At 39.3% G+C, this 72,089-nt stretch overlaps 1 protein-coding gene, 1 long non-coding RNA gene and 1 pseudogene across 2 annotated transcripts; 2 read left to right on the top strand and 1 right to left on the bottom strand.

Moving 5' to 3' along the window:
• The first annotated feature begins 20,560 nt into the window (after positions 1–20,560).
• Positions 20,561–25,365, top strand: LOC110799024 (glycolate oxidase-like; annotated as a pseudogene).
• A 5,148-nt stretch (positions 25,366–30,513) lies between these two features.
• On the top strand, positions 30,514–32,458 carry LOC110799023 (uncharacterized). Its single transcript, XR_002536278.2, has 2 exons — positions 30,514–31,531; positions 32,076–32,458. It is a non-coding gene; the product is annotated as an uncharacterized lncRNA (long non-coding RNA).
• Positions 32,459–33,179: 721 nt separating this feature from the next.
• LOC110799025 (uncharacterized) lies at positions 33,180–37,557 on the bottom strand. The gene is made up of 5 exons (XM_022004225.2): positions 37,327–37,557; positions 34,858–37,102; positions 34,615–34,758; positions 33,565–34,515; positions 33,180–33,445 (listed from the first exon to the last, which is right to left on the bottom strand). The coding sequence occupies exons 2-5, from the start codon at positions 35,593–35,595 to the stop codon at positions 33,347–33,349; spliced, it is 1,932 nt and encodes a 643-aa protein (XP_021859917.2). The 5' UTR covers positions 35,596–37,102; positions 37,327–37,557; the 3' UTR covers positions 33,180–33,346.
• Between the last annotated feature and the right edge of the window lie 34,532 nt (positions 37,558–72,089).

The following is a 72,089-nucleotide window of genomic DNA, read 5'->3' on the forward strand; positions in this document are numbered from 1 at the left end:
GCCTGCTGAAGATGGCGAGCCTATTTATTTTTGAAGACTTCATTTTTGGAAAACTGAGGACCTGCCCGGCTAGTGACGCAGACCCCGCCCGCTAAAGGTGGGCGAGCCCTGTCCGCTAAGGGTGGACACCCCGCTCGTTGGAGGTGAGCGAACCTGAATTCGTCTTCCTGATTTGGGATTCGCGTGCCGCGGTCTTGCCAACTGAAGATGGGCAAGTTCCTATTTCTTTGGTTTTTTTGTGATTTCTTTTGAGAATTTCTTTTTATCCATTCTTGCAAGAGCGAATTCTTTCGAGGGATGCTGGAATTTAGTTGTAACCTGAACGTGGGCTGACAACGTGTTCAGACGGACCTTTGTCTTGCGACCGTCTGGTTTCGTGGTTTGAGCTAGTCTTTACGGCTCAATTTTGCCACTACTTGGTCTTTGATTAGAGGACCGTGCACAAGTGTCAATGACGACCTTTCCCTGAGGTCGAACCTGTTGCTTTTTTTTTGAGATAGCCAAACATGATATGGTGTATGGCGCAGTCTGGGAATGTGATTTTGATCGTGTGCTCCTTGTTGGAGTCTATTTTTTCGCGAGACCCCAAGCACTGGGGCTCGTCGGTCGTTTTTTGCATCTTGTAATCATGTCTGGGGTCATGCTCGTATGTGCGTAGTGTGCTACTTTAGCGAAGCCGTGGAGTGCGACTTTAGTTTTCAGGCGACATCCGGCTTTAGCTTGGCCCGGGTTAATCCTTTAACACACAAACATTTTTTATTTGGAAAACCAACGACTTGACGACACATATTTTTGGTGTTTCAAAGAATGACCATGATATTTAACTTGAAAAGTGTACATAAGTATTTTCTGAGACGAGTCTAAGTTTCGACCAAGTTTTAATGTTTATATTTTCTTATTTGGGAGCTAAAGGTGCTTTGGGCTTGATCCTACTTGCGATAGGGCCTCGTGTTTAGCAACACGGTCTTAAGTCCTTTCCTGTACCGTGTTTTGTAAAATCTGGGCCTTGGGCTGCATTTTCAGCGCCCAAGGCCAGGCGTTAAACATTTCGGCGCCCAGCCGTGGGCGCTGAAAGTCTTTTCTTGGTGATATTTGACTTTCGGATTTCCTAACACGTTTCCGAATGGGATCAGGATGTCACTGGGTGCGTCCAGCTATATATAGGGGCTAGATACGTCCCTATTTTCCACCACTCTCAAATTCTTTCCTCTTTTTTGCTGTGTTTTAATTACTCATTGCTTTATCCATGTCGATCCCTACTTTCTCACTCCAACGGACTGTTAGGCGTTGGCTACGGGCCCTTACTCCCACAGAAAAGGCTTTGTTAAAAGAATACCACTTAGAGGCACTTTTAGGCTTAAAACAAATTAATATTGATTATAACTTTCTGCATGCTGCCCTAAGCTTTTGGGACTCCAATCATCATGTTTTTGCCTTTCGGGGCAACAAAATATGTCCTTTGCCCGATGAATTTCCTGCGATCCTTGGTTATCCTACCAATGCTACTCCTGTTACCCCTGGCACTATTGAAGAGGGTAAAACAACCATAAGGGCTTTCCTAGGACTAGATGATAACATGTTTGCTGAAATTGTTGTAGGTGACGAGGTTAACTTGGCAAAACTTGTAAAACATCACTTTAGGCCTAGTAAGAATATGACCGAACAGAAATTGAATATTCGAGCCCTTGTATTTTGCTTTTTGAATCATTATTTGCTGTCGAATAACAATGGTGAGTTCGGTGACATAAGGTTGATCCCCTTGATTAGCCAGATGGAAAGTTGCTATTCTATTATGCCGTTGGTTGTTGCCGAGACTTTGCTGAGTGCGGATGAGCTGAAGAAGGATGCCAAATCTGAACATTTTAAGGGAAGCCCCCTATTACTGCAGGTAATCGATTTTTTCCTTGCGCACGTATACGTCCCTTTTGCATATATTTCTTTTTGCCTGGGGCTGAGTTTCAGCGCCCAGGGCTGGGCGCTGGAATTTTCGGCGCCTGGTCCTGGGCGTCGAAACTGCGCCCCAGGAACCGTTTTTTTTCTTTCTTTTCATTCTTTTGATTCGATCGTACCTGTTTTTGCAGATTAGGCTTGCGGAACGGCTTAGACTTTTGGAAGCTCCTGCCGATCCTAAACATTATCGCCCTATAGCCTTGGGTAACCGAAAATACTTGCACCAAGGCCAGGACAAGGCCGAATGGACCTCCTTTTTTACTTATGGCATTTGTTCTATTAAGTGGGTGGTACCATGGTGGGGTTTGACTACTATGACAGGGGGTTCTGATGTATCGGTTTATGTTTCTTTGTTGGGGCTATCTCGTCCCATTTATATTTTCCCTTACCGAGTCATGCGTCAATATGGTTTAAGGCAGACTATCCCCTTTTCTGATACGGTACCACCTAAGGTAGCGGCCTTTTCACAAACACGGGTCCGAGCGTGGGCTAAGTATTATGATGGTCTCCCGCGTTGGGCCGTAGCTACAAATGGCTTTGTGGGTCTTTCTGAAAACTACAAGTTGTGGATGAGCTCCGATGATAAAGATGTGAGGACCGAGGCTCGTAATGGGGAGCCGGTCGAGCTTTTGATACCTCGTATTCGTGTTAAGTATCAGGGTCCTGATTCTGCCAGACCTCGTACCTATAGTATTAAGACTGTGAAAGCTCCTCCTGATCGAAAGAGAAAGGAAGTTCCTCCCCATTCCAGTTTTAGGCCTAAAAGATGCCTAACATGAAGGGGCCTGCTGTTGTTAAAAGAAATGCAAGCTCTCGCGGAGATCGTCGCCGGAACAATGTATGGGTCAGGAAGGCTCAGCCGCCTGTAGAAACAGTGGCTAGTCTAGTTGATGATAATAATCCTTCTCCCACCATTGTCTGTGCCCTTGAGGCTGAGCGGGCTATACCTGAGAATGTTTCTGAAGGCTTGGCATCTTTGGAAGTTAGTGTCCAGGAGCCGGTTTTTATGGAGATTGATATTGGGGAAGCGCAGAAGACTGCGGGGGTGGATCCTGCGAACATTGCCCTCTACAAGACTTTATTTGATGATCCGGAAGAACTAGAGTAGTGTAGTTCTTGCTAGGGTGTAGGTGCCCTTTATTTATTTCAGTTGTGTTTGTTTTTATTCCTAGCACTTTGTTTTCCTTCTTATTATTTCTCAATAAAGGCGTATTTTTATTTTTCATTTTCATTTATTTTTGTTTCTCCTCTTTTTTATGTATTTTATATGTCTAACACTTTTTGCACAAAGAATATTTGTTTTTTTTTATTGGACCGAATCCTTGGTAAGGATTGCCTACGTATCTTGTCAGAATCAGGTCGCGCGTAGTTCTAGCTTTAGAATAGTTCTAGTATGCCGGATTTCGGTAGATATGCCCTGAGGTGGAAACATATTACTTAATCGGTCAAATGAGTGAAGTATTATCATTATTTTCATCTGCCTTTTATTTTTTTTTTTTAGTTTTTTTTTTTTTTGCCATAAGTTGCGTAAAATATGAAATTCGAAATTCGACTAATTTGTATGGCTATATTCTTGGTAACCCTATTTGGATACGTACTGTATCCCCCAAGTGTTCGTTATTTTTCCGTTGTGTGCCGATAAAATGACAAGCACTTTCGAAAAGAAATTTTTTTTGTCAGGCAGAGAGTTTCAACGCCCAGGCTGGGGCTTCAGAAATTTCGGCGCCCAGCCCTGGGCGTTGAAAATGACTTGGGCGGCCAATTTTTGACGCTTTGCTTCACATGTTCTTGCATTTATTTCTTTTTTTTTGCGCCTTGATATTTTTCTCGTATTTAAAATTAATTTTGAGGCTATTTTGGAGGCTTTTTTTACTGTTAGCGTGAAATGCATTTTTGTCCGGATTAATTTTTTCTATTCGTGACTCGAAACAGTTTTGAAAATGGAGTTAGGGTGCGGAAGTTATGAAGACCTTTGTGTAGGCTTTTGAGGTGTGTTGTTAGTGAAGGGTATGATGGAATCTATGTTTTATGAATCTGTTTTTTGGTAACATTTGCATTGTTTTGGATTTTGATTTCCTTTGATATTGGGTTGCATGGATTGGCTCTTATGATGACACTGGTTGGTTTTTTAGGTTTTGGGGATATGAATGGGATAGTGTGGTTTATTTTGTGGGTTTCGGGAATTGGTTCCCATGGCACTATTTCAAAACCGAGTGGGCTTTGTTTGTTGGGCCTAGAGTGGGCCGCCTCTTTATTTTAGTATTTTGCAAGTACATTTGGTGCTTATTTAGTGTTAGAATAAAAAATTTAGAGAAATATTACGCCTTTATTGATTCGGAAAGTAAGGAAAACACACTGAAATAAAACTGACCTATATTCTAAAGGGCCTTAGGACCGTGTAAAGTCTTTATTATTTTTTCTATCAATCTAAAGAACTACTAGGCGCTTTTTACTAATGGTGCTCTATGTGGCTCAAGCCTGGGGTTTAGCCTCATAAAACTTCGGTCCTTCACCGGTACTCATCTTGAATTCCATTCCTTTTGCATTGACCCACTGATATGTCTTCACCCATCCGTTCTCGACGTCTTCTAGTGTTGATGCAGGAGAGATTAACCGGGTTGGATCGAAACCTTCATCTTGTAAAGCTAGGGTAGTCATCACAGTCTCGTTCTCCATAGGCCTTGATTCGTTCAACAATGTCCATAGAGCCTGGTTGTCCAATATTTCAGCTGTTTTAGTCTTGGTGAGGTGGGGTGCCTCATCCAAGGTGTGGCAGTCATGGAAAATTTCAAATCCGGGTTTTAGCAAGCCATCCTGAACGAAGGGTTCAGCGACATCACAGCATGGGTGTTCTTCTCCTTCCCGAACGAACATCCCGTTAAGGTTCCTTTGATACGGGGGAAGGAGGGTGGTTTGTTTGGCTTTGTTAAGGCGTAGCCTAGACAGGCGGTCAGCAATATCTTCCTCCGTTGGTTCATAACCTAAGCCAAAGGGAGTAGATTTGTCGGGAAAAGGATGGAATGTGTATTCCTTCTTCCTTATGCCCAATGGGGTTCCTGGGAAATAACCTTGAGCTAACAGCATTCTAGGGATGACTCGGGATGCATGCGGGTCTAGGAATGCTGGATCATAATCTTCGATGAACTAGATTGCTTCTTCCATTTGAAACCCATAAAGGTCGTCTGCAGTTTCGGCCGTTCCAACCATAGTACAACTGACGTCGAGGGGAGGGGCGCGGATTTCTAGTATTACCCCGTTATGGTTAAGTTTAACCATTTGGTGCAAGGTAGAAGCCACACCTCCTAAGTCATGGAGCCAAGGTCGCCCCAAGAGGAGGTTGAAAGTGGGCTTGATGTCGATTATTTGAAACTCCGTGGTGCGGGCCACAGGCCCGGTTTGTATGGTAAGGTTGATTTTTCCCAATACAGGCCTTCGGGAGTTATCATAAGCTCGTACCCCTTGCGTGAAGGTTTGGAAGTCATCGTTTCCTAGCCCCAAGCAATGGGCGGTTCGCAATGGGCAGACATTAACCGCCGAACCGTTATCTACGAGCGCTAGAGGGATGTTTTGTCCTTTGCATCCAACCACTAGATAAAGGGCTTTATTGTGAGCACCCCCCTCTTTGGTCAAGTCTTTGTCAGTGAAAACTATGGCCTTTTCTCCAGCATCTCTCGTGACCGGGATGTCGTCCATAGGAGGTGGGTGAAAATCCGGTTGGTATATTCTTCCGGATCGGGTGAGGTTGTCGACCTCGGGCTCCTGAGGGGTGGTGTCAATGAGAGCATACCCGGGCCAAGTTTCAGTGAAGAGGTCCTGGCCCGACACTTGAGATAGGTAAATATCTTCAGCATCATCATTCCACACACCGCACACTTCTCTCTCGATTCGATCCATAGGGACCACAGCGAGTGGTGCACCTTGGGGTGTAATATACACCGTGGGATCGAAATTCTCTGGTTGGTCGAGAGAGATGTGACAAGAGCCGAGTGGGCTCTTGTTGTTGTTGAGTTTGCCAACGTTAGGGAGAGGTATCACTTCATCCTCTATCATGTCATGGATCATATGTTTTAGATTCCAGCAGTTTTCAGTGTCATGCCCATTTCCTTGATGGAATTTGCAGTAAGTACCTTCGACCCAATATTTGCTTTTGACAGGAGGGTCACGGGTGGGGCCTATAGGTCTCAACTTTCCTTGATTGGTTAGTCTTTCAAAGGCTTGTACCAAATTCGACCCGAGTGGGGCAAACTTTCGGTCTCGGACCCATCTTCCAGGGCTTCTTCGGGCGGGAGTCTCTTCTACAGCATGGACTTCTTGGGCTTGGGATGTGTTACCCCGATTATAGGTGTTGATCTTTATTCCCACATCGTAAACTCTTTTGAAAGTGTCAAGTCCCAGGTACCTAAGGTGTTGTCTGTAACCCGGGTCCAGGTTGTCAATGAATTTTTGGACCAATTCTGTTTCGGGAGGCCTATTGATTAGCTGGGCCGCCTGGTCCCTCCATCTAGCAAAGTAGGTCGTGAAACCCTCATTTTTCTTTTGGAAGAGAACTTCCAACTCGTGCATGGTGACTTGGAAATCCATGTTCGACGAGTATTGCTTGATGAAGACATTGACAAAGTCTTCCCAAGTGGGGAAGAGCTTAGGGTCCTGGTGATAGTACCATTTGAGCGGCACAGGTTCCAAGGACAAAGGAAAGGCAGGTAAATACATGGACTTGTCCACGCCTTTCAAGTTCATGGCATTCACAAAGCTCAGTAGATGATCACGGGGGTTGTCCGTGGCCTTGAACTTTGGTAAGTCAGATGAACTGAACTTTTCTGGTAGTTTGCCAGGAAAAGGTTCAGGATCGAGGGAGAAGTATTTGCTCCCCATGGTTTGCTGTAGGACCATTTTTTCAATCCTCTTCTCGTTATCGAGGTCAATTTTGGCTTGCGCAGCCGCTAAAGCTTCATTTTCCATTTTCAATTGGCCCATAAGTTGGGTCATTTGGACCATCTGGTCTCGCAAATCTTCGATGGACATGTTTGAAGGTGCGAATCGAGGTTGGGGAAGCGGAGATCCTTGAAATGAGGGACGACGGACGAAGCTTGGAGTCACTAAACCTGATGTTGGTGATGTATCTTCGAGACGCACTAACCGTTGATTCCCTGATCGGCACCAAGTGGCAGGACCAGTCCTAGGCATAAGATAAGCTAAAGTTTAGGTTCCCAAAGTTTCAAGCATTACTTAGTCTAGACTTCGACTCTCTAAATTGTTTTTCACTCTTTCTATTGTCGGTACACTTTTTGGTTTTTTTTTATTTTGGTCATTCTTTGGATTTTCAAAACACTGGCACGTGTGACATTCATAGTCATTAGCATGTTCGGTTTTGGTGCCGAGCATTGTCGTCGTAGGAGGCCTAATCAACGACACAAAGAGTTATTAATTTTTTCATGAGTCGCTTTTGAAATCGAGTGCTTTCCTTACGCACTCGTAGCAATTCTTTTTATGAACATTTTTTTTTTGCGCTACGTATTTTCCTTTCGCGCGGGCACCGAGGCTGCTGCGCCTGACCAGAAGGCCAGGCAGCAACTTCAGCGCCCAGCGAGGGGCGTGAGAAATTCTGGCGCCCAGCCAGGGGCGTTGAAAATGCGTCCCTGGCTGGTTCTCGTTTTCTGTCTTCTGTTTATGCGACTTCGATTTGCGTGCTTGCCTAATAACGTCCTTTACGCGTAGCAGCGTTTGTGGGATTCGTTACAGGCCATCCCGAGCGTCGCTTATTTTTGTGGCGATCATTCGGGTTTGCGGAACACGTGTTTCGGTATAACTCTTTGGCAAATTAGTTATGAATGTTTGGGAAATTTTTAAGGTCGTTGGTTTTCTAGGATAGTTTGTCACACACAATCACATATTTCGCTACACATAATTACATTACAAACATGTATTTGAAAATTAAATATGTCACGTAGTTTATGATAGGCTTCTATGGGTAGTTTATTTGCGCCTGGCTTGGTACCGCTTCTATCGTAGATCCAACACATGCCCCGGTCGAGGTAGTGTCTTCAACAGACGAATTTCGCCCAAGAGGCCAACCCGCAAGTGCAAGCCAAGGGGGCATGCAGGCGAGAGGGACCTAATGAGCGAGCGATTGGGTTCGGGATAGGTGTACTACCTGCACAAGTACCGAGTGGGCAACATGCGCGGTGTATGCACCCCCCTATTGGCGGAAAAAGGTATCCTTAGTCCCAACTCCCGAGGGAGCCGAGATTCGTTATGCGGTTCTGCCCGTTCACATTAATATGCTGATTTTCAGGTCGTCCCAACTTGATGGGGAAATAAACGCGGGGTAGGATCGTTTCACCCTTCGGCTATTTTGATTACCTACAAGCACGAGTATTTGCTTCACTATCCCCAGTGGAGTCGCCACTGTGAGGGGGTCGAAAAAGCACGAGGCTAATGCGTGACCTCGTCCCTCGTGGGTGTGACGATTCTTTTTATTCAATCAAGTGTAATTGGATTTCCTGTGAGTTTACACCCAATTGACTAGTAATATAGGAGTCGCCATTCAGTTTTTAACAACAATGAGAAAAACTGACAAAACCCGGTTATCGTGACATAAAGGGAGTGTAATTATGTTTGACCACGACGGCCGTAGGTTCCCTTGTGATCCCTGGTGTGGGGATCTCTCAACATACACCCGCAAGGTAGAGATTGAGGGTTCGGGGGACTGTAACTACCGAGAGGAGTACTTCGCTCGTCGATAACTCCAGAGGCAGGATATCCTTACTAGCTCAGCATAAATAATTGAAGGGACATGCGTTAACTATTAAACTAATCTGAGTTGATTTTAGCAATATGCAACATATAATACTAGATCGATCGCGATTATCTGATTTAAATAGCATCAAGGGACCTAGCATGATAATCCAATTTCCCAAAAATATTATATTGGTTAGGCGTGATAGAACAATCAGATTTAGTTAGTTTAACAGTTCATAAAAAGGGCGAGGGAAAGCAGTTAAATCATCGAAAAGGGACACATTACGACGCACCCTTCAGAGGTGCGTCACAGTTCTCAGAAAACTAACCACTTTGACTTTGCTATTTCTCCTTTTTATTTAACGAATCTCAATTATGGGACAGGATACGTTCTGTTCGATTTATGGATCGATTGCGACAGAACGCGTGAACGATTTCGCAGCGTGAGGCTTAGGCTAAGGGTTGGAGTCAATACTCAGAATATAATTGTGTGTGGTGTTCTTTTCACGTCGAATTTGGGGCTGTATTTATAGGGAAGAGTTCGTGGAAAGATAGAATTGCAGAGTTCTAATCCATAAAGAATTAGGAAAAAACACGTACCCAGGTATTTTCAGCGCCCAGAGCCAGGCGTTGAAAATAGGGTCTGGGCTGTTTTCTTAGTCAGATTCGGATTCCTGAAATCCGTAGAGTTTAAGACTTAATCGAGTCTTTTAGTGTGTATTAACCTTGTGATGGGATGCGTCTAGGCCCGTTACGAACTCTAGGCTCGTTAGGATTTTAATTAATACGTAACTCTTATTTCCGAATCATATTAGGAATAGGATTCTCGCAGTTTTCTATCTCATTTAGGATTTATGTTGGAATGCAACACCTAATTCTGACAGGTTTCTATCCTTTATGATTTGCCACTTTTAGAAGCTACCTTTTACGGCAGTTACTATTTTTAGCAGGTTTCTATAAATAGCAATTTTTATAAATATCAGGTTTCGGGTGAAATGAAAAGGGGAATTGAGATTCGTTTATTTTATTGGAGATGCGTTGTCAAGTGGAGATTTATGCTTTCATCATCGAACCTTTCCCTTTCAGGAATGGGGACAAAAGTAGGTGTCTACAGTATCCAAATAGGCTCACCAAAAAATATAGCCATACAAAAAGTAGTCGAATTTCATTTTTTACGCGACTTACGGCAAACAAAAAACGGCAGACAAAAATAATGATAATACTTCACTCATTTGACCGATTAAGTAATATGCTACCACCTCAGGGCATATCTATTAAAATCTGGCATCCTAGAACTTATTCTAGCTAGAACTATGCGCGACCTGATTCTGACAAGATACGTAGGCAATCCTTACCAAGGATTCGGTCCAATCAAAAAAAAAAAACAAACATACATAAATTGTGCAAAAAGTGTTAGATATATAAAAATATATAAAGGGGAGGAGAAACAAAAAATGAAAATGAAAAAATAAAATACGCCTTTATTGAAAAATAATAAGAAGGAAAACAAAATTCTAAGGAATGAAAAAAACAAACACAACTGAAATAAATAAAGGGCACCTACACCCTAGCAAGAACTACACTACTCTAGTTCTTCCGGATCATCAAATAAAGTCTTGTAGAGGGCAATGTTCGCAGGATCCACCCCCGCAGTCTTCTGCGCTTCCCCAATATCAATCTCCATAAAAACCGGCTCCTGGACACTAACTTCCAAAGATGCCAAGCCTTCAGAAACATTCTCAGGTATAGCCCGCTCAGCCTCAAGGGCACAGACAATGGTGGGAGAAGGATTATTATCATCAACTAGACTAGCCACTGTTTCTACAGGCGGCTGAGCCTTCCTGACCCATACATTGTTCCGGCGACGATCTCCGCGAGAGCTTGCATTTCTTTTAACAACAGCAGGCCCCTTCATGTTAGGCATCTTTTAGGCCTAAAACTGGAATGGGGAGGAACTTCCTTTCTCTTTCGATCAGGAGGAGCTTTCACAGTCTTAATACTATAGGTACGAGGTCTGGCAGAATCAGGACCCTGATACTTAACACGAATACGAGGTATCAAAAGCTCGACCGGCTCCCCATTACGAGCCTCGGTCCTCACATCTTTATCATCGGAGCTCATCCACAACTTGTAGTTTTCAGAAAGACCCACAAAGCCATTTGTAGCTACGGCCCAACGCGGGAGACCATCATAATACTTAGCCCACGCTTGAACCCGTGCTTGTGAAAAGGCCGCTACCTTAGGTGGTACCGTATCAGAAAAGGGGATAGTCTGCCTTAAACCGTATTGACGTATGACTCGGTAAGGGAAAATATAAATGGGCCGAGATAGCCCCAACAAAGAAACATAAACCGATACATCAGATCCCCCGTCATAGTAGTCTAACCCCACCATGGTACCACCCACTTAATAGAACAGATGCCATAAGTGAAAAAGGAGGCCCATTCGGCCTCGTCCTGGCCTTGGTGCAAATATTTTCGGTTACCCAAGGCTATAGGGCGATAATGTTTAGGATCGGCAGGAACTTCCAAGAGCCTAAGTCGTTGCACGAGCCAAATCTGCAAAAACGGGAACGATAAAAAAAATAACAAAAAGAAAACGGTTCCTGAGGCGCAGTTTCAACGCCCAGGACCAGGCGCCGAAAATTCCAGCGCCCAGCCCTGGGCGCTGAAACTCAGCCCCAAGGCAGGACGAATAAAAAATATACGAAAAAAAACGAATATGTGCGCAAAAAAAATCGATTACCTGCAGTAACAGGGGGCTTCCCTTAAAATATTCAGATTTGGCGTCCTTCTTCAGCTCATCCGCACTCAGCAAAGTCTCGGCAACAACCAACGGCATAATAGAATAGCAACTTTCCATCTGGCTAATCAAGGGGATCAACCTTATGTCACCGAACTCTCCATTGTTATTTGACAGCAAATAATGATTCAACAAGCAAAATACAAGGGCTCGAATATTCAACTTCTGTTCGGTCATATTCTTACTAGGCCTAAAGTGATGTTTTACAAGTTTTGCCAAATTAACCTCATCACCTACAACAACTTCAGCAAGCATGTTAGCATCTAGTCCTAGGAAAGCCGCTATGGTTGTTTTACTCTCTTCAATAGTGCCAGGAGTGGCAGGGGTAGCATTAGTACGATAACCAAGGATCGCAGCAAATTCATCTGGCAAAGGACATATTTCGTTGCCCCGAAAGACAAAAACATGATGATCGGAATCCCAAAAGCTCAGGGCTGCGTGCAGAAAATTATAGTCAATGTTAATTTGTTGTAAGCCGAAAAGTGCCTCTAAGTGGTATTCTTTCAACAAAGCCTTTTCTGTAGGATTAAGGGCCCGTAGCCAACGCCTAACAGCCCGTTGGAGTGAGAAAGTGGGAATCGAAATGACAAAAGCAAGGAGTAATTAAAACACAGCAAAGAAAGAAGGAAATTGAGAGTGATGGAAAATAGGGACGTATCTAGCCTCTATATATAGCTGAGCGCATCAAGTGACATCCTGATCCCATTCGGAAACGCGTTAAGAAATCCGAAAGTCAAAATTCGCCAGGAAAGGACTTTCAGCGCCCGAAGCTGGGCGCCGAAATAACTAACGCCCAGCCTTGGGCGACGAAAATACAGCCCAAGGCCCAGATTTCACAAAACGTGGAACAGGAACAGACTTAAAACCGTGTTGCTAGACACGAGGCCCTATGTACAATTAAGATCAAGGCCAAAAGCACCTTTAAGCTCCCAAATAGCAAAAATGAATGGTGAAATTTGGTCGAAACTTAGACTTGTCTCAAGAAACATATATGTACACTTTTCAAAACAAAAAAATATCAAGGTCATTCTTCGAAACACCAAAAAACGTCGTTAAGTCGTTGGTTTCTCAAATAAAAAATGTTTGTCTGTCAAAAGATTAAATCGGGTCAAGCTAAACCGAATGATATTAAAACTTGTCGCCCGAAGACTGAAGTCGAACCCATGACTTCGCCAAAGTAGCACACCACTATGAAAGGTCGCTCGCACATACGAGCTCGACCCCAAACATGATTAAAAGACGTTACGAAGTATGCGAAAAATGACCACCAAAGCCCGAGTGCTTGGGGGCTCGCGAAAAGTATACTCCAACAGAGAGCGCGCAATCAAAATCACATTCCCGGGTTGCGCTATACGCCGCCCCATGTTTGGATGATCTCAAAAGAACAGGTTCGACCTCAGAAAAAGGTCGTCATTGACATTTGTACATGGTCCTCTGATCAAAGACCAAGTAGTGGCAAAAATCGAGCCACAAAGACTAGCTCAAAACCACTAAAGCAGACGGTCGCAAGACAAAGGTCCGTCTGAACACGTTGTCAGCCCACGTTCAGGTTACAACTAAATTCGAGCATCCCTCGAAAGAATTCGATCCTGCAAGAATGAATAAAAAGAAATTCTCAAAAGAAATCACAAAGAACAAAAGAAATAGGAACTTGCCCATCTTCAGTTGGAAAGATCGCGTCACAAACCACGCGAGTTCCCAAATCGAAAAAAAAAACGAATTCAAGGATGTCCACCCTTAGCGGACAGGGCTCGCCCACCTTCAGCGGGCGGGGTCTGCGTCACTAGCCGCGCAGGTGCTCAGTTTTCCAAAAATAAAATTTTCAAAATTCAAAATGAAACAGGCTCGCCATCTTCAGCCGGCGGGGTCTACGGCGCAAACCACGTAGGTCCTTATTTTCAAAAAATTAACAGAAAACAAATTTCAAAATAGATTCGTCCACTTCTATCGGACGGGGTGTCCACCCTTAGCGGACAGGTTCGCCATCTTTAGCCGGCGGGTCTACGTCACAAGCCGCGTAGGTCCTTAGTCGCTGCAGCCATAACTTTTTCTTGTTTTCCCTTTTCCAAAAATTAAAACGATTGGTTTTCCGTTTTTTCCAAAAAAAAGAGCGATGTGCTGGATTTTCCTTCGTTTTACGTCCCATAAAAACAAAGGGGTTTTCTCGTTTAACTAGCCCTGGAAATGAGAATCTTTAAAAACATTTTTACCTCGTGGTTGGGCTTGGCCAGGCCCAATTACACTTTATAGCTTTGATCTCGAAAACATTTGTAGCTACTCCCAATGACAAAGTGAGGGAGTTTCTGCGCACCTTTAGATTCTTCCAATGACAAAGTGAGGAAGTTTCTATACTATCCGTTGACAAATCCCAATGACACGTGAGGGATATGTCGACACTTCAAGTGATGACCCTTAAGTCAAATGTTATCACTCGGGGGCTCATGAGACCCTCGCAAAAGCAGGTCACCATGACTTGTGTGGCGCACTCCGTCTAATACTTTGACCATCGTCTTACTCCAAGAGTCAGTCAAAGTGGGGGCTAACTGTAGACACCTACTTTTGTCCCCATTCCCGAAAAGCAAAGTTCGATGATGAAAACATAAATCTCCACTTGACAACGCATCTCCTATAAAATAACGAATCTCAATTCCCCTTTTCATTTCACCCGAAACCTGCTATTTATAGAAACCTGCTATTTATGGAAACCTGCTAAAAATAGTAACTTCCGTAATAGGTAATTGTTAAAAGTGGCAAGTCATAAAAGATAGAAACCTGTCAGAATTAGGTGTTGCACTCCAACATAAATCCTAAATGAGATAGAAATTGCGAGAGAATCCTATTCCTAATATGATTCGAAAATAAGAGTCACGTATTAATTAAAATTCTAACGAGCCTAGAGTTCGTAACGGGCCCATACGCATCCCGACACAAGGTTAATACGCACTAAAAAACTCAATTAAATCTCAAATACTCCGGATTCTAAAAATCCAAATCTGACTAAGAAAAACGGCCCAGATCCTATTTTCAACGCCTGGTTCTGGGCGCCGAAATCTTCGGCGCCCAGGCATGGGCGCTGAAAATACCTGGTACGTGTTTTTTCCTAATTCCTCGTGGATTAGAGTTCTGCAATTCTGTCTTTCCACGAACTCTTTTCTATAAATAGGGCCTTAAGTTCGAAGTGAAAAAGGAACAACACACAATTATATTCTGAGTATTGACTCTAAACCCCTAAGCCTAAGCCTCACGCTACAAAACTGATCACGCGTTCTGTCGCAATCGATCCATAAATCGAACAGAACGTATCCTGTCCCATAATTTGAGATTTGTTAAATAAAAGGAGAAATAGCAAAGTCAAAGTGGTTAGTTTTCTGAGAACCGTGACGCACCTTTCAAGGGTGCGTCGTAATGTGTCCCTTTTCCATGGTTTAATTGCTTTCCTCGCCCTTTTATGAACTGTTGAACTAACTAAAATCTGATTGTTCGATCACGCTTAATAAATATGATATTTTTGGGAAATTGGATTATCATGCTAGGTCCCTTAAAACAATCTAAATCAGATAATCGCGTTTGATCTAGTACTATATGTTGCATATTGTTAAAATCAACTCAGATTAGTTTAATAGTTAACGCATGTCCCTTCAATTATTTATGCTGAGCTAGTAAGGATATCCTGCCTCTGGAGTTATCGAAGAGCGAGTACTCCTCTCGGTAGTTACAGTCCCCCGAACCCTCAATCTCTACCCTGCGGGTGTACGTTGAGCGATCCCCACCACCAGGGATCACAAGGGAACCTACGGCCGTCGTGGTCAAACATAATTGCACTCCCTTTATGTCACGATAACCGGGTTTTGTCAGTTTTTCTCATTGTCGTTAAAACCTGAATGGCGACTCCTATATTACTAGTCAATTGGGTGTAAACTCACAGGAAATCCAATTACACTTGATTTGACAAAAAGAAGCGTCACACCCACGAAGGACGAGGTCACGCATTAGCCTCGTGCTTTTTCGACCCCCTCACACTCATCAAGGCTTCTCATCAAGGCGTCTCATCAAAGCCTCTCGTCAAGGCGCCTCATCAAGACTTCTCGTCAAGGCGCCTCATCAAGGCCTCTCATCAAAGCCTCTCATCAAGGCGCCTCATCAAGACTCCTCATCAAGGAGCCTCATCAAGGCTTCTCATCAAGGCGCCTCATCAAGACTCCTCGTCAAGGCACCTCATCAAGACTCCTCGTCAAGGCCCCTCGTCAAGGCGCCTCATCAAGGCCTCTCATCAAGGCGTCTCATCAAGGCGCCTCATCAAGACTCCTCGTCAAGGCGCCTCACCAAGACTTCGCATCAGGATTCGCAAGCTCCCCATCAGGACTTGCAAGCTCCCCATCAGGACTCCTCGACGGGACTCCTCGTCAGGACCCCTTGTCAGAACCTATAAAACCGAACGGGTTACTAAACGCCTACAAATATAGGGGAAAACCCTCCAAAAAGAACCATCAGGACTTTCTCCCCATTGGGACTTGCTCCTCACCAAGGCGCCTCATCAAGACGCCTTGTCCAAACTCCTTGTCAGGACTTGCAAACGCTTCCCCTCAAGACTTGCAAGCTCCCCATCAGGATTTGCTCCCCATTGGGACTTGCTCCTCACCAAGGCGCCTCATCAAGACGCCTTGTCCAAGCTCCTTGGCAGGACTTGCAAGCTCCCCTCAAGACTTGCAAGCTCCCCATCGGGACTTACTCCCTTATAGACTTGCTCCCCATTGGGACTTGCTCCTCACCAAGGCGCCTCATCAAGACGCCTTGTCCAAACTCCTTGTCAGGACTTGCAAGCTCCCCTCAAGACTTGCAAGCTCCCCATCGGGACTTACTCCCTCATGGACTTGCTCCCCATTGGGACATGCTCCTCACTAAGGCGCCTCATCAAGACGCCTTGTCCAAACTCCTTGTCAGGACTTGCAAGCTCCCCTCAAGACTTGCAAGCTCCCCATCAGGACTTACTCCCTCATGGACTTGCTCCCCATTGGGACTTGCTCCTCACCAAGGCGTCTCTTCAAGACGCCTTGTCCAAACTCCTTGTCAGGACTTGCAAGCTCCCCTCAAGACTTGCAAGCTCCCCATCGGGACTTACTCCCTCATGGACTTTCTCCCCATTGGGACTTGCTCCTCACCAAGGCGCCTCATCAAGACGCCTTGTCCAAACTCCTTGTCAGGACTTGCAAGCTCCCCTCAAGACTTGCAAACTCCCCATCGGGACTTACTCCCTCATGGACTTGCTCCCCATCGGGACTTTCTCCCATCATGACTCAATAAAGATAGTCAATCAATATCGACGCCTTCTCATAGATGGCGTCAGAAAAGACTAATCGGTTGACGGCCTAAGGAGTGGCCTAGATTAGCGCCCCAAATTAGATTGATCACCTAAAACACTGGGGTTACCGTCCATATATGGGCAACAAAATTCATTTCAAAAAACCAGCATAGGACTGAAAAGGGATGAATATATAAAAAGTGCACAGAAGGCACAAAAATTCCTACATGCACACACAGTGCGAAAACCAAAATAAAGAGTGCCAAATAGCACCAATGTTAACACAAAACGAATGCACCGCGAAAACCAACAGTCAAAGAAAAGGTTAAGGACAAGGAGCGGTCAAACTACCATCCTGGACGTCCAGCCCGACGGAGGAATTCACTTCTTCTTCCTCCACGTCTTCCTCCCCCCAATCAGGACTTGCAAGCTCCTATCATGACTTGCAAACTCCCATCATGACTCATGTCTAGCCACATGTTAGAGCCCAAGTTTCTCTCTAAATGTGCCCTAAGTTGAATCACAACTGACAAAATGCTGCCTCCCGCCATAAGGTACTAGTTGAGTCGCTCATTAAATTTTCAAAGGCGATTTACCTTGTAAAAAGATAAGACCCCCTTTGAGGGGCAAATGATGTGGCAAAAAATACTTGGACATCATGTCCCAATGATAGCTTGACACATGTCCTCTATAAATGCCACGAAGGCCCAACTTGTTTGACAAGCCCAATCCTAAAAAGGCACCTTAAAGCCCTTTATTTCAAAACGCACCAGATAAGGACACATGTCCTCACCTCTAAAGATCAGCCAGTCATATAGCTAGGGTTTTTGGACACTTCCCAAAAACCCTAGCCCTATATATAGTCCAATTCCCAAGGTAAAAGAGGCATTCAATTTATTCCCACCAACCTAAAACTATCTTTGCTCTGCCTTCTCTCTACAAATTACTTCTCTGTCTAGCCAATACTTACTTAGGCATCGGAGGGAATATTCCTACGGGAATATTCTTATTTTGCAGGTTGCAGGAAGATCGTGCCAGCGCATACTTGATACCTCCGAGGAACGCGTGACACGTCATCACCGTGAAAGATCCCACAACATATATATATATATATATATATATATATATATATATATATATATATATATATATATATATAGAGGAAGGCTCTCGTGAGAACACTTACTTACGGTGAGAACACTTCTTTACGGTGAGAACACTTTTTAATAATGGCAATTTCGTAATTATTATGAACAAATATCCCAATATAATTATTTTTTAACCATTTTTTTTCATTATTTCCAGCCCTATTTTTCTCTCTTCGATTCCCCTTTCTCTCTCTCCTTTCGAACGCTTCTCTCACTGCTCAGTTCGCTGCTTGCCGCCGCCGATCGCCGCCGCTGTTCGCCGGTCACTGCTCGTCGTTCGCCGGACGCCGATCGCCGCTCGCCTGTCGCCGCTCGTATCTCGCGGTTGTGGCGGCGGTTGTTCTCTCTCTTCTATTCCTCTCTCTCTCTTCTCTTTTCGAACACCACCACATTCGGCCACCGCTCGTAGCCACCATCAACATCCGGCTCTCCGATCTCCGCTCGCCGCCACTCGCTGCTTGCTGCAAATATAATCGCCGGTGGCAGCGGTGTTTCTGGTGGCCGCGAAATCGAACCAGAACACCACCACCAACAGCCGCTGCTCACCTTCCGCAGCTGCAGTAATTTAAATCGCCGGTGGTTATGGTCGTGGTTCATGAATCATGAATCGTTTCAATCGCTGGTGTTCGAAATCGAAATCGATTTCAATGAGGGATTTCGGTAAGTTTGTTCAATCCTCCTCCTTTCTCCTCCAATTCGAAATCAATTTCAATCAGCACTTCTCAATTCGAAATCAATTGCAATCGGAAATATTCAATCGAATCGCTGCTCGCGGTGGAAATTTTAATCGATTGTTCGAAATCGATTTTTCGTCGGCATTCTCAATTGATTGTTCGAATTTTTTGTGATTTCGTGGCTGAACTGGTCTGTGGTTACGAGATTCAGTTTTCGTGGCTAAATGGAAGGACTAGGTTTGCTGGTTGTTTGCGGTTAAGAGACATTTCCGGAAAATGTATTCGGATCTTGAAAAATGCAAATATTCGAACATGCTTGGATATATTTAGAACATGCTTGAATAAATTTAGAACATGAGCTTACAATTTTAGAACATGATTGAATAATTTTAGAACATGAGCTTACAAATTTAGAACATGGTTGAACAAATTTATAACATGGTTGAACAAATTTAGAACATCGTTAAATAAATTTAGAACATGCTTGAATAAATTTAGAACATGCTTGAATAAATTTAGAACATGAGCTTACAAATTTAGAACATGGTTGAACAAATTTAGAACATGGCATGAACAAATTTAGAACATCGTTGAATAAATTTAGAACATGCTTGAATAAATTTAGAACATGAGCTTACAAATTTAGAACATGGTTGAATAATTTTAGAACATGCTTGAATTAATCTGGAACATGAGGTTAAAAATTTAGAACATGAGTTTGAAAATTTAGAACATGGTTGAATAAATTTAGAACATGGTTAAATAAGTTTAGAACATGGTTGAATAAGTTTAGAACATGGTTGAATAAATTTAGAACATGCCTGAATAAGTTTAGAACATGAGCTTACAAATTTAGAACATGGTTGAATAATTTTAGAACATGCTTGAATTAATCTAGAACATGAGGTTAAAAATTTAGAACATGGTTGAATAATTTTAGAACATGCTTGAATTAATCTAGAACATCGTTGAATAAATTTAGAACATGAGTTTGAAAATTTAGAACATTGTTGAATAAATATAGAACATAGAGAGTGTAAAAGTGTTCTCACCATAAGAAGTGTTCTTACATAAGGAGGTGTTCTCACCGGATCCCTTCAATGAGAAGATCAATAAAATGAGAAGAATGAGAAGCAATCGAAACCGTCCAAATAAACTAAATCAGAAGGCCCAGATTAGCGCGTGAAAAAAAAACGCGGAAACCGAACCCAGGCAATTAGAAAAATAAAATGACGATTCTCCCTCCCTTCTACCTGCATACTACTCTTCCATGGCAGACATTAAAACTCTCTACTCTAATTAATCAAATGTTCATCTTCTCGCTAAACGTAATTTCTGAATTGATGTCCAATAATTCCCCAGCAAGAAGGTATTTTGTTCTTTTTGTTGTGATCAATTAGGCTTTAATTTTGAAATTAGGCTTTCGCAATTATTGAACCAATTACAAATTGAACCAACAAGTAAATTTTGATTGCGAAATTAGTAAATTTTGATTGCAAAATTGTTAAATTTTGATTCCGAAATTGTTAAACTTGGATTTGCTCATGTAGAATTTCGTGGGGGTTTAAGCCCTGTTGTTGTTGTATTATTTTGGTTTGTTAATTTTAGGAAATCAAAGTGATTTTTCAGTGTAAAAATGGCTAATTTTCTTGCTTTTTGTTTTGGGTTTTTTTTTCCTGGTAATTTCTTGCATAGTTGTTCACCTGTGAATTTGAAAGCATTTGGTCTCTGGTGGTGCTCACACTGTCGTCTTTTTAATTGTGAATGGAGCAATTTTAGTACAGAAATCAGTAGGTGTAGTATTTTAAAAACTGATGCATCAAGTTTGTAAGTAATCCAAGATCTGTGTGAATTATCTAAACTAATGCCTGTGATTTACCTTTTATAATGTTTGATCATTTATGGTTATATATTGTACCCTTCAGCTCCAGGTCTTGTTAATTGCACATGTTAATTGCACATTAGCAATGGAGCTGTAAAGCATAAACTTCACGCAATTAAAGAAACTCCCACAAATGTATCTCATGTCAATTGTGGATCATTGGCCAAACCCTTGAAGTTATATTGTTCTTCTGTTGCGGAGTAAGCTAGTTCTCTTTTAGTCTTTCCTATTCAAAATGGAAATATATCATTTGGATCAGTTGGTTTTTGGTTTTTTCGTTGATTGTGGAGTAAGCCCTGTTGTTGTAATATATCAAATGTATCTCATGTCAATTGTGGATCAATGGCCAAACCCATGATGTTTTTGGTTGATGATGCTGTTTGGCTGATTGTTTTTTCCCCCTGGTGTTGTGGTCTGATATGTCTGCTTGTTGTAGCAAAGTTTCTGATCTAAAATGAAGAAGTTGTTATTGCCGCCGCTGCTGCCGAAGTAGTTGCATTGGCAAGGGCAACAGCCAAGCTTGCAAAGGATGCCGCACTGATGGCCGTTAATAGTCAGCCGACAAAGCACTTGTGAGTACCCATTCACGGTGGGTGAAAGCAGTAGCAGCAGATACTTGCGCACCCATCGTTAGGATGCTTTGTGAGCTGATTCCGAGCTGTCGTTATTCGTTTCTTTTAAGGTATTAATATTGCCTATTAGCTCAACTGGTAGACCTTTGTGCGATTGCACAATGGTGTAGGTTCGAATCCTACATAGGCAACTCTTTGTATTTTGTTATGATATCAAAATGAGAAAATTTTTAAAAACATTTGCTCATTTTTGTAAAATATCTAAATGAGATAAAAAATTTTAAGTTAAGAAATTAAAAATTTTAAAAATATTTCCTCATTTGTGTAAACAATAAAAAAATGAGCAAATTTTTTGAATGTTGAAATATGAGATTTTAGAATATTTGTTCATTAAGACACAGTGAGCAAAGTTTTGAATATTTAGAAACCCGAACTTTAAAATAAAAGTAATGAGCAAAAATATTTGCTCATTTGTGTAAAGTATAAAAAAATGAGCAATTGTTTTGAGTATTAAGTAATCTTAGATATTAAAATATTTGCTCATTTAGACATAATGAGCAAAAGTTTTGAATATTAACTTTAAATTTTTAAAAAAACTATAAAAATTGAACAATTTTTTTGAATATTAAGTAATCTGAGATTTTAAAATATTAGCTCTGATAAGCGTGTTTTCCGTCGTTGATAGAAAACCACCTATGCAAACAATATTTATAAAACCACTTCAACTACCGGCAAGCGGTAAGCAAAGGGATCGTCCCAAAGAAACGGTGAATTATTGAGTTGGAAGTCAATCTAGTTCGATCAAGGATTTGTTTTGAATTGTCAATCGTGCCCAACAACCGTGCGATCGCACGACTGGAACTTGGCTAATTCTTATAAAATCCTCGTGTGCTTGCATAGGAATTCAGTGCGAGCGCACAGAAATTCCGTGCGAGCGCACACTTCTGTGGTGCGAACGCACAACATCCCTTGGAGTTCCTGCATCAAATTTCCGGATTCGTGCGAACGCACACTTTGGGGCACGAATGCACATATTGCCTTGACCTTGGAGACAACTTTGTAGACCCGTGCGAACGCACGTAAATTCCGTGCGATCGCACAGGACCTGTTCGAGCAATTCTCAGTTATTTTCCATCATTTTCAACATTTTTACCTGAAAAGTGCAAAGATGGTATAAGGGGATAAAAATGCAGCAAAACTATATAAAACTATCAAAAAAGCATAATAAAACTCTATAAAATCCTAAGCCTAGAGCGACATAAATTCCGCTCATCATGCTCATTTAGACACAATAAGCAAAAGTTTTGAATATTAACAAATACGAACTTCAAAAATTTTAAAAATGAGCAAAAATATTTGCTCATTTGTGTAAACTATAAGAAATGAGCAAAAATATTTGCTCATTTGTGTAAATTAAAAAAAATGAGCAAATTTTTTGAATGTTAAGTAATCTGATATTTTAAAATATTTTCTCATTTAGACACAATGAGCAAAATCTTTGAACATTACCAAACATGAACTTTAAAATTTTAAAAATGAGCAAAAATATTTGCTCATTTGGGTAAACTATAAAAAATAAGCAAATTTATTTGCCCATTTAGACACGATGAGCAAAAGTTTTCAATATTTGCAAATCTGAACTTTAAAATTTTAAAAATGAGCAAAAGTATTTGCTCATTTGTGTAAACTATAAAAAATGAGCAAATTTATTTGCTCATTTAGTAACGATGAGCAAAAGTTTTCAATATTTACAAATCCGAACTTTAAAGTATTTGTAGGGGGGGGGGGTTTAAATATTTTAGCAGAAGATGGAGATCATGAATGTGAACGAGAATGACGCCAATGCAAAGCAAAAATTGCCAAAGATGGTGTATGACTACTATGCATCTGGTGCAGAAGACCAATGGACTCTGGCTGAGAACAGAAATGCTTTCTCCAAGATCCTATAAGACTGCCTTACAAGTTTGTTTCCCTTTATGCATATGTTTCTGTTTCTGTTTCTGTTTGTTCGTAGTGGAGTAATAAATATCCGCATTAATACAGGGTTCACCCACGTATCCTTATTGATGTAACCAACATCGACATGACGACAACTATCTTGGGATTCAAGATCTCAATGCCTATCATGATAGCCCCAACTGTGGATGGCCTTTTGACATTTCTTAGTGCACTGCTGGGGTATAGTGCTTACCATGTTACCATGCTTGTTATCCCTATCTCAATTATTTTTCGGTGGACCTTGTACTTGGATCACACTCTTAAACGCAACGCCAAATTGGCCTTTATCTTCAATTTTTTTGTTGGCTAGGTCTCTTTGAATTCCATGTCAGAGCTTCTGAGGTTAACCAAAATTGTTCTCAGTAATTCTTTCATGGAATAGATCAGTGATTATTTTCAGCTGTTGTAGGTGTTGTGACTCGGATATAGTCATGTATGTATAACCATTTACCCTGCAGTTGGCATTTTTTTTCCCTTTTACTTGTTAACGAATAGAGACTGTTCGGGTGGTTTCACCGTCCATCATACAGTACTCTTGATGAGTTTACATTAGAGTTTCAGCATTTACTTGTGTAGAATGTAAACTGGTGTCACAATACTTGGTATAATCTAAGTAGTCTTATAAGCTTACAGAATCCAGCATGTACTCTTATTAGCTGTTACTCAATTAAGCATGCTTTTGAGATTGAATTTTCTTGATGTTTCTATATTCAGGTATACAAGGACAGGAATGTAGTTGCTCAACTTATGAGAAGAGCTGAGAGGGCTGGCTTCAAGGCCATTGCCCTTACTGTTGACACACCCCGTTTGGGACGTAGAGAAGCTGATATCAAGAACAGGTATGAAACACATTCTCCTGTTTCCAAAGGAATGAGTCAGGGGTCTTTTGTGATGGTTTATTTATATTTGGTTTTTTAATTTTCAGGTTTGTTTTACCACCTTTTCTAACATTGAAGAACTTTGAGGGTATTGACCTGGGCAAGATGGACAAAGTAAATGTTTAACAATACCAAGATGATTGGAACCAAAGAACTCTTATGTTATTATGTAAACTATATCTAATCTATTTGATATTATTATGCAGGCAAATGACTCTGGCCTTGAATCATATGTCGCTGGGCAGATTGATCGATCCCTGAGCTGGAGGGTAATGTGGGATGGTATTTGAACTTTGTTTGTACTTCTCTGTGGTTGGAAACTATTTCTAGGAGACAGATTAATTTCAAGATAACTTGAGATTAGTCATCTGATCAACGTGTTTTTACTTGGAATTAAACAGGATGTTACGTGGCTTCAGACAATCACTAGCCTCCCCATCCTTGTGAAGGGTGTAATTACATCTGAGGATGGTAAGATTATTGGGCTTAATTTTTCATGAATTTATACAAATCTTGGTCAGTTATCTTATATTTCATATCTTTTTAGCAAGACTGGCCGTTCAACAGGGGCAGTTGGATCCATTGTATCCAACCATAGAGCTCGCCAACTTGATTATGTTCCTGCTACTATAATGGCTCTTGAAGAGGTAAACTGTCTTTTTTTTTCTCAATATATAATCCTAGGGAGGTTGTAATATAAGTGTTTAATTGGTGAAAACTACCTGAACTCTTCAGGTTGTGAAAGCAACACAAGGTCGCATTCTTGTTTTCTGGGATGGTGGTGTTCATCGTGGAACTGACATTTTCAAAGCATTGGCATTGGGTGCCGCTGGAGTATTTGTAAGTAGAATCATATTGCATTGAGATTTTTATTTGGGTTTTTTTGGTACTGATTCAATGATGGTGTTGTGTACTCAGATTGGAAGGCCCGTGGTGTTTTCCCTGGCTCTAGAAGGAGAGGCTAGTGTTAAGAAAGTATAAGAAATAAGCAAAAATATTTTCTCATTTGGGTAAACTATAAGAAATGAGCAAAAGTATTTGCTCATTTGTGTAAATTAAAAAAAATGAGCAAATTTTTTGAATGTTAAGTAATCTGAGATTTTAAATATTTTCTCATATAGAAACAAATGAGCAAAGGTTTTGAACATTAACAAACACGAACTTTAAACTTTTGAAACTGAGCAAAAATATTTGCTCATTTGGGTAAACTATAAAAAAATGAGCAAATTTATTTTCTCATTTAGACACGATGAGCAAAAGTTTTTAATATTTGCAAATCCGGACTTTAAAATTTTGAAAATGAGCAAACGTATTTGCTCATTTGTGTAAACTATGAAAAATGAGCAAATTTATTTGCTCATTTTAGACACGATGAGCAAAAGTTTTAAACATTTGCAAATCCGAACTTTAAAATTTTAAAAATGAGCAAAAGTATTTGCTCATTTTTGTAAACTATAAAAAATGAGCAAATTTATTTGCTCATTTAGAAACGATGAGAAAAAGTTTTCAATATTTACAAATCCGAACTTTGTAAAAATGAGAAAAAATATTTTCTCATTTGTGTAAACTATAAAAAATGAGCAAATAGTGAAGATTAATATACGTGGGATTCGAACCCACATTTTTTGTGTATTTGCACAATGCTCTACCTATTGAGCTAGTAGGGTAGTAAATTTTGCCTTATCTCTCCAGCTGAGAGCTTAAAAGTAGAGACCATGATATAACAAAGGTCTTATTCTCTCTCCAGCTGATATTTGCTGTGATTTTTTCTAATTAAAAACGAATTTTCACCGTCAAAACAAATACGTACTCTAGCAATTTTATATGCTAGAAAGAAAACAAGACAAAAAACTAGTTTCGATAACTAGGCTACTATAATAGAAAGATCTACTGTGATCAAACAAGTGTTGATTAATTTAATCATATACAGAGTATGTGCAACATACAACATCAAATGAGCTCTGCCAGTAGTTTGATATGTTTGGTTCACATTCTGAAGGCTCTTTGAAAACCCATTTGTGACATTTATCAGAAGCAACCTTCCCCATTAACCTGCATCAATTCAAAACAACTCAAATTCAATGAAAGTCCAATAAAGCGTAAACAAGGAACACATTTTAATTTGCATTCTATGAGAATACATCAACACAGCAAGCACTTAAAGCTCAATTAGCACATATCGATTGAGATTATTCATTTCTCATTGCTAATGGTAAGAACATAAAACACTAACTTTTGTTTCTCAATACAATATTCGAAATTTCTAGAGCATATTAGACCAGTAAGTTCATCCATATCATATGGAAACAAGGAAAAAGAATGTGATTTGAATTTCCATGCGCATGAACCAGTACAGAATTTCATAGCTCTGAAAAAGGTGTTTTAATTCTCATGGAAACTTACCATGAACATCAATAATTTACAAGGAAAGGCTAAAGCATATATAAAATCTGACAACATACTATACTGGGAGGGCCAGAAAAAAAAAAAAAAAAAAGGCCATTCAACACTTAATGAGTAAAGACTCTCCCAAGTATGCGATTTTTCTCTTTTAACCAAAAACTTGCTACACATTTTGTCGAAGAAAAAATCTACAGAATCTAAAATGTTCTGCCTGTGTGGATTAATCTAATGGTGAAAGGCATGACGAAATCTATGCTTGTCCTGTAAAAGAGTATTATAGCTAAAACCCATCCTGAGCAACTGTAAAAAGTAGTTCTCAAGTTTATAATTTCTTACTGATTTCATCAACGCGAAAGATTAGTAGGAACCATGACAGTGTAGTCTATCAGTACAAACTAACAATAATAACAGTGTAGCAGGCAGAGACTTAGGCACTGAAAAAAGATTCTAGTAACTAATGCATTAATCTTGATCTGTCAATCCAAAGATTCTAGTAACCGATGCATTCATCTTGTAAAATTTCAAACAAAAGATTCTAGTGACAAAATTTTCAAACAAAATCTCCTTGTAAAATCAAGCAACTGTGTGAAGTTTCTAAGAACCACCAAAGGATCCATGTGTATATATATAAGCTAATAAGAAGAAGCAATCCCACTCAAGTATTACCTGCTGCAAAGTATTTCCAACTTAAATTCTTCGAGGAATTAGTCTCCTGCTCAGGTCCTTCCTTTCTCGAATTATTCTACAATCCCATGAAATGTGACCAATAAAATTGAACTGAATAAGAAAATCATAAATCTTCAAAATCATAAACACATAAAAAAGCTTTGAATTTACTATCCAATTTGAGTTAATTGCACCAAAATTCGACATACTGCAAAAATCAATCACAACACTACTTAATTGCACCAAAATTTAACAGAAAATTAAATACAATTCGACCTAAATTAGCTCATTATCTACCATTTCAAGAAACAATCAGAGAAAGAAAGAACAATTTAACTAATAAATCTTGAAGTGAACATTAAATCTCAACAAAATTATAATTAAACTCAAAATATAACCCTACAATTTCATAAATCAGCAAAGAATCACTCACCAATTGCAATAAAGGAGACGACGCATAGATGATGGCAGCGTAGAGATGGTGGCGGCACGGTGGTTGGAGCAGGTGAGGACACGGTGACGGTGGCGGTGGGGAGAGAATCACGAAGGGAGAGTGAAAATGGAGGAGAGAGAATCACGAAGGAGATGGAGAGCAAAAAAAGGAATTAGGAAATGCACAGTTGTCCCTAAGGACAAGTGGGAGACTAAAGGAAATAATGCCCTTGTTCCAAGTATGCATTCAATGCTAAGTCTAATAAATGCGGTTCAGTATTAATTAAACATGTTAATAAATTCAGTTAGATCAAGTGAGCTGAATGCCTAGCTAGGGGCCGCTTCAGTTCTAGTGGAATTAATAATATTAATCCACAACTTACTCTTGACTAAACCGTAAGGTCACACAAATAGTACGTGAACCTATCAAGTATTTAAGTGAATATATTATTCATTAAATACTCCATTTATGAACATTCGGAAACGACGGATCTCGGTTCCAGTGGGAGCTGAAATCGTCAAAAGGAAAAATATAGAATGCTCCGGAAATGATGATATTACCGGAAACGGAAATATGGATCATGGGGGAAATATAAATATTATCCAAGTCGTAAATGTTGCCGGAAACGGAAACATGGTTCGTATCGGAAAATATTATCGGAAATGGAAATATTGTCAGAATCGGAAATATTACCGGAAACGGAAATATTACCGGAATCAGAAATATTGTCGGAAAAGGAAATAAATTCTGGAATTAAAAATATTAACGGAAACGTCAATATTTGTTCGAATCGGAAATATTAACGGAAACGTAAATATTTGTTCGAATTGGAAATAAATTCTGGAATCGGAAAACGAATCGGAAGCGCGACGTGCGAACGCTCGACGAACGAGCTTGCGAGACGCAAGGCCCAGCGCCAAGCAAGCCTGCACGGAGCAGCAAGGCTTGGGCCGAGCAAGGCAGCAACGCCCATCGCATGGGCCGCGTGCTACTGCTGGACGCCAAGCGCGCATGGGCCGCGTGCTACTGTTGGACGCCAAGCGCGCATGGGCCGCGTGCTACTGCTGGACGCCAAGCGCGCATGGGCCGCGTGCTACTGCTGGACGCCAAGCGCGCAGGGGCCAAGCAAGGCAGCAGCGCCCAGCCGTGGGCCGCGTGCTGATTGCTGGACGCCAAGAACAGCAGCAACGTGGGCTCAAGGCCAGACGGTGCAAGCCCTTGGGCGGCCGGCTTCTTGCGAGCCAAGTAATCTTGTGTTTTCCTAATTCTACTAAAATAAGATGTTTAGGGTAAATCTTAAATACTTAGTGTTTGATTGTCCCTAGAATTCTTATATTATTAATTACCTAGAGTCCTAATGGATTTAGTTAATCGATTCCTAGTAGGATTGAAACTCCTTTATTTCCACCCTATAAATATGTGGTTCATGATCACAATTTATAATGCAATTCAATATACTATTCTAACACATTAAATTCAAGAGAGAATTTAATACTTGCCTATCACTATTGTGAGTTTCCCTAGTGCACATAAAACCTTAGAGCATATTATAGTTGGTTGAATCTAAGGCGGATCCGAACGTGTTGTGGACTATCTACGGAGGGACGATATTTGGAGTCCTATACTTGTTCTTGTTCGGTTCTGGAGCAGCTAGGGAAGGCACGCATCACATTTTATGTATACTAATTATGCTAATTGACTATGTGGAAATTAATTTGGGTTCCTGGCTTTATGGTTTTTTCGCAAGAATTATATTGTTTATATTACTCATAACCCAACACTTCCTTAATTCTTACTTACGTGTTACAATTGGTTTTGGACACTATTCACACAAGTTCCTTTTAATTCCTGTTGTGGGATCTTTTGTGGTGATGACGTGTCACGCGTTCCTTGGAGGTATCAAGTATGCGCTGGCACGATCTTCCTGCAACCTGCAAAACAAGAATGTTCCCGTAGGAATATTCCCTCCGATGCCTAAGTAAGTATTGGCTAGAAAGAGAAGTAATTTGTAAAGAGAAGGCAGAGCAAAGATAGTTTTAGGTTGGTGGGAATGAATTGAATGTTGCTTTTACCTTAGGAATTGGACTATATATAGGGCTAGGGTTTTTGGGAAGTGTCCAAAAACCCTAGATATATGACTGGATGACCTTTAGAGATGAAGACATGTGTCCTTATCTGGTACGTTTTGAAATAAAGGGCTTTAAGGTGCCTTTTTAGGACTGGGCCTATCAAACAAGTTGGGCCTTTGTGAATAAACAACAAGTAGAGATACATTCGAGCATCTTGCATATCTGTTGGGGAAATTTTGGAGATGCCACTTGTCATTATGTGAGAGGTCCATGGTGGATTCCAACGAAGCCACGCTGTTTTGGCATTTATGGAGGACATGTGTCAAGCTATCATTGGGACACGATGTCCAGCTATTTTTTGCCACATCATTTTCCCCTCGAAGGGGGTCTTATCTTTTTACAAGGTAAATCGCCTTTGAAAATGTAATGAGCAACTCAACTAGTACCTTATGGCGGGAGACAGCATGTTGTCAGTTGCGACTTAAGTTGGGGCACATTTAGAGAGGAACTTGGGCTCTAACATGTGGCTAGACATGAGTCATGATGGCACTAGTAGAAAAAACCCTTATTGCAGCGGGCTTTTAGACCCCTGTTGCAGCGTACATCGTATGCTGCAACTGAGGGGCCTGCAACAAGTCTGAACTTGTTGCAGCGTACAATGTTCGCTGCGAAAAGTACCTTTTTACAGCGTACATATGTATGTACGCTGCAACAAGTGTCAAAAATTTGGCCAAAATCTTGACTTGTTGCAGCGTACAAATTCGTGTATGCTGCAAAAGACCCCACCTTTTGCAGGGAACATCTATTTGTACGCTGCAACAAGTCAAGATTTTGGCCAAATTTTTGACACTTGTTGCAACGTACACATATATATGTACGCTGCAACAAAGTACTTTTGGCGGGAAAATTTTATTTTTGTTTAGGGATACCTAGAGTGCCTTGCACTAAATATAGAAACCTGTCACAACAATAATAGGATATCGCAACCTGTATAACAAATATAAAAACAATAACTAGTGTTTTGTATACTGTATATCCCAAAACCAAAGTGCACGTATTACATTTAAATATATGTTCCAATTTCAACATATACATACATTTTAATATAAAAGATTATTCTATAACAACTAAACCAACTCGATCAAGCGCGCTAAAGGCAATAATAAATACTTGTTGGTAAAAAACTTAGCCTATTGCTCACGAACCACATCAATTTCCTCGCATAAGGCGCAATCCTCGGAGTGTAGACCTTTACAAAAACAGAAATTTAAATTAAACATTAGATTAAATACAAATTAAATATCACATTTTAACATTCAAGCAACTAATGACAATGTCCTAATAGTCTAAAATGAGTCCTTAGGTTCTTTAGTTCAAAGTTGGGAGCGAAAATGTCATTTTAGCCTAAATATGACCTATAAAGACCCAATGAGCCTAAAGGTGCATAAATAGATTGGAACGAGTCTTAGATCGTTAAAATTATGCATATTAAACATGTAATAAGTTTTAAATGAGTCCTTAGGTTCTTTATTTTAAAATTGGGAGCGAAAATGCCTTATTTTAGCCTAGATATGACCTATAACGATCAAACAAGCATTAAATGTGCATAAGTAGATTAGAATAAGTCTTAGAAACTTAAAGGAAAATTTGTCAATTACAACCCAATAAAATTACCACTTTACGAATTACAACCTTAAACTTTCAATTTTGTGAATTACAACCTCAAACTCAATATCGTACTTTAAATTACAACCCGATGTCATATTCCGGCTAAAACAATCGGATTATGATGTCATTAATATATTTTAAATCTAATTAAATAATCCAAAAAAAATACTCATTAATCAGAATTTTTTTTTTTTAAAAAAAAGACCCAATAACTTTTTTCATTCACATAATCCCTACGGCATTTTTCAATTAACCTCCTCCTCTCATTCATCTCTGCCCAACTCCCCTCCCCTCCCTCCTCAATAACTAATCTCCTCAACTACCAAACTTTAATGCTAACGATGATGATAAGTAATCCATCTCCTCAACTCCTCCCTCGATTCTTTCTATGTTTCCTCGAAATTTAGGGTTATTCGAGGGTTTTCAAAAATTATGATTCTTTGAATGAGGTATTTTTCGAAAATTATGGTTCTTCAATTGGGGGTTTTTCGAAAATTAGGGTTTTCCGGTTAGGGATTATTCAAAAATTAAGGTTTTCGAATGGGGGATTTTCGAAAAGTATGGTTCTTCAATTGGGTTTTTTCGAAAATTAGGGTTTTCGGTTATGGCTTTTTCGAAAATTAGATTTTTTTGATTGGGGCTTTTTCGAAATTAGGGGTTTTTGGTTGGGGTTTGTTCGAAAATTGCATGTAATTGAGTGTAATTTGGGAATTTCATCGTCGAATTGGGGAATAAATTAACAAAGAAAGTGTACAAGTATTGTGGATTCTGTAAATTAGGGTTTGTCGATTGGATATCGTAAATTGTGGGTTAAATTATGGGGCTTTTGTTAATAACTGACAATTGAGTGTAAATCATATAACATTGAAGTGTTTTATTGGATGTTTGTGTACAGGGTAAGGTACAAGGCAAGCTGTGCTTCCCAAATATGTGATGCTGATGTTGCAAAAAACAGGGGGCTTGTGGCAGTGATGATGCAGATGCAGTAATGTCTTTGCCTTGATGCAGATGATGATGATGATGCAGATGTTAGGGGTTCATGATGATGATGTTAGGCTTAAAGTAGTGTGTAGGTTGTAATTAGGGATATGATCTTGATGATGATGTACTAGTAATTTTGGGCTTAAACTAGTGTAGTAACTAGTAAGTTGTATTTCAGGCTGTTGTGGTTTAGGGTTCTTAGTGATCACGTAAACTCGTGTTACGTTGACAGCATGTTGTAAGTTGAACTACTCATGAATGAAATATCTTGCAAGATTATTAGATTAATTTTCACAATCAGAAGTGCTTTCATTCCTGTATTACAACCCCCACACTCCCATTATAAATTAATCTGTTAGAACATAAAAATACATGTAAGCAAGCAACAGCCTTAAAACTGTGACTAAAGGTTGAAGAAAATATTCAATTCATAGGATGAGGAGCAAGCTAATACATCAGGATCCAATTCATCAACAAGACCACAACCAGCATCCAGCATTTGTGCTGATTTTGCAATATAAATAAACCATTGCAGGTTCTTCTTCTGATGGTGCAGAGAACACATCATCTATTGCAGCATTTCCATCTCTGTCATACAAGTAGTATCCATCTCGATATCCATCTCTGTCATACAGGTAGTATCCTGCAGTAAGCTCAGTTGGATAACTTTCATTGTTGTACCACCAATGTAATCCAGAAACACCAATGCAGAGACAGGAGAATAACGCAATTGAAGATACAACAGAATAACACCAAACCAGATTTCACCAACCACCACATACACCAGCAGATCATTAGAGTAACTACAGACCAGAAACACCAATTGAGCAGTGCAGTAGGTCATCAGATTCAGTACCTGAAGCAAAAAACATATTGCATAGAAGAGAAACAAAATACACATAATAAGGCCAGCAAGCATGAGTCAACTCATGCCAACTGCAAACCGTAACCAGACAACATAGAGCCCAAAACAACGAAAAGATCTAGCTAAAATAGCGAAATAAGCAAGATTAGATAGTGAAATAAGCAAAATTCTTAGCATGAATTCGTCAATTCACACAAGTCTCCTGAAAAGCGTGACTTGCAATATTACATCCCATATTTTCTCCACCAAAAAGCTACCTTATATTACATTCCAAAATAACATTGTTTGTTCTAAACATGCATAAACTAGGTATCCTAGGTCTATTCAAACATAGCATGGCTAGGGCTGCTTTGTGGTTGTTGTGAACAGCTAGCAATGCTTGTTTGTGATGCTTGAGTAACAATATCAGCATTAGCCTCCTGCATTCACGTAAAAAAAAAACATAGTCAGAACAGAACAAGGCACACATCTACACAATACCAGAATAACCATTTTAAAACAGAAAAAAGAAGAAAAAGCTAAGATGAACAATACTCACTTTTTGCTTCTGTAAGGCTTCCCTTCTCTCTCTTCTGTATATGCACCACGGGTCATCGGATGGTGGTTTACCAGTTGGGGGTGGCCTTATTTCAACAGTGCAGTCCATAGGTTCTTTGCATGTTTTCCTATTGTGTCCAAGTTTCTTGCAATTGCCACACTTATTCTGCCTCCCACCCCTTGCAGCATGCTGAGCATCATCAACCTTCCCATTCTGTTTCTTGTTGTTCAAACCAGGAGGTACATCTTTCCCTTTCTTTTGCGCAGCTTCCTCTGCTTCCCCCGCTCCAATATTTCTTTTCTTCTTAGATGGTCTTCCAGGCATAGTAATATAAGGAAGCGGGGCCGGCTCTACATTTTGACTCTTTTCCCAATGATTAGGACCAGGTAAGGGTGGTACAATAGCCTCATATACAACCATATACATCTCCTTTGAGTACCAATCCGCAACAAAATCTTCCGGATTAAGCCTCATATACAGGATGCAAGCATAAGCATGATGACATGGGATCCCCGTCAACTCCCAACTGTAGCAGGTACATTTTTTGTTAAACAAATCAACTATGAAAATATTATTGTTGTTCTCCACTTCAAAAAAGTAGTCACTGCTTTTACTCAGCAAACAAAACCTCCTCTGAGTCTCAGCCCACTCTAGTTGCTTTCTCACATACGGCATGAATTTCCCCAACATACCCCTAACTCCTTCCCTCTTTTTGCAATGCCTTTGCATCACATATCTCCTCATCCACTCCATATGTGTTAAAATAGGCTTGTCTCTAGCTTGTTTAAGCACATTATTAAAACTCTCACACATGTTATTGAGTAGCATCTTTGACTTAGGCCTCGAACTAAAAGCATGTCTACTCCAATACTTAGGAGGAATTTTATCCATATAGGCATGTGCACCCACAGATAACAACTTCAAATCCTCCATTTGCTTGTTAAACTCGAGCTGAAATTATAAGGGGACGGGAAAAATAATAAAATAATTATAATAAACGGATACGGAAATGCTACAACAAAATGAAACCGAAATGAAACAATAAAATACCTGTGTTGTTGCAGTTGCACAACTCCAAAGCTGCTCTTTGAACGCTTGCCCCGGAAACTTCTCCTTGAAGTTGCACCATACATGCCTCCAACAAAATCTTATTTCAGCCTTCGGCACCACATTTTTAAATGCTTCCAATAGTCCCTACATTTTAAAACACAATCATTAGAAAATAAATTTCAGTCATTGAATTGAACTAAGTACATGTTACTTTTAGCATGAATTGAACTAAATACATGTTACCTTTTGCCTATCTGACATGAAAGTCCACCCTTCACCATCTGTTGTTCCCAAAGCTGTTCCAAGAAGATCAATAAACCAAGTCCAAGTGTCGGTTCTCTCAGTATCTACCACTGCCCAAGCTAGGGGATAGATGTTGTTGTTTCCATCTGAAGCAACAGCAACCAAACATATGCCAGTGAACAAACCAGTCAAATGACAACCATCTAAACCAATAATGGATCTGCATCCCCTCATAAAACCATCAAGAACTGGTTTCAGACATATGAACATTCTTTGAAACACGGGGGGAGGTCTGTCGATGGTTTCTGTGCAGCAAATTGCGTAGCTTCCTTCAATGTGCTTCTTAACTGCCTCCACATAATCCCATACTCTCTTATACTGCTCAGCTCCATCCGCATACAACAAATACTTCACCCTAGCTCTAGCATACCACAACTTATTGTATCCACACTCAACACCCGTTTCTTGCAAAACCCTAACTCCAAAACCCTTCACCAGTGCCCAAGTTGGGTCATTTCTAAACACTTCCAAGTACCTCTCTGCTAAATACTCTGCAGTGACTTGTCTGTTCCAGTTTGCATAGCAACAGTCATGCTTAAGCCTAGTGGTTCTAATCTGAAGAGTCTCTTCATCCCGTACCTTCATCGCTAAAATCTTAAAGTTGCAAAGAATTTCCCCACAAGTACACTTCACTCTCTTTGACCTCTTTGTATCCCAAGGGAACTTACATCTATTCATACAATAAACACTCACCTTAGCCTTTTGGTTGTGAAGAAAATAGAAGTCATAATGGTTGTCCACCGCATGATGCCTTAACGCCTTTCTAAACACCTTCACTGATGAAAACTTCAAGCCTGCCCTCAAGTTTACTGTCCTGAAATCTACTTCAGGGTTGAATACAGGGGCATAAATCCCCTCATCATCAGATGCATTAATGCTTTTGTTATCATCAGAAACATACTCGACTTCATCTTCAATTATCGGTTCCTCTTCGACATCTTGGTTAAACCTAGAATTCCTTTGTTTCTGAGCTTCACCAGTAGCTAATATCACCCTATCAAGACCCTCAGAAATCCCTTTATCAACATCAACACTAAATAAATCTTCACTAATTAGGTTTTCAAAATCATGTTCCTGAATCGGGACATCAGATAAATACCCTTCCTGTTCTTCTGGATCAAAATCTGATTCGCACTCCCTTTCTTTCTCTGTAGACTTCTTTTTTCTTTTCCCTTTGTTACCTCTCTTTGCAGACCTCCTTGGACTAACCCTTTGTTGATCTCTAAATGTCGAAACTGCCGAAACAACCTTCTATGAAGCCCTCCTTGGACTCGTGAAGGAAGGAGGGGGAGCTGTAGTGGGAAGACCGTCACCAGACACTCTATTCTGATCTCTTGGACTCCTTCTAAGTGGAATAAGCTCAGAAACATCTCTAGATCTCGGTTTTTTTGCAGTTTTTTTATGGAAATTCGGTGGAAAATTAACAACCCTAGCTCTACTCGGTGTGCTGAAAGAACCCCTCGTCACCTCCTCAATTGTTTGAGGCTGCTCATCCGCATTGGCTTGCTCATCTACGAGTATTAAGCTACGCGTAGGAGTATGTAATATTTGATTGCTTCTCACCTCCTCCCTTGGCTTTTTAGGTTGTTGAACTTCCTCATCTACCTGCTTTAAAGCATGCGCTATGAACTCTCTTCTACCAGTAGCAAGAGCATCTGGATCTCAGTTTTTGTATGTTAATTTCCTCCTCGGGGTCAGTTTATTTGGAAGTGTTGTTGATGGATTAAAAGTTGGTGGAACTCTTGATGATGGGAGGATGTTAGTGGTTGTGTAATCAATGGTAGATTGAGCATCTTCTGTAGGAAACACTTGTGGAGCCACACAATGTTCAACTCCCACCCCACTATTGAAAAACACATACACAGTCACTGTGTGTTTACTACCACCATCAGTTACTACTAATGACCTTAATAACTCCTTCACATCATCATCATTAGCAACAACCTTTCTTCCCGTCGCCAAGGTCTTACCAATCTTCTTAAACCAAATCTTATACCCTCCTGCCTCCACATTCAACTTTTCATTCACAAATTTATGCAAAGCACCACAAGTGAAGTTGCTGTAAATAAACCTCCACTCAATCAACATTTTACCACCAACCCACAATACTTGTGATTTTTGAGCCGAAAAAATCCCTCCATAAAACATACGCAAACCAAATGTAACAGGTGGAGGTTTTTCTTTTCTGTAAAAAGGAAAGGGAACAAAAGAAATTTAAGCATAATTACCCACCTAATTTCAATAGTTTATCAAATTAATCAAATTAATCAAATTGAGGACAAAAGGTATAAATTTAATGTTCATCACAAACAGAAGCAGTACAATTAAATAATTAGGTATAGTTATTCTATTAAATCAATACAGACTACTTAATTACACTCAAAAACAAAGAAAACATTGAATTCATACCTCTTAGATTTTGGTTTAGCATCCTTCGTGGGAGTTAGGCTTGTTGAAACATCTTTGTTTATTGAAGCTCCGTTCATGGTGATTGAGAATTGCGCACAGATTGGAGGAGAGAGTAACTATAATGATCAAGAGGAGAGAACACACTAATTTCACGATTAGAGGGACGCCATTGATGTTCACAGAAGATGAAGAAGAACGTAGAGAACAGGGGAGAAGAAAGAACGTAGAGAACAGAGGGGAAAAATTACGGAGTATACTTTAGGTTGTAATTAGGGTGAATTCCCGTAAACAAAGTATTTTATTTTTTTAATTTCTGATTAATGATTTTTTTTTTGATTATTTAATTAGGTTTAAAATATGTTAATGACATCATAATTCGATTATTTTCGCCGGAATATGACATCGGGTTGTAATTTAAAGTACGGTATTAAGTTTGAGGTTGTAATTCACAAAATTAAAAGTTTAAGGTTGTAATTCGGAAAGTGGTAACTTTATTGGGTTGTAATTGGCAAATTTTCCAAACTTAAAACTAACCATATTTATCATATAATAAGTTTAAAATGAGTCATTAGGTTCTTAAGTTCAAAGTTGGGAGCGAAAATGTCATTTTAGCCTAAATATGACCTAAAACGACACAATGAGCCTTAAATGTGCATAAATGGATTGGAAAGAGTCCTAGAAAGTTAAAACTAAGAATATATAACATTTAGTAGGTTTAAAATGAGTCCTTAGGTTCATTAGTTCATAGTTGGGAGCGAAAATGTCATTTTAGCCTAAATATGACCTACAACGACCCAATGAGCCTTAAAGGTGCATAAATAGATTGGAACGAGTCTTATAAAGTTAAAATTATGCATATTAAACATGTAATAAGTTTAAAATGAGTGCTTAGGTTCTTTATTCTAAAGTTGGGAGCGAAAATGCCTCATTTTAGCCTAAATATGACCTATAACTATCAAACAAGCATTAAATGTGCATAAATAGATTAGAATAAGTCTTAGAAACTTAAAACTAAGCATATTTATCATATAATAAATTTAAAATGAGTCATTAGGTTCTTAAGTTAAAAGTTGGGAGCGAAAATGTCATTTTAGCCTAAATATGACCTATAACGACACAATGAGCCTTAAATGTGCATAAATGGATTGGAATGAGTCCTAGAAAGTTAAAACTAAGAATATAAAACATTTAGTAGGTTTAAAATGAGTCCTTAGGTTCAAGTTCATAGTTGGGAGCGAAAATGTCATTTTAGCCTAAATATGACCTACAACGACCCAATGAGCCTTAAAGGTGCATAAATAGATTGGAACGAGTCTTATAAAGTTAAAATTATGCATATTAAACATGTAATAAGTTTAACATGAGTGCTTAGGTTCTTTTTTTAAAGTTGGGAGCGTAAATGCCTCATTTTAGCCTAAATATGACCTATAACGACTTTGAATTGCAACTTAATTTGTACAGCTTGTCATGGATTTTGTATTAGAAAAATGTAATATTTAACAGTAAGCACTAAACGAGAAGAGGAAGTATACAGGGAAAGAAAGAGAGACCTAGATACAAAAGAAAGCATGTACCACCATATAAGCAAATTAGGAACTACAGTAACAAAGTATTTAGCTGTTAGCCTTAAGAATTCACATTTTGAAATTCAACTTGTTCTTTTAGGTAGTTAACAAGATAAAATAGTTTCAAATCATACAGAAACAAATTCCTGTTTTTGGACAAGTGGATTTGCTAGCTGTTTAGCATAAAAAGTTTGGTCGGTTCAAGGATTTCAAAAAGAAAAGCAAACTGAATACTAAATATTATTGATGAAAGAAAAGAACTATTTCAATTGACACATCAGCTATTCACTATCTTATTTTGGTTTATAGATCAAGTGCACTCTTTTTTTTGGTTTATTGATCAATCACACTCTTTTTTTGTATGTATTGAACCATCCTATTTTCTAATGCCTTAATCAACTCTGAAGGTTAAGTTGAAAGACAACAGGTAAAACTCTAAAAATACCCTTCCAAAGTCTCTAGAGATCGAGGCATAGACGGAGTCAGATTAGCAGGGAGACAATGGTCACATTTTAGCTATTACAACCTTGCTTTAACAGCTAAAACATGACTTTCTTACTTCAGAACAACACCAGGAAATTAACATCAGTACTTCAGACTTTAAAGGCAAAGCAGACAAACAGCAAGACGACCATCTAAATTGAAAAAACCTCACCCACAATCAACCATTGCACTGTATCAGAAGACAGCAGTACAGGAAGCAAGCATCAGCAGCAGAAATACTAACCAACCCCAAGTATTATACTTAGATTATTGTCAGAAAGGTCAAGGTAAGTTCCCCAAGTGAATGTGGGATTTTTCCCACAAAACTGTTATCAGCAAGAGATAATGATACTAACTTCCAACATTTCTTCACCTCAGAAATTTTACTAGACAACAAATGCTGAGACAGATTTATAATACGCATAACAGGAGATCACAAAAACTAAACATAATCCCACCAAACAAAAGGTCATTCGAAGCAGAAAATCTGTATTAACTCTTTAGTGATCCAAGACCCTTATAATTTAGGAATACTACTAGTAAAATTGTTATTATCAATCTGAACTTGCTCTAATTTGATAGCGGTTGATGTAATCTCAGGAATTTAACCAGAAGGTAGGGCACTAACTTGTATACACTGAACTCTTGTATAGACTAATGAACTGAATGAACTGAAGATTAATTAAGGAGCTATGTAATTAACAGCAAAGGTAAGGCACTAACTTGTGTAGACTGAACTCCTGAAAAAGCATCAGGTTGCTTCTGGCCAGCTTCTGGTTCCAAGAATCCCGCTAGAAGTATCTTCCGCTGCAAAGAAGTAAGAATCTGCAGATTGCCAGAAGTATCTATCAGGATTAAATGGACAGGTGAACATACGCAAAGTCATAAACCATCAATATTCATATCAATTTAGCAATTCCAAAATATATTACATTTTCGGAAGGTCGATCACCAGAAAGTTCGGTCAAATGAATCAGAATTCTTCCATCTTGGCTTCAGAATTCTAAACATTTCAGCAAGTAGTGGAGCAGTAGGAAAGTCACGTACTTTGGAGACACCAATAACAGTATCCATGGATGACGTGTTCAAAGGCAGTGTACCTGATAAATCCATGCCATTAAAAACTCATAGACAAATGTTGTGCAATAGTTGAGGAAATTATTTACATAAAGGATGTAGAAGGATAACACTATTGAGAACATTTTGTCACAGATTCAAGAACAAGATGAGTAACAACGATCAACAAACAAGTCAAAGTGGATAAATTAGTTTGACATTCAAATTACAAACTTGACCCATCATACAACAATGCCTCATTGCCTCTTGCAGAACTAAGTCAAAAAAGGAGAAAGTGAGGCACTTGTTCAAACGCTGAACCAAGATCATCATATTAGGTACGAGAAAAAATACAGAAAATCAAGAAGTAGTTCCAACAGCAGACAATGAGTTCAGTCATCAATTTCCCAATTACATTAAATCTTCCAAAGTCCAAACACGGAAACCACAGAAAGCATCTGAAAGCATGAATCCCGTGTCCTAAACTGCTAAACAACACAAAGCAGGAAATTGATAAACTAATCTACAAAATTTTGGCATGACTGTATATTAATATGTTGCAAAATTTACATACAATTAAAGAAAAAACTTCAAATGCAACAAAGAACAGCTCTTCACTCAAACAAGTTTACGAGGAAATTACTTAGAGTTGAAGCCAGGGTGATAACCAACGCATTATCGAGCACCGGTCCTTCAAGCTTGAGAAAGTTTCTACATGAAGTAAGGTTCAGGTCTTTGAGCGGTCATTTAAATTTAGAGCCTGCATTTTGTTTAACTGCCTAAATCAGAAACAAATTCACATATGAAAAGTGCAAAAAGCCTATATGTGCTCCAGATGAGGCAATTGCATTAAGGCAAATTGAATCCCACCCGACCATAAACTGATTGGTTCGAGCATCAGTCAAATCCATCAATAATCTAATCCCTAATCAAAGATGGACAGTCAAACTAGCATAACTTATACTAACTCGTAACCCTCCCCTTTTTTCCCCTCAGGATGGATAAGGTATGATTTGGATTGGGTGAATAAGGATGAGAGATGAAAATACACCCAGCAGCAAGTAAACAGAACAAGTACAGCTTATAAACATATATGTTTACGACAAGGTAAAGACAATTGATAAATTACTTCCTAGGTCTCCTATCAACAGACAATCATGCTTGTGATTGGCAACAGATTTTCTTTATTTAATGACGGTATTAAGCTCAATACTTCTTTTTATTGACTCGCAACTTCCGATTCAATTTTCTACTCTCCCTAGTAATCCATAAATAAAGATTCATCTAGGCCTTCCACATTTACCATGATTGACATTGTCAAATATGGAGTATAAAGACAAAATATATTGGCTGAATCGAGGATAAAACACGCAAAGAGAGAAAAAATGAGTTGATTTTGTGGAGAAAGGGAAACCCCGCGCTAGTTTCAAACCGTTGAGAGGAGCGGAATTGGGGGGGGAGCGTCTGGCGGGATTGATAGTCTGTGCTTCGGGGTATATTATTTGTTGGGTGGTCCCCGAGCTTTTTATTCCAACAACTCAAGTTTATGCCTTTAGTTTTGACTGAAAGCTATGTAATACGAGCATTAGACTAATTTCTTGTTCCTGTCCCCATGAGAAATTTCATACTCCACATGAGTATAAACACACTCATTTCTGCTACCACTCCCTGCTTCAGGTTCTGTTCAATACAACTTAGATCCATCCCGTCTACATCATTATAACTGTTAGATGTAGCTCTACTTGTACCAAAAACATAATTCATCATCTTGCAGCATTAATCAAGACGTGGCTCAAGTGGTAAGCATCATGATGCCGCTTGAGGGAGCTCTCGAGTTCAAGCCTAATGTGCTATACGTCCAAAAAAATAGATGTGGCTTTCCAGATTTCCAGTCAGATAAGGATTGCTATTAAGGAAATAGGTGCATTTTGCGAACTTATTACGACTACAAATTTGAAGCTTATTTCTGTACCAGCCTTAACCCTGTACTAATGCAAACCTGCTGCATTTGCAAGACATTGCCACCAACCTCCAAGATCTAATCCTGTTCCACACGACCTTGTTACAGCTATTTGTCCTCGTAATTAATCCTAACATGCTATGAATTCCATTGGCTTAGGCCTAATACAAATTAATTCAAAATTTACTAATCATATCTCTATACATATACCAACTCCACTTCTTCTCTGTTTTACTGGATATTATTAGTTCATTTAAGCAACTATAAATAGAGAAATAAACAATCAGCCAATGTAAGAAGCGTTAAAGTTATCAACAGTTCTGGTAGAATGAAATAATTAACCAACTGTAAAACCTCCACTGAATCCTAAACCAGACAAACACAACTTCAAGAAAATATTGACATAGATCAAATGAAAGCACCTGGAATTAATTCGAAAAGCGGAAGGTAACGGTTTCCGAAAAACTCCATGTGAAATTCTCTCTCGTAATATTTTCTACCTAATCAACTACCCTAATCCAGGAAATAGCTAATCAATACTAATTATTGACTCAATTAGGTTGAACCATTAAAAAATCAAGCCCTACAGAAATTAACACATTTCATAGCCAACAACAATTGTAAAACGAAAATAATCAAAACTCAGTCAATTTAAAAATAAAATGCAAACATTATGCTCTTCTAAACCAGCAAAATCAGACAATAAGGACTCAACAAAAGATAAACGAATTGAAAATCTTGCAACAAAAAAATAAAAATTGAACAAACCCTAATTCTGAATACGCAAATCAAGAAGGACAGGGAAGAAAGTTACTTGTCGCGGCGAGGATTGACGGAGAACAGATTTCGTGAACCGGCCGAGCAAAGTAGCTTAGTTTTTCGAGCAGGGAATGACTTCACCGGTGGCTTTTCGAGCAGGGAATAACTTCTACAGTGGTTTTTCGAGCAGGAACCACCGGTGAGGGGGCGAGGAAATAGACCCTTGCTTGAGTACCACCGGCTACGGGCGACGACGATGGCGACTGGCGAGAACCACCGGTGATGGGCGAGACGCAGGGAAAGTTGAGGGAAGAAGAAGGGAGTATTGAGCGAGCGCGGGATATGAACTTTTTTTTGGTCTTCAGGTTTGAGATAGAAATGTTGGTATGAATTAATTAAGTTTCAGCGAAAAAAAATTACAATAGGCTATTGCAGGGGGCTTTTACCATGTACGCTGCAAAATAAAAGGGTTGTTGCAGGGGGCTTTTACTATGTACGCTGCAAAAAACTCTTTTGAAGGGGGCAATTAATTTATACGCTGCAATAACCCTTTAATGGGTTTGACCCGCGTTGACTTACTAGTTGTTGAAGCGTATTAATACATGTACGCTGCGACAAGGGGGCTGCAACAGGGGTTTTTTCTACTAGTGTGGGGGTTTGCAAGTCATGATGGGAGCTTGCAAGTCCTGACGAGAATTCCTGATAGGCAGGAGGAAGACGTGGAGGAAGAAGAAGTGAATTCCCCCACCGGACAGGACGTCCAGGATGGTAGTTCGACCGCTCCTTGTCCTTAACATTTCATTAACTGTTGGTTTTCGCGGCGCCGTAGGCGCTTCTATTAACAGTGGTGCCTTTTGGCACTCTTTATTTTGGGTTTTCGCAATGTGTGCGCATGTATGAATTTTTGTGCCTTCTGTGCACTTTTTATGTATTCATCCCTTTTCTGTCAGATGCTGGTTTTTAGAAATGAATTTTGTTGCCCATATGTGGACGGTAACCCCAGTGTTTTAGGTGATCAATCTAATTTGGGGCGCTAATCTAGGCCACTCCTCAGGCCGTCAACCGATTAGTCTTTTCTGACGCCATCAATGAGAAGGCGTCGATATTGATTGACTATCTTTATTGAGTCATGATGGGAACAAGTCCCGATGGGGTGCTTGCAAGTCCTGATGGGGAGCTTGCAAGTCCTGATGGGAGCTTGCAAGTCTTGACGAGGATTCCTGACGAGGAGTCTTGACGAGGAGTCCTGATGGGAGCAAGTCCCGATGGGGAGCAAGTCCTGATGGGAGCAAGTGTCGATGGGAGAAAGTCCCGATGGAGAGCTTGCATGTCCTGATGGGAGCTTGCAAGTCCTGATGGGGAGCTTCCAAGTCTTGATTGGAGCTTGCAAGTCCTGATCAGGAGTCCTGATGGGAGCAAGTCCCAATGGGGAGCAAGTCCCGCAGGGAGCAAGTCCCGATGGGGAGCTTGCAAGTCCTGATGGGAGCTTGCAAGTCCTGATGAGGAGTCTTGACGAGGAGTCTTGACGAGGAGTCCTGATGGGAGAAAGTCCCGATGGGGAGCGTGCAAGTCCTGATGGGAGCGTGCAAGTCCTGATGGGAGCTTACAAGTCCTGACGAGGATTCCTGACGATGACTCTTGACGAGGCGTCTTGATGAGGAGTCTTGACGAGGAGTTTTGATGAGGCGTCTTGATGAGGAGTCTTGATGAGGAGTCTTGACAAGGAGCCTTGACGAGGCGTCTTGATCAGGCGTCTTGAAGTGGAGTCTTGATGAGGCGTCTTGATGAGGCGTCTTGATGAGTCGTCTTGATGAGGATTCCTGAAGGAAGCAAGTCCCGATGGGGAGCAAGTCCAGGAGGGAGCATTTCCCGATGGGAGCAAGTCCCGATGGGGAGCTTGCAAGTCCTGATGGGAGATTGCAAGTCCTGACGAGGAGTCTTGACGAGGAGTCTTGATGAGTCGTCTTGATGAGGAGTCCTGAACGGAGCAAGTCCCGATGGGGAGCAAGTCTCGGAGGGAGCATGTCCCGATGGGAGCAAGTCCCGATGGGGAGCTTGCAAGTCCTGATGGGAGCTTGCAAGTCGTGACGAGGAGTCTTGACGAGGCGTCTTGACGAAGATTCCTGATGAGGAGTCTTTATGAGGAGCCTTGACGAGGAGTCTTGACGAGAAGTCATGATGAGGTGTCTTGATGAGGCGTCTTGATGAGGAGCCTGAAGGGAGCAAGTCCCGATGGGGAGAATGTCCCGATGGGGAGCTTGCAAGTCCTGTTAAGGAGCTAGGCGTCCTGTCGGGGAGCTAGGCGTCCTGACTGGGAGCTAGGCGTACTGACTGGGAGCTAGGCGTCCTGTCCGGGAGCTAGGCGTACTGTCAGGGAGCTAGGCGTCCTGATTGGATGCTAGGCGTCCTGTGCGCTTGCTGACGCGTCGAAGGGCACTCCGACTTCTTTCTTTAGAGAGGATGTCTTTATATTTTTGGTAGGTTGTCCTCCTCCTACGCCTTCCTGCAAAATAAGAATAATGTTGAGCGGGAGCTAGGAGTCTTGATTGAGTGCTAGAAGTCTTGTCGGGGAGCTAGGCGTCCTATCGGGAAGCTAGGCGTCCTAACTGGGAGCTAGGCGTCCTGACTAGGAGCTAGGCGTCCTGATTGGGAACTGGGAGCTAGGCATCTTGACTGGGAGCTAGGCGTCCTGATTGGGAGCTAGGCGTCCTGTCGGGGAGCTAGGCGTCCTGACTGAGAGTTAGGCGTCCTGACTGGGAACTGAGAGTCATGTCGGGGAGCTAGGCGTCCTAACTAGGAGCTAGGCGTCCTCATTGGGAACTGGGAGCTAGGCGTCCTGACTGGGAGCTAGGCGTCCTGACTGATAGCTAGGCGTCCTGACTGGGAACTGGTAGTCCTGTCAGGGAGCTAGGCGTCCTGATTGGGAGATAGGCGTCTTGACTGTGAGCTAGGCGTCCTGACTGGGAGCTAGGCGTCTTGATTGGGAGCTAGGCGTCCTGACTGGGAACTGGGAGCTAGGAGTCCTGACTGGGAGTTAGGCGTCCTGTCGGGGAGCTAGGCGTCCTAACTGAGAGCTAGGCGTCCTTACTGGGAGCTAGGTCACCTGACAGGGAGCGAGGCGTCCTGACTGGGAGCTAGGCGTCCTGTGGGCTTGCTGACGGGTCGAAGGGCACCCCGGCTTCTTTCCTTAGAGAGGATGTCTCTATGTTGGTGGTAGGTCGTCTTCCTCCTGAGCCTTCCTGCAAAACATGTAAAGAGATGACCGGGAGCTAGGCGTCCTGACTGGGAGCTAGGCGTCCTGTCGGGGAGCTAGGCGTCCTGACTGGGAGCTAGGCGTCTTGACTGGGAGCAAGTCGTCCTGACTGGGAGCTAGGAGTCCTGGGAGCTTGCTGACGCGTCGAAGGGCACTCCGGCTTCTTTCCTTAGATTGCAGTTCCGCCATGATACTATACCTCCCCACATACGGCGCCAAATGTTGTGGGATCTTTTGTGGTGATGACGTATCACGTGTTCCTCGGAGGTATCAAGTATGCGCTTGCACGATCTTCCGGCCTGCAACCTGCGAAACAAGAATATTCCCGTAGGAATATTCCCTCCTATGCCTAAGTAAGTATTGGCTAGAGAGAGAAGTAATTTGTAGAGAGAAGGCAGAGCAAAGATAGTTTTAGGTTGGTGGGAATGAATTGAATGCCCCTTTTACCTTGGGAATTGGACTATATATAGGGATACGATTTTTGGGAAGTGTCCAAAAACCCTAGATATATGACTGGCTGCCCTTTAGAGATGAAGATATGTGTCCTTATCTGGTACGTTTTGAAATAAAGGGTTTTAAGGTGCCTTTTTAGGACTGGGCCTGTCAAACAAGTTGGGCCTTTGTGTCTAAACAACAAGTAGAGATACATTCGAGCATCTTGCTTATCTGTTGGGGCAAGTTTGGAGATGCCACTTGTCATTATGTGAGAGGTCCATGATGGATTCCAACGAAGCCACGCTGTTTTGGCATTTATGGAGGACATGTGTCAAGCTATCATTGGAACACGATGTCCAGCTATTTTTTGCCACATCAATTCCCTTATAATTTATATTTAAGGAAAAACATAGTTGTGTGGGGTCTTGTTAGATCCGTCTCAATAGATATTATTTAAATATCAAATTTTTATAATTTTTTCTTATCCATAATTGAATATATTAATGTTTGAAATCGCGTGTGCGTTGACAAACATGACTAAATAATTGTGTCATTTAAATATGACCAAAGGAAGTATGATTTAGTCCACCATTTGAGTTGCTCTTATAAGCCCAACAGAGGTTTCACAGTAAAATTAATTGAAAAAAGTGGGAATGCTAAGTGCTCAAGCTTATAAGTTGGTATTTTCTCTCATATTTCTTCAATGTGAGACAACTCAGTGTAGGTAACATTAGGTTTCAACACAAACTCTACCCCAAATCACTTGACCCGAATTGTATTAGACTCGATTTTGACAGGACCCCAATATAATTAACTAGACAAAAATGTGTCTAATAATGATTGGTTAATCGTACTAAGCCTTTTCGCAATAAACTGAACGGCTCGAGCCATAACCCGATTTATTCTCCACCCAAATCCGGTTGACTTTGATCTAAACGTTCCAAACGACCTACTCCCTCCGTCCCATATTTATAGTCCCGTTTGACCAAAAATACGGATTTTAAGAAAAATATAAAATATAGTACATAAAAAGTGAAATAAAGTACAAATGTTGATTGAGTTGCATGGAAAAGTAGAGTAAAGTACACGGGAAAGTGAATATAGTACATAGAAAAGTTGAATATAGTACATAGGTTGAGTTTTCAATGAATTTTTAATTAATATAGTACATGAAAAAAGTAGAGACCTTAATAGTCAAAATTAGAAACGTGACTATAATTTTAGGACATTCGATTTAGAAAACATTACTACTTCCTCCGTTCTTATTTACATCACACAATTGGATTTTAGACACTATTCATACAAGCTCTTTTGACTTCCTTTTGTGGTTTATACTTAAGAAAAAACATAGTCGTGTGAGATCTTGTTAGATTCGGCTCAATACATATTTTTTAATATCAAATTTTTGTAATTTTTTCTTATCCATAATTAGAGATATTAATGTTTGAAATTGTGCGTTGACAAACATGCCTAAATAATTGTGTCATTTAAAAAAGAACAGAGGAAGTATAATTTTGGCACGGAGGGAGTAGTTGATACCCCTAAAAATAATGATTTAAAAAAATAAGCATGGTACATTGTTTGTTGGATATGGATAGGAATTAGTAGCACATTTAAACAAGTGAAAAGCACTACGAGTATACAAAAGTAGTTAGCAGGAGAATCTGATCACCAACAATATACTCTAGTAAAGGAAACTGCTTTAAACTGATCGACATGCAAAATCAAGTTGGGCAAAAATAAATGGAATTGAAGTATTAGATACTCTGTTTTATTATCTACAAATGTCAATGTAGATATTCATATTCTTTTAACGATCAAAGACGTATCACAGTATTTACTACCGGACTCATCTTTTATCTCTTATAAGAAAATCACAATCAACAATGGCTTTGGCATTATGACATCTCGATAGTGGTGCAAGGAGGCTATCTCGATAAATAAGGGCTGAAACAAGGAAATACTACTACCTGTTCGGGTACACGAATTTGTGCTTTAATTGTTATATTTCCTCCGTTTTATAAATATCGCACCATAGTTGACTTTTACTAATCTAACACATTAATTTGACTCTTAATATCTCAAATCCTGTGTAAATATTCTAAAAAATTGATATTTAGAAAATATATATCGATACAAATCTAACATGACCCCACATAACTACAATTTTGTTACGTATGAATCAAAATAATGGGCCAAAGTCGTAGCGTGAATAGTGTAAAAACCAAATGATGCGATATTTACGGAATGGAGGAAATATAGGTTATGTAATGCTCTTTAAAGACCATAGTAGTGTAGTTTGCTCTTTAATGCAAACTAGATTTTGAGCTCGTTCAATAAACAGACAATTATATAGTGGTTGTTAAATAATATTTTTAAGTGCTAATTTTGTTGAGTACTTGAGGTTTTTAGTGGGAATATATGATTATGTAAAGGTGAAATTTGAAAGTTGACAAAATATATAAATTAGATGGTGAATTAATATTGAGTATTAAAGAGAGAGATGAGGTGGAAGAGGTTACATGAATTAAATGGTGTGATATTGAATGAGTAAGATGAAGTGAAAACGGTGTTGAACCTAATTGGATTTTGGGCACTATTCACATAAGCTTGATCAGTAGGCTAGGAACATTGGGTGTGAAGTTAAATCCAATTGTGTCATGTAAATAAGAAACAGATTTGACTCGAAATCTTTGTTTATCACGGTAGCTTATGGAGATTGAGTATACTGACATCAACCAACCTTGATCAGTAGGCTAGGAACATTGGGTGTGAAGTTAAATGTTCAGAGAACATGAAATTTAGGGCATTTTTTACATAACTAGGATGTTGAAGCTGGTCTCTTTGCCTGATATTATCAGTAGGTTAGCCAGTATTGCTGGTGTATATATGGAGAGTAGGATCACACTGCACTCATTTTTGCTTCTTATGTTTCTATTGGAACTATTTCAATAATTGCTGAATCATGGACCGATCTTAGTCAGTTTGTCAGTTTGTGGAGTAGGGTACTGTAATTGGTTAATACATTATAATTAGATCCCTAGTCATAATAAGTTGGACATCTTTACCTCCTATTTTGTCTATCCTCTTCATGTTTTTTCATGTTTTTTTGTTTTGACATAAAAAAACGAGCTTTGGAGCATATATTTCTCCTTATAGCGGAAGACATTATGATGTTGTCAAATTATGGACTTGTAACCTCCATTATACAAGAACCGACCTTAGCTCAATTAGTAGAGCGGAGGATTGTAGTTGGTAATTGTTATGGATCGTTTCGTACTGTACATGTCGCGGTCTGTTCCTATGTTTGAGGAGCGGTTATGGCTGAGTCATGGAAGACTTGTTGGGCAAGGTCAAAGAGGTTAGCAAAGATCAAGCAAACGGTTGGAGGAGATCTAGGAATCAGTTGAGCAATTCAAGGAGCACTACTAGCACAACTCCCTCAACAAATGCCGCACCAAAGTCCTATATAAAGACCAACCTTCTACGATAATTGGGCACTTCCTATTTCGGATCTCATCATATTACCTCATTCTCATATGCCAACATCTCTGACATTACAAAGGCTACGCCATATACACCGATGATAAATACTTATTACCAATTACCTTTCCGGGCAATCCCTAACCCATTATTCTTCGTGTAAATATCTTCTCACATTTATGCTTCATTATTAGCTATGTCTACATATACGAAAATATACATTGTACTTGTACACACGTACCTAGGCTATTTATGCCGACAACATAGTAGATTGGTGGACTCATTGCCACCCGCGGTTTTTATCCCTTTCGGGTTTTCCGCGTCACCATCTCTCGTCTCGTCTCTCTTTATTTTCTGTCATTTATCTCCCGTCATTTGCATACTTTATTTTATCTAGTCGTCTATGTCCCAACCAAAGGTCGTCTATACGAAATTTGGCATAAACAGTTTGGCGCCGTCTGTGGGGAGATGGCTAGATTTATCTTCAAACACATATCCACAAATATCCTCTCAAACACAATATCCGACCCACTTGGGTTCACCAATAAAGTTGTCGCCAGGCTATGGATTGTTGCCATACTTTGTCGCCACCATGAGATGGAGCTACGTTAGGGCACATGTCGTCAACATGACAGGTGTCGTCGACGGGTCAGGCGTCGTCGACGGTCAGGTGTCGTCGACGGTCAGGTGTCGTCGACGGGTCAGGTTTCGTCGACCGGTCAGGTGTCATCGACGGGTCAGGTATCGTCGACGGTCAGGTGTCGTCGACGGTCAGGTGTCGTCGACGGGTCAGGTGTCGTCGACGGTCAGGCGTTGTCGACGGGTCAGGTGTCGTCGCCAGGCTCGATTGGTCGATGGAATATGGAATGACGTCAGGGTACATGTCGTCGCCAGATCAGGTGTCGACATCAGCAGGTGTCATCGCTAGAAGTGACGCGTCTGAGTGGTCGAATTCAACCTAGATGATGCATATCGTGACAACAACGACACCAACGCTTGATGACATCGAAAATAGGTACTAATATTTATAATATTCAACTCTAATCGTTTGGCCTCGTTTTCGAATACGTGACAGGTTTCGGTCTAGACGTCACGGACCATCATGCAGATGTCACCACAAACAAGATACAATATGAGTTGTCTCGTACCTTCATAAGATCTCGAGACGATTTGACACTTGACGTCGGGAGAAGTATGGTATAAAACTCAACCCCAGTGATTTTAATTTAAACTAATATTGTTTCTAGTCCTTGTTGTCACTAAAACAGATGCGAACACGTGACGTCATCCACCAATGACATGACGTCAACATAGTTTCGTCCGACGTCACCTCCACATCAGTCGACGGCGTCTCTAAAAACGAAGGCGACAAATGGAGATTCAACAACAAATTGTCGGCAATACTAGATTTTGTGGCTAACTTCAGTCCAAGTATCAAATAGGAGAATTTGTAGTTATCCTGAAGTCGCCACAGGGGAGCATATAGTATACTCTATCTCATTTAATTTTCATATAGTATACTTGATTTGCTTTTTATATAGTATACTTTGCTTGTTTTAAATTTCCAAAAGCACTTTGAAATATATGCTATAAGTTGTTATCCTACTTTTTGTACTAACGTCGTTACCACTTGTCGTTTGATCATGTCGTGTCGCCAAGTATTGTCTTGTTTACAAGTATTGACGTGTCGCTTGGCTAGGTCATGAGTACATCAGGCGACCGACGTTAGAATGCAGGTGACAAGGTACTGTCTTGTCTACGGATACTGACGTGTCGCTTGGCAAGGTCGTGAGTAAAGTAGGCGACCAACGTTAGAAGTGTTACACGAGGTCACGACACGACATGAGGTCACGACGACACAACATGACGCCACGATAGCAAGTCACGACGGAAAGACGCGACCATTCTGGTTACCCCTATGATGAAAAGAAGTTTCTTGGCGTTAAACATGGTACGTAGAAGTAATTATCGAACATCTTTATTTTAACAATATATTTCTTCGTAAGTTCGCCAACAGATCGTTGATTGATACATGAATATCAATGGGGGCTAAAGGTACGAACATACTTTCGAAGTAAGTTCTCTTTTATTTATAATATACACGTATTGTCGCTGCCACGTACATCGCAGATCGTGAGGGTCATCAACACAATCGAATGGTATGAGTGACTCAATTCATTTATTAGTGACGTCAAAATTTTATAAACTAACATCTCATACCCTATTGAAATTTTCTCATATATCATCCGTGATAACTATTTTTCATTTACTAACGACATGCCGCGACTATACGCGTTAGTATGTATATTAATGACAACAGATTACCTTGATCGTGACGGTATGCCCCGACGCCACGAGATGGCAATATGACACGACGCCACCAGACTACCTAGAAAGCTAAGGAAATCGGAATGTCGAATAATCATCATCAATGACCATGATGACACACGAGTAACTTCTAAACTATTTTTCACACACTTTCTCATTTCAATTCATTCATTGTTGTTCTCTTGTATTAACATGTCTCGTATTTACATTCATTAAGTTGACTAATAAATTATCGCGTCGCACTACGAATATCTCAATTGTTCTAATGACTAATCGTTTTATCAAATCATTTTGAGGTAATTTGAGTCAACAGGACGTTTAGAGGTTGCATCATGCTGACACGCATGTAAGACGTCAACTACAAACAAACATCATCACATATGTGGCTGACTTCAGTCACAACATCTTCCCAAAGTCGCCACAAGGGGGCAAGATAGTATATACTCCTTTGGTGTTTAATATTACAACTTTGAAATGCAACTAACGATGTAATATAATTCATTTTTCATAATAATCTTGTCGTGAGACTTTGACATCAGGTATGAGGTTATTAACATTGGGGGCTCAACCACTATAACATATCGAAGTGGCGAATAAAGCAAACTTACAGGGTTCCTTAAAGACCATAAGCTATAGGACGTCACCGATTAACAAGAAAGGTAATTTATAAAGAATTCACATGTATTTTAACTTACGATACATTGTTATGTAAGTTTGTCAAATGGTTTTACAAAAGGCGTTAAGAAAAAGTCCACTTAAGACATTATAAGGAATTCACATTAACCATATGTTCTTTCTTGTGCCACATTGTGAGGATCAACCGATAAGTCGACCAACGTCGGACTAGACAATGTCAAGACCAGCGATGTGTCAATATCATTCAACATGACGGGACAACGCCAGATGTGACGGCAACGGTATAAGCGATAATAATGATCCCAGGAAAGAAAACAAGATCGGCGACGAGAGGTGTCACGACGCCAGGATAATGTTGTTGATTGAAGATTCGTCATCAAAGGACATTCAGTAACACGACGTAATTTCATTACACGGGGCCATATTAAGTAATATCTAACACTTACTTCGTGCGTTAATTACATTTTTCACTACATTGCGATTAAAGTTCAATTTCAATTTCAATTTTTCTCATCTGTCGCTTTGAACATCTTATTTGTTTGAAAACCAACACTAACATCGCATCAAGCAAACGTCCACCTCTACCTTTTGTATTTTCTACAGATCACTTCTTAACGATATCACCAACGGCAACAGCAGCTAACGACGTCATCAGAAGACGACATCAACGAACGACGCCATAAAATACAAGCGACGACGCCTCCAAGGTCACGATCCTTAAACTAATTGATCCCAACGATGACATGTCGCTTCTAAGCGCGACTACTACAAACGACCCAGGTACTATTTATGCGCACATAACTTCGTTCTTTGAGTACCTTACAAGTGACATCTATTCCACAACGAACAATAGAGACAGCGTAAACAACATTTTAAGCTAACGATGTGAATGCACCCCCAACACTGGTCCAAACGCCTAACCAATCGCCAAATATAAAATAGCAAAAACGCATGTCTTTCCTCCTCAACACTGAAGACAAACGAAGCCAACCCAGAATGCTCGAAACCTACTTAAACTACTCTTCTGAAAATCCCATAGGCTAAACTCTTCTGCCATAGACTGCGCCGTCCAAAACATCTTACCCCTTGTCCTCATGTTATAGGAAACCTCATAAACCTTCGACTCTTCTTGACATTCGTCATAAGGTTACTTCGAACCACCAACTTCATTCACCTGTAACTTCAACTTAGTCGCCTACTACCTACCCTCACACCACATTACATCTGACTAAAATAATTTGGCCTTGTGCCCGCTCGACACGAATTCCTTCTATAAAGTTCTTCGCGTGACTACGAACAAACGAAGAGGCTTTATCGCCTGCATACGATAGATGTCATACAACAGAGACAATAGAGGCACGCCTGTAAACATCAGACGACCGGCTAAGATACAACAGTTGGCCGTGACGCCTGTACACATCAGACGAATATCAGACGACTGACTAAGATACAACAGTTGACCATGACGCCCATCAAACGACAGACTAAGATACAGCAGTTGGCCATGACGCCTGTAAACATCAGACGACAGACTAAGATACAACAGTTGGCCATGACGCCTGTAAACGCCAGACGACGGACTAAGGTACAACGGTTGGCCGTGACGCCCGCAAATATCAAACAACAGACGAAGATACAAAAGTTGGCCATGACGCTAGATACCTAACTAACGTTATGTCTCACCCTGTTTTCGCACAGGTTTCTAAGAACTATATTCTATTGTCTTACGCTCATTAAGAAAAACGATTCTTTCATAAGATGTCAGGTTGACATCTAATTAAGCTGAAGACACCGATATACGCATGACGACGTCAATTGTTGTCAGAAATCATGGGTAACACCAAGTGGCGACGTCATTGATCAAGGTTAAGTACGGAAGACGACGGACAAGTCAAAGATAGTGACAGATTAGCATCGACAGCAAATGAACGTGGTGACAGACTTTGAAGATTATTTTCCTAACTTCCGGCTCGCTACAGTTAGGAAAATGGGGGCTATTGTTATGGATCGTTTCGTACCGTACATGTCGCGGTCTGTTCCTATGTTTGAGGAGCGGTTATGGCTGAGTCATGGAAGACTTGTTGGGCAAGGTCAAAGAAGTTAGCAAAGATCAAGCAAACGGTTGGAGGAGATCAAGGAATCAGTTGAGCAATTCAAGGAGCACTACTAGCACAACTCCCTCAACAAATGCCGCACCAAAGTCCTATATAAAGACCAACCTTCTACGATAATTGGGCACTTCCTATTTCGGATCTCATCATATTACCTCATTCTCATATGCCAACATCTCTGACATTACAAAGGCTACGCCATATACACCGATGATAAATACTTATTACCAATTACCTTTCCGGGCAATCCCTAACCCATTATTCTTCGTGTAAATATCTTCTCACATTTATGCTTCATTATTAGCTATGTCTACATATACGAAAATATACATTGTACTTGTACACACGTACCTAGGCTATTTATGCCGACAACATAGTAGATTGGTGGACTCATTGCCACCCGCGGTTTTTATCCCTTTCGGGTTTTCCGCGTCACCATCTCTCGTCTCGTCTCTCTTTATTTTCTGTCATTTATCTCCCGTCATTTGCATACTTTATTTTATCTAGTCGTCTATGTCCCAACCAAAGGTCGTCTATACGAAATTTGGCATAAACAGTAATTGACCCACATATAATCATCAGGTTGTTGTTTCGAATTCTGTAGGTCGGACTTGTGTTGCTTCTTATATTTGTCTAGCTTTAGGAGAATATATGTTCTGAGCCAGATGAAGTGAAGATCAAAATATAATGGAATCTTCAAATCAAGAATAGACTTTAAAGGCATTTCGAAGTATGGTTCTATCAGTTATTTGGGTTAATTACTAGTGTTATTAATTATCGATTTGCTTGTCCTATTAATTATTAGTGTAGGTTATAAATTATCATACATTCTTTTGACTTGCAGATAACTCTTTATTTGGCAAATGGTGGAGTTTTACTTATTTGGGGAAGCACACGACGTTATTGATTTATACTATATTAGTTGTTTCGTTGTTACATTGTAGTAGTTAATTATTTTATCTTGTCATCTGCAGATTATTAGACAATATTTTGTTAAGTTTTTAAGATTTTTAGACAATTATATATCACATATGTAATGACTTATGACTTAATCTATATGATTTATTTATTTATAATATTATTTTTGTCTTATAATTATCTAGGATTTCAAATTTATATTCATGTATAATTATAACCGTCAATATGCTCTCTTTTGTAACGATTATAATCGCCGTTATAGACGGTCAATATGGATTGTTATCTTAACAAATGTATCAATTACAAGATTAATAGTATCACTTAAATTTGCAACAATAAATAACCTATAGTAGTGATTATGATCTATGTGATAGGTATCTAATAACGTCTGTTGTTTTCGCTACTATAACTACAACCAACATTGATTTTTTTGCCGCTAAAACTAATGTATTTGATATGTGAAATTAGGAAATTATAGCGATTATAATCGATACAACAATCAATACTATTATACATCGTATTTCGTATCGATTGTTTTGGTCTACCCCATTGAATGCAATAATCGTTATTAAAGGCTATAGCAACGGTGGCTATCGCCTCGAATAGCTAATTGTTAGGGTATGTTTTCGTAGCGAATATATTCGCTACTATAGGCCAAAATAATCATTACAAAAACCAATTTTTCTTGTAGTGATAAAATACTCATTTAGATTCATTAGTTGAATGATGGACTGAAATAAGCCATTTAAGTCAAAATGTGACCTATATTAAACTATGGAGCCTTAAGTGTGCATAACTTGACCAAATTGGTTGATAATGAGTATTTTAAACATAAATATAACTGTATTAAACATTTAAAGGGTATAAAATACCGATCTATGTTCATTAGTTGAAAGTTGGGACCTAAATAAGTTAATTTAGTCAAAATGTGATATCTATTGAGCTAACGAGCCTTAAATGTGCATAACTTGACCAAAGTGGGTGATAATGAGTCTTTTAAACATAAATCTAGGTGTATTAAACATGTAAAGGGTTTAAAAGACGCATTTACTTTCATTAGTTCAAAGTTGGGACCGAAATATGTTATTTTAGTCAAAATGTGACCTATATTGAACTAACGAGTCTTAAATGTGCATAACTTGACCAAATGGGGTAATAATGTGTCTTTGAAACATAAAGATAAGTTTATTAGAAATTCAAGGGGTTTAAATACTCATTTAGGTTCAATGGTTTAAAGTTGGAACCGAAATAAGTCATTTTAGTCAAAATGTGGCCTAGCTATATTGATCAAACAAGGCCTAAATGTGCATAACTTGACTAAATTAAGTTGGTGAGAATAAGTAATTCAAACATAAAACTAAGTATGTTAAACATGTAAGGGGTGTAAAATACTTATTTAATTTAATTACTTAAAAGTTTGGAGCGAAAAAACCATTTTTATTATTACAAGGTTCATTATTTCATTGTTATTAGCAATTAGTCTTACTTTATTATAGGATACAATATTTATAATATAACTAAAACGTTTGTTTTTTTCGATCGTCGATCTTATTAAGGTATTCAACAATCCAAGGGAGCAGCCCTTCACTACTGAGGAGATAAATAAATTTCGAGAAAAGTTGGAAAACTTCATTACTAGTGATTGTCTTTGATATTTTGTCGTAGTGAATCTTAGATTATGGATGCTCGTTTTTCATATGATTTAATGTAATCGACCTTTATATTTACAATTATATAATATTTAATTTAATTATCTAGATAATTGGATACTTGTTTATGTGATGTATGGAGGTTAACTAGTGGTGTTGTCCAATTGTATAATATATGTAGCAGGAAAACCGGTTATATAACAAATTTCTAGATCAAGTGCGGCTCATTTATAGGCCAAATGTGGCACATCTTTATGCTTGTGCTTCCAATTTCTAGGTCATGTGCGAGCTCATTTCTAAAATTGGCAGCACCAAATTTGCCAAGTGCTGGCTCATTTTCATAATTGGCAGCACCAAATTTGTTATGTGCGGACTCATATTCAAAATTGGCAGCACATAGTTTGTCAAGTGCGGGCTCATTTTCAGAATTGGAAGCACTTAAAACATCAAGTGCTATCAAGTGCGGGCGCTCTATATGCGCTGCACATGTAAAAGACCTAACTTGAGGCATTAAAATGAGCCCGCACATGAGCTTTTTTTTACTAGTGCTCTTTGAGGTGAAAAATGAACATATATCTTTCTTAAATCGAATAAAAAAAATCCCAACTCGGGAATACCTGAAAACCGAGCACAAATCACTCGACAATAAGAAGTTAATCAGCTTTGCGTATTAACAAGAAAGTGAAACATAATAAAATAAATCGAATCCTGTAAATACCGCACGTACTAACAGGTTGACATGAGATATTTCTAACAACTTCCATGTAGGCGCTAGAATGTTATAGCGCTGGCAAGCTGTGCACTGTATTTTTCCAGCGCCTGCATTTAAGTGTTCCGAATTTTCCTGCACCTTTACAGAAAAATTCGAACACTTATGGGGTACATCTGTGCACAATCCAAATGTTTTTATGTAATTTCGCGCAAATCATGTTTAATTCATAATAAAAGAGTGACTCAAAATAAAAAACCAGAACTACATAAGGCCTAATTCCGAACTGGATACGTATACAACCTCCTAAAGGCACGAGCACCTAAGTCCGAATTCATTTTGGACATTCATTCTGAGAAAAACGAACAATGCAGACTCTAGCCAAAGGTGACTAAAGTATGAACCCATAACATTCAACTTAAGTCATTAAATGCACAATTGGTAAAGTCTTATTAATTAGGCACACGATTATATTATCAACCTAATAACTTTGCCAAAAATAGAAGCAACTTGCCTCTCTGGTAGACCTGTCAAACGGGTCGGTCGGGTCGGGTTGTAAAAATTTACTTTCGGGTTCGGGTTGAATCGGGTCGGTCAATTTCGGGTTCGAGTTTACAAATGCTTGTTCAAGACCCAGAACTTTCGGGTTCGGGTCGACCCAACGGGTTGAGAGATTTTAAAACGCGCATTATATTTTCATTAATTTAGGTGAAAAATATACAAAATATTGGCACAAGTTAACAAATTTTCCTACGAAAGTTTATATTTTGTCAAATTCAATCATAAAATGGCGTATAATTCAAATTAAAATCATATTACACAGAACAATAGTAAAAACAACGTGTCTTTTATGCTTAAATTTTCTCATAATCTCATTTATTACTATAAATACAATGATTTTCAATCGGTCGGGTCTAAAACGGGTTCGGTCGGGTTTTGACCCATTCCTTTTCGGGTTGTTCGGGTTCGGATAAAATCGGGTTACGGGTCACAAAATCTTGTTCAGGACCCAGTAATTTCGGGTCGGGTTCGGGTCGGTTTTCGGGTCGGGTCGATTTTTGACAGCTCTACTCTCTGGGCATAAATTCCTACAGAAGAGAAGCATTAACTTCCTTAAATAACTTGTTTTCTGCCATTTGAACACGTAAATAATTTCCTTAAATAAAATAAGCATTTACTAAAAAGTAAAACGTCATTTTAAATATTACTAAAAACTAAGTAAAACAACCAACCATTCTTTATAAACAACAATGGGTAGCACTTATTATCCCAATTATTTCTTGACATCACTTCATGCAAGGATGTCTTGTTAGGTTATTATATATATGAATAAACATAAATCATGCGGAAAAACCATAAAGCCAGGAAACATATTATTTACACATAATCATTTAGCATAATTCAGATGCATACACTTTGTAGCGTGCCCTCCCTAGCTGCACCCGAACCGAACTCCAAATGTCGTCCCTCCGTAGATAGTCCACAGCACGACCGGATCCTCCTTAAGATTGACCAACTAGAATCGCCCTTAAGGTACTATTAATTTCGGCTAAATAGGGCAAGTGTTTGTGGCTGATTTTTGCTTGAAAATCTTACCTTTTAATACTTCAATTCTCGATGTAAATATGTGACCAATATTCGTACGATACGCTTCCGATTAAATTCTCGATTTCGGAATTCATTTCCGATACGAACAATATTTAATATTTCCGATTCCGGAATTCATTTCCGTTTCGAACAAATATTTAATATTTCCGTTTCCGGAATTCTTTTCCGATTTCGATAATATTTCCGATTCTGACAATATTTCCATTTCCGGCAATATTTCCGATTCCGGCAATATTTCCATTTCCAATAATATTTTCCGATACGTACCATGTTTCCGTTTCCGGCAATATCTACGACTTGGATAATATTTATATTTCCAATACGATCCATATTTCTGTTTCCGGCAATATCATCGTTTCCGGAGTATTCATTTCTTGCCTTTGACGATCTCAGCTCCCACTGAAACCAAGATCCGTCGATTCCGAATACCCATAGATAGAGTATTTAATTCCATTAAATACTTGATCCGTTTACGTACTATTTGTGTGACCCTACCGGTTCAGTCAAGAGTAAGTTGTGGATTAATATAATTAATTCCACTTGAACTAAAGCGGCCTCTAGCTAGGCATTCAGCTCACTTGATCTCACTGAATTATTAACTTGTTAATTAATACTGAACCGCATTTATTAGACTTAACATTAAATGCATACTTGGACCAAGAGCATTATTTCCTTCAGTCTCCCACTTGCCCTTAGGGACAAGTGTGCATTTCCTAATTCCTTTGTCGCTCGATGCTTGCTCTTGAACATAAGGTAAGAGTTGTCATCCTTATTATGTCCAGAGGTGTTTCTTGGTTTCAGAGTTCAACTGATCAAATAAACAGATAATCATAACCTATGATTCATCTGAGCACGGCCATGCATTTTACAGTTTCTAGCTCTCCGAGTGGCCTTGTACAACTTTTAAGCATCTAATCCCGATTTATGGGAGGACAATCCCAATCTTGTGATCTTGAGATTAGACTTCGTTTGATAGGTGATTACCTGAGCGTTGCCTTTATAGCCTCCTTTTACGGTGCGCGGTTGGTCAACGTCAAAGTAACTAGTTCTCAAACAAGTAATCTTAAATCACTCAGGTATTGAGGATTTAGTGTCTAATAATTTTAATGAAATTTACTTATGACAGATTTTCATCTCTTACAGTAAAGTTTCTTAGGTCTGTCCGATACTAGTCTTCCCAAAGTAAGTATCTATGCAAATGATTACGACATTGCCATGTCCACATAGTTCAAGAAATAGAACTACTAGTCATCTTGGATTCTAGTCGTCTAACGTTTTCTATGCGTCCATCTTTATAGAAAACTCCGACCAGGGACCATTTTCAACTTTTGACATTCAAGTTCACTTGATAGACATTTCTTAGTCACAGGACTGGTCCTGATAGTCTATCTTGAATATATCGTTAAATTGAAGGGACTCATCAACTAATAAACCACAAGTTAAATGGAAAAATGAATTCTATTCATTTATTGTGAATGATTAACCAATAATGTTTTACAAAGTATTAAACTCTAAAACTTTAAAACATTAAACAAGGACATCAAAGCCATTCTCCAATATGCTTGATTCCCATAGCTGCAGGGTGCGAGTTGTGATTCGCATGCGGCAGAGGTTTAGTCAATGGATCTGATATGTTGTCATCAGTTCCAATCTTGCTTATCTCGACTTCTTTTCTTTCAACGAACTCTCGTAGTAGGTGAAATCTACGAAGTACATGCTTGACTCGTTGGTGGTGTCTAGGCTCCTTTGCCTGTGCAATAGCTCCATTATTATCACAATATAGGGCTATTGGTCCTTTAATGGAGGGGACTACACCAAGTTCACCTATGAATTTCCTTAGCCATATAGCTTCCTTTGCTGCTTCATGTGCAGCAATGTACTCCGCTTCAGTTGTAGAATCCACAATGGTGCTTTGCTTAGCACTTTTCCAGCTTACTGCACCACCGTTGAGGCATAAGACAAACCTAGAATGTGATCTGAAATCATCTTTGTCGGTTTGGAAACTTGCGTCCGTATAGCCTTTAACAATTAATTCATCATCTCCACCATAGACCAGGAAGTCATCTTTGTGCCTTTTCAGGTACTTCAGAATATTCTTGGCAGCAGTCCAATGTGCCTCTCCTGGGTCTGACTGGTATCTGCTCGTAGCACTAAGTGCGTACGCAACATCCGGGCGTGTACATATCATAGCATACATTATTTAACCAATTAATGATGCATATGGAATCCCACTCATTCGTCTACGCTCATCAAGTGTTTTTGGGCACTGAGTCTTGCTTAGAGTCATTCCATGAGACATGGGTAGGTAGCCTCGCTTGGATTCTGCCATCTTGAACCTCTCAAGCACCTTATTGATATAAGTGCTTTGACTAAGTCCAATCATCCTTTTAGATCTATCTCTGTAAATCTTGATGCCCAATATGTTCTGTGCTTCTCCTAGATCCTTCATCGAAAAACATTTCCCAAGCCAAATCTTGACAGAGTTCAACATAGGAATGTCATTTCCGATAAGTAATATGTCGTCGACATATAATACTAGAAAAGCAATTTTTCTCCCACTGACCTTCTTGTATACACAAGATTCGTCTGCGTTCTTGATGAAACCAAAGTCATTGGCTGCTTCATCAAAACGTATATTCCAGCTCCACGATGCCTGCTTCAATCCGTAGATTGATTTCTTTAGCTTGCATACCTTTTTAGCATTCTTTGGATCCTCAAAACCCTCAGGCTGTGTCATAAACAGAGTTTCTGTTAAAACGCCGTTTAAGAAAGCGGTTTTGACATCCATCTGCCATATTTCGTAATCGTAATATGCAGCGATTGCTAACATTATCCGAATAGACTTTAGCATTACAACTGGTGAAAAGGTTTCATCGTAATCCACACCGTGGACTTGCCTGTAACCTTTTGCAACCAATCTAGCTTTGAAAACTTCAAGTTTTCCATCCTTGTCCTTTTTCAGTTTGAAAACCCATTTGCTTCCAATGGCTTGGTAGCCATCTGGCAAATCGACCAAATCCCATACTTGGTTTTCTGACATGGAGTCTAATTCAGATTGCATGGCTTCCTGCCATTGCTTGGATCTAGGGCTCGTCATAGCTTGTTTGTAAGTTGCAGGTTCATCACTTTCAAGTAATAGAACATCATAGCTCTCGTTCGTCAAAATACCTAAGTACCTTTCCGGTTGAGATCTATATCTCTGCGATCTACGCGGGGTTACATCTCTAGATTGTCCATGATTCTCACCAGATACTTCTAAAGATCTATGAGTTTCATCCTGAATGTCATCTTGAGCATTCTCTAGAGTTTGTTGTTCGACTCGAATCTCTTCGAGGTCTACTTTTCTCCCACTTGTCATTTTGGAAATGTGATTCTTTTCCAAAAAGATACCATCTCGAGCAACAAACACCTTGTTCTCAGATGTATTGTAGAAGTAATACCCCTTTGTTTCCTTTGGATAGCCCACAAGGATACATTTGTCAGATTTTGGATGAAGTTTGTCTGAAATTAATCGTTTGACGTATACTTCACATCCCCAAATCTTAAGAAAAGACACATTTGGAGGCTTTCCAAACCATAACTCATATGGAGTCTTTTCAACAGCTTTAGACGGAGCTCTATTAATAGTGAGTGCAGCTGTATTTAATGCATGTCCCCAAAATTCTATTGGAAGTTCGGCCTGACCCATCATTGATCTAACCATGTCTAGCAAGGTTCTGTTCCTCCGTTCCGACACACCATTTCATTGAGGTGTTCCAGGAGGAGTCAATTCTGATAGAATTCCACAATCTTTCAGATGGTCATCAAATTCATAGCTCAGATATTCACCACCTCTATCAGACCGCGGTGCCTTAATCTTCTTGCCTAATTGATTCTCTACTTCATTCTGAAATTCCTTGAATTTGTCAAAGGATTCAGACTTATGCTTCATTAGGTAGACATAACCATATCTACTGAACTCATCAGTGAAAGTGATAAAGTAACTGAAACCACCCCTAGCATTTGTACTCATTGGTCCACATACATCTGTATGGATTAAACCCAATAGTTCAGTTGCTCTTTCTCCAACATTAGAGAAAGGTTGGTTTGTCATTTTGCCAAGTAAACATGATTCGCACTTACCATAATCCTCTAAGTTAAATGGTTCTAGAATTCCTTCTTTTTGACGTCTTTCCATGCGTTTCAAGTTAATATGGCCTAATCGACAATGCCACAGATAGGTTAGATCTGAATCATCCTTTTTGGCCTTTTTGGTATTTATGTTATAAACTTGTTTGTCGTGATCTAATAAATAAAGTCCATTGACTAATCTCTTTAAAACATCTCTTTAAAATAAAACGAACAACTATTGTCTTTTATTAAAAAGGAAAATCCCTTAGCATCTAAGAAAGAAACAGAAATGATGTTTTTAGTAAGACTTGGAACATGGAAACACTCTTCCAGTTCCAATACTAGCCCAGAGGGCAACGACAAATAATAAGTTCCTACAGCTAATGCAGCAATCTGTGCTCCATTTCCCACTCGTAGGTCGACTTCACCCTTGCTTAGCCTTCTACTTCTTCTTAGTCCCTGTGGATTGGAACATAAGTGTGAGCCACAACCTGTATCTAATACCCAAGAAGTTGAATTAGCAAGTATACAGTCTATAACGAAAATACCTGAAGATGGAACGACTGTTCCGTTCTTCTGATCTTCCTTTAGCTTCAAGCAATCTCTCTTCCAATGCCCCTTCTTCTTGCAATAGAAGCATTCGGATTCAAAAGTGGGTTGACTGACCTTCCTCTTTTCAGACTTGGCGCCAGTTTTCTTAGTTGGGCTGGCCTTCTTGCCACCTTTCTTAGCATTCCTCTTCTTTCCAGATTTCTTGAACTTGCCCCCACGCACCATAAGCACATCTTTCTTATCACTTTTGAGCGTCTTTTCAGCGGTCTTCAGCATACCGTGAAGCTCAGTGAGCGTTTTGTCCAGACTATTCATACTGTTTTTCAACTTGAATTGATCATACCCGTTATGAAGAGAATGGAGGATGGTGTCTACAGCCATTTCCTGAGAGAACTGCTGATCCAGCCGACTCATATTCTCAATGAGTCTAATCATTTTGAGAACTTGTGGACTTACGGGCTCGCCTTTCTTAAGTTTGGTCTCAAGAATTTGCCTATGAGTCTCGAATCTTTTGACCCGAGCCAGATCTTAGAACATGTTCTTTAACTCACTGATGATCGTGAAAGCATCTGAGTTGATGAACGTTATTTGTAGATCTGCACTCATGGTTGCAAGCATTAGACATTTCACATCCTTGTTGGCATCAATCCAACGATTGAGGGCTGCCTGAGTGACCCCTTCGCCCACGGCTTCGGGCATCGCCTCTTCCAGGACATACTCCTTTTCTTCCTGCATAAGAACTATTTGCAAGTTCCTTTGCCAGTCAAGGAAGTTTTTCCCGTTCAACTTCTCCTTTTTGAGAATCGATTGAATGTTGAATGAATTGTTGTTTGCCATAATTAAAACTACAATTGAAAAATAAACAAATAAATAATCATTCAAAGTTTCTATTAATAAACTTAAATTCTAGCATACATGCATAATTCAATGTTCATTAAGCATTTTATTCAAGTTATGTGTTCCGGCAGGTGTGAATAAAATGATTCCAAGATCCTAAAATCCATTGAAGAATTAAGCACATTATGTATTTAGACTCAATTCTAAAATCTTTTAGGTAAGCAAAAGCCTTTTGCTAATAGTCTAGAAACTACTCTTGGTTGATAGGTACGTCTAAGAACTTATTAGGTAAACCTATCGATTTTGCCACGACATAAAAGGACTCCTTACTTATATCATTGAGTTTCACCAAAACTAACATGTACTCACAATTATTTGTGTACCTTACCCCTTTAGGATCAATAAGTAACACCTCGCTGAGCGTAATCTATTACTAGATTGATGTAAAGGTTATCCAAGTAAGTGTTATTTTGGCATGGCACCTTTTAACTCAATTTTTAAGTTTGGAACTTAAGGCTCTTACTATGTTGGTTAGATTTTAAGTGAACTAAAATCCTTAATCATGCAACATAATCAAGCTTCGATCTCATGCATATTGAAGACTAGTATGGCCCGACTAGTATGGCCCGACTTCATCTTGAAGCTTCAACTTCAAAGTCCGTCTCGAAAATGGTTGGAAACTTCGTTTTGAATTTCACCGTGGGAGGCGCCATTTTCTTCAAATAGGATAAGCTATAATTAAACTAATTACAACTATTTGATGGTACGCAGACCATATTTGAATTGAAAAACAAATTTGGTGCTTTAGACCAATTACATTCAAATTAATGGTACGCAGACCATATTTTCTATCCTATTTGGGCCATACTAGTCACTTCATAACCTGCAAAACACTACATATACAACGCAAATTTTTGGCTATACCCGGGTTTAGCCAAAGCTGGCTGTACCCCTATTCAAAACGATGTCGTTTTGTGTTGTTTAAAATGAACATTAATATACTGGTACAAAAATGAACATTTACTATTCCGGAAATGAACATTTATTTATTTATTTGGAATGAACATTTACTATTTTGAAAATGAACATTTATTTATTTATTTGGAAATAAACTACAAAAATGAACATTTACTATTTTGGAAATGAACATTTATTTATTTATTTGGAATGAACATTTACTATTTTGGAAATGAACATCTATTTATTTATTTGGAAATAAACAATATAGGCGCTTGTAAAAACATAAAAAGACCAATGAAGTGAATAATTTCATTATGAACATTAACCATATATTTATTGTGAACAAACAAATAAACAAGAAAAAACAAATAATTCAACAAAAAAGAACAAACAATATAAAAAAGAACATAAAATTTCAGAAAAAAGAACAACCAATACAACAATTATGAACACTTTTATGATGAATTTTAAAGCCAACATGAAAGAACAAACAATACAACAAGAAAGAACAAATACTGGTACAAAAATGAACATTTACTATTTCGGAAATGAACATTTATTTATTTATTTGGAATGAACATTTACTATTTTGGAAATGAACATTTATTTATTTATTTGGAAATAAACTACAAAAATGAACATTTACTATTTCTGAAATGAACATTTACTATTTCGGAAATGAACATTTATTTGGAATGAACATTTACTATTTTGGAAATGAACATTTATTTGGAAATAAACAATATAGGCGCTTGTAAAAACATAAAAGACCAATGAAGTGAACAATTTCATTATGAACATTAACCATATATTTATTGTGAACAAACAAATAAACAAAAAAGAACAAATAATTCAACAAAAAAGAACAAACAATATAAAAAAGAACATAAAATTCCAGAAAAAAGAACAAACAATACAACAATTATGAACAATTTTATGATGAATTTTAAAGCCAACATGAAAGAACAAACAATACAACAATAACTTTGATGAATGAATTTAAAAAACAACAAGAAAGAACAAACAGTACAACAAGAAAGAACAAGCAATACAAAAAGAAATAATAAAAAGATTAATGAAGAGTTTAATTATGAACATTAACCATATGATTATTATAAACAAACAAATAAACAAGAAAGAACAAACAATATAAAAAAGAACATAAAATTCCAGAAGAAAGAACAAAAAATACAACAATTATGAAAATTTGATGATGAATTTAAAAAACAACAAGAAAGAACAAACAGTACAACAAGAAAGAACAAACAGTACAATAAGAATGAACAAACGGTACAATAAAAAAGAACAAACTGTCGACAAGAATGAACAAACAATATGAGCGCGTCGTTTTAGGGGGTACAGCCAGAGCTGGCTGTACTCGGGTACAGCAGTTAACGATTGCATATACAATAAATACCATTCACCCATTCATTATCATGAATGGCCCACATAATTGATTAGTAAAAACACATTGTATGCATCACATAAATATTTGCAGCAATTAATCAAGGGCACCAATAATCTACCAATTATTCAGTCCTTATTAATTCTAATCAAGTTGTTTAACCTTAAAGGATTTGTAGACCTAATCAAGGGTTTATGACTAAAATTGCTCCCACTTAAATCAATAAATTCATATGCTTTACTAATTTTAAACATAAAAATGTATTTCTAGTCTAACCGGAAACATACAAATTTAATTAAAATCTAAAGATCATATAAATTTATAATTGAATCCATTTTATTTAATTTATTTTTCATTTGAATTAAATGAATTTAAATTAATTCAAGGTTTAATTTTAGTAAAATAATTAGTATAAATAAAATTTATAAAAATTATAAGATTCAAAATTAAAATCCTAGAAAACAATTTAAATTATTAATTTTAAAATTAATTAAAATTATTTCCGAACTGAAATTCCTAAATTAATATCAAAACGTATCAATCGTCTCAAGACGAGGCACTTGGGCTTGCGGCCAAGCCCCATTGAGCTACGAGGCCGCATTGCCCCGCCCGACTAATCCTATGGTATATGCGAGCAGGCCACACGCAACGCAGCAAGCCCAGGCCACGCTACGCGCAGCCCGCTCACTTCGACGCGTCTGGATGCTTCGTTGGGCGCTGCAGCGCGCGCTGTGGCGCAGCATGCTCGCTGCCCACACGCAACTGTTCGCCTAGCTTTGCGCCAATGCCTTCGCCCTTGCCCCTTCGCCCACGCTGCACACAGCACTCGACACAAGGGCAGCGTGCTGCCTTGTGCTCGTGCGCCATGGCCCTTGCTCGCTGCATTGTACCGCACGGGCGACGAGCTCCCTTGCTCGTCGTCGCGTGCCCGCACTATACAACACCCCTTAATGGTAACACGTAGCGTCCATTGCTTTGTGCGTGCAAGATTTATAGGCGTGCTTTATAAAAATTTAAAAATTTTAATTCAAAATTAATGACAAATTAATAAATCATATTAATTTCATAATTTTAAGGCGAAAAATCGAAAATTTATTAATCAATTAATTTCCGATTAACATGGATTCATGTCTAGGTCATAAAAATTTAAAATTTAACATAAATTAACAATTTTTATGGTGGATTTTAATCATGGATACATAATTAAATTATTAATTAATTATGAAAAACAAACCAATTCTAAATTATTCGAATTTCAACAAATTAATCATAATTACAAATTAGGTTGTATAATTAACAAGTCTAGACATTCATAATTGTTAAACATATACTGTAGGTCAATCAAAAACTCAAGATTTATCAACAAGAATCGCAAATACTTAATTTAACATCTTAAATTTACAAACTTTTGCGTTCGAAAAACTTAAAACTCCGAAAAGTCATAGTTAGGCTTCGAATTTAGGAATTCTGGGTTCGTCCGAAAAAAATTCTTTTTGTCAAATTTTTAGAATGCCTTTTACATGCGAAATTGACACAAAAATCACTCGATTTGGTTGAGTAACGAATATTCTACCGAAAAACTGCGTACATATAATTAAACTAACGCAATTTGCAATTAATTAATTACGAAAACTAATCACCCCTTAATTCCTTGCAAATTTGTAAAATTTAACCATGTTCATGCAATTTAGATTATGAAAATAATAAGAGGCTCGTGATACCAATGTTAGGTTATGATACATATGAATAAACATAAATCATGCGGAAAAACCATAAAGCCAGGAAACATATTATTTACACATAATCATTTAGCATAATTCAGATGCATACACTTTGTAGCGTGCCCTCCCTAGCTGCGCCTGAACCGAACGAGAACAAGTCTTTAGGACTCCAAGTGTCGTCCCTCCGTAGATAGTCCACAGCACGTCCGGATCCGCCTCAAGATTGACCAACTAGAATCGCCCTTAAGGTACTATAAATTTCGGCTAAATAGGGCAAGTGTTTGTGGCTGATTTTTGCTTGAAAATCTTACCTTTTAATACTTCAATTCTCGATGTAAATATGTGACCCTAGGAACCTATTTATAGAGTTTATGGAAAGGAATTATAATCCTATAAGAATACAAATCTTATTTAATTATAATCCTACTAGGACTCTAATTAAACAAACTTTATCTATTAGGATTAGATTTAATCATATTACGAATCCCGGTAGCCTTAGGATTCCGAGTAACACACACGAGTGGCGCACAAGCACCACACGCCCGTACACAGGCCTTGCGGCCCACGCCGAGCGCACAGCGCAAGGCCCACTCGTCGCAGCCTTATCCGTGCACGCACCCAAGCTTCGGCTGGGCCTGGCTTTTGCGTTGGGCCTGGTCGTTGCTTGGCGTGTCGTTGTTGCGCTTGGCTTGCTGGGCGATGGCCCGGCTTCGTGCTGGGCCTTCATCTGGCAGGCCTCGTCCGATGCTAATTCGTACGATACGCTTCCGATTAAATTCTCGATTCCGGAATTCATTTACGATACGAACAATATTTCATATTTCCGATTCCGGAATTAATTTCCGTTTCGAACAAATATTTAATATTTTCGTTTCGGGAATTATTTTCCGATTTCGATAATATTTCCGATTCTGACAATATTTCCGTTTCCGGCAATATTTCCGATTCCGGCAATATTTCCATTTCCAATAATATTTTCCGATACGTACCATGTTTCCGTTTCCGGCAACATCTACGACTTGGATAATATTTATATTTCGATACGATCCATATTTCCGTTTGCGACAATATTATCGTTTCCGGAGTATTCATTTCTTGCCTTTGACGATCTCAGCTCCCACTGAAACCAAGATCCGTCGATTCCGAATATCCATAGATAGAGTATTTAATTCCATTAAATAATTGATCCGTTTATGTACTATTTGTGTGACCCTACGGGTTCAGTCAAGAGTAAGCTGTGGATTAATATAATTAATTCCACTTGAACTGAAGCGGCCTCTAGCTAGGCATTCAGCTCACTTGATCTCACTGAATTATTAACTTGTTAATTAATACTGAACCGCATTTATTAGACGTACTTAACATTAAATGCATACTTGGACCAAGGGCATTATTTCCTTCATGTCTTTCACCTTCTTCATCTTTGAGCATCTAAACTTTATCCTAAATCGAGAAACCGATGCTTTTTATCAGAAATCTGCAAAGTACTATAGCCAACAGCCCAAGTGGAAGCTTCTGAATCTGACAGAAGTGAAAAGAGACAGTTTGTTCTTAGGCATATACTGAACCAGGCGACCGCATTGTCAAATGACTCCCTTGAAAATGAATATTCTCGATATAAGGACCCTGCTTCTCCTTCTCTGTGTTCAAACTATTTTTTTCAAAAAAAAATAGTTGGATACATCCTCTATGTTAGTCAGTTTGTTCATATCCTTATTAAGAAGTGATGAGCGATATTTACGTTGCGCTTAGGTTAGGAATTCTTTCTCTTTTTCGTTTTTTTGCCGAATTTAGCACACTTTTATATCCATTTATATGCCTCTCGCTAACTTTGATCTTACATAGGTTACATTGGATCATTCCATGGTTTTCAAGGAGAAATAACAGAAAAGCAGAGTTGTGCGCGCGCACAAGTGCTAGATGTGCGCGCGCACGGACAAGGAATTCTGGCAATGGCAGGAAACAGAGCATGTGCGCACAAACAAGATTAAGTGTGCACGCACAAAACTCCGGAATTTGATCAGTAGCTCTTCGAAAATTTGTGCGCGCGCATGTCCACAACCTATGCGCGTGCACAGGCATATTCGAGCCCCTTTAGCAGCTGCATTAATGCCTCGTCGCCTGAAAAGTGTGTGCGCGCACAAAGATTTATGCGCGCGGACAGATCCGGGGGTTCTTGTTATTCTCTTTGTGCGCACACCCACCACCCTTTGTGCGCCCCCATA

Source organism: Spinacia oleracea, chromosome 5 (genome assembly GCF_020520425.1).
Source record: "Spinacia oleracea cultivar Varoflay chromosome 5, BTI_SOV_V1, whole genome shotgun sequence".
Taxonomy (NCBI): Eukaryota; Viridiplantae; Streptophyta; class Magnoliopsida; order Caryophyllales; family Amaranthaceae; genus Spinacia; species Spinacia oleracea.

Bases quoted from the DNA above. Each gene is read 5' to 3' on its own strand.
- LOC110799025 (XM_022004225.2), bottom strand. From the start codon at position 35,595: ATGAATAGATGTAAGTTCCCTTGGGATACAAAGAGGTCAAAGAGAGTG. The intron at 34,759-34,857 runs GTAACATGTATT...TTTAAAATGTAG, and splicing joins TCATGTCAGATAGGCAAAAG to GGACTATTGGAAGCATTTAA. The intron at 33,446-33,564 runs GTGAGTATTGTT...ACGTGAATGCAG, and splicing joins AAGCCTTACAGAAGCAAAAA to GAGGCTAATGCTGATATTGT.